Below are 51,082 nucleotides of genomic sequence, written 5' to 3' on the forward strand. Positions count from 1 at the left end.
CAAACATGTGTCCAAATAAGAACTTGCTGTAGCACATGAGATGCAGGCCTAAAGGATTTTCAAGGAGAAAATGTTGTGCGATCTATTATGATCTATTATAAGCTCAAAGCTCTATTTAACTTGTTATGTGATTTTCATTTTTTTTTTATTTTTCTTCTTGGACATACATGCAATGGATGCATTTCTCCAGTACAGTAGCTACTTGTATTCTATTATGTAGCAAACGACTTCTAAATGTGGTTAGAATGAATGACTGTTTTTGGCAAGGTTTACTATATTCATCTACTGGAGATAATGCTCAATTTTTTTTTTATCCTACTGTATTTCGGAAAATGGCACACCAGAAATGACCATCTCTAGCTCCATTCACTTATTTGCAATTGCAAATCTGACATCCTTTGCAATGTTGAATATATATACATATATATATATGGAGAAGGAAATATTTCCATTTCATTTGAAATAAAGAGTAGAGCCGGTTCCTTATTCAAGTAAAACAAAACCAATTTGACAATAAGATTTGATTTCTATATTCAAACAATTTTCATTTCTGTCAATATCCACCTAATATGCCAAGTTAACAATATGGATACTTAGCTTGAAAAAGAAAAGAAACAGGAAAAATCTAAACAACACTTGGTTCAACTTGAGCCAATTGATATTTACACAATAATTTTACATTGGAAGTGTCTTAAACATCTCAATATGGGTCACATTAGGATAATCTAAACTACAAATACATATTCACTTCTTCTTCTCCTTAGTAAGAAACTTCTAGGCTGTGGCAACTGTAGGTTATGTACTACCTTGAGGGAGCAAAGAGGATCAAGTAACTTGTGGCTTGATCCCAACCCTCTTCAGCATTGCATTAATCGTATCCTAGTATTGGACCTGGGCAATTGGGCCTTAACCTGCTGAGAATGAAGCAACAGAGCAATAGTCAGGGCTGAAATGATCAAATAGTGTTGGGGGGCAACGACTTCACAATCAAGAATATCATGTATTGCATCTTCCTGCATATTGTAAAATCAAACATTCTTCTCACCGTGATCCCTTTGCAAAGTGGAACTCCAATGTGAATAATGTGGGCAGCAATCAAGAACTACATTGCTATATGCCCATACCTTCAATTTTCCTACCTCGAAGATGTACAAAATGGTAAATCACGTAAACAGTATAGTAGATTCTAACCATTTTTAAGGTGCTCTGGCATAAACCCAGGCATGCCAGAGCCATCACGGCATTAGATGGTCATTTTCTAGTCGCAGAGAATTAAAGTAAAACTTTGGAGCACAAAAATCTGGTAGAAGATTTTTGCTTTTGGACTTTCTGTTTGGCTATTGTTTCCTCGTTGGGATTTTGGATTTGTGGTTGTTGTTTTACATATTTGTTTGTGTAGTTGATGTGTTTGATGATTTGCCTGTATTTTTTACTTTTGGGTTTTTGGTGATTCGCTGGAGCTCCGAAAACAACACCACAGGCCCATGGTTCGCTGGAGCTCCGAAAACAACCAGAACCATTGGCTCCAAAACAACACCACAGGCCCGAATGAAGAAGGAAAGCTGTCGAAAGTTTTGAGCTCCAAAAACAAATCTGGTTTTGTTTTCTCGCTCTTTTCATTCTCCCGTTCTTCGCCATTGCAGAACAGGCGAGCAGCCATGAAATAGAATAAAAACATTGAGATATGGGTAAGATTTACCGGAAGATAGAAGGCGAGAGAGAAGCAGAGCCGGTAGAGTTGTAGCCCCGTCAGATCTGGCTGCCGGATACATGGCGGCGGTGGTGGTCGGTAGCGCTTCGTAGCCACTGTATGGTGTGGCCGGCGGTGGTGGATGGTGGTGGCAGCCAGTTGCGGTGGTGGGTGGGAGAAATTGAGAGAGAGAGAGAGAGAGAGAGAGAGAGGGGGACGTGGGACGTGGGAAGATGAAAAATGAAAATGAAATCTCCTGCCGCGCGCTTTCAGCGTTTTTTTTATTTTATTTTTTATTTTTTTATTAAAAGGCTGGTTAACTCAGGTTGGGTTAACCAGCCCTTTTGCGGACAGGGTGCGCATGAAATGCTGCTGAATAGCATTACTCGGGGTGCCTATGGTAAATAGTTTGAAAAGGGAAAAAAAAAAAAAATCCTTTATCTCAATCAAGGAGTGTGTACGATACATAGAAGGGGGAGCTCAAGGGCGAGACCAGCTTTGCTTGTCCAAAGCTGGTTTCGCTCGCTCGGTTGCTCTCGACTTTATAAGGTTCAATTCACTCTTTATATTAATACTCATTTTCTCTTTCTATTTTTTGGATGAATGAGTACAGTTTATTATTATCAAGAAGTCAAATCTAAGCTTGTGTATGAAAAGGCTCCTGTACCGTCTCTCTCCTAGCCTAAGAGAAAACCAGACTCCAACCTTGCTTCCGCCTGGGAGGAGCTCCGTTTTTCCCTCTTTCCCTCTCTTGATGTTGCTTCTTTTTGTTGCTGTTTTGCCAGAGTTAGATCCCCTCTATGCTATTTCATTCTTTATGAATTTTTAAAAAAAAATTACAAAAATTTACTCGTCAGATTCTTTACCTTTAAGGCTTTAATTAAACTTCAAGGTTGTTCTAGCATTTTTCAATACATAAGAAGTCACTTTTAGTTCCTATATATTATTTTAATATATACATTTTTTTTTTTACTTTTTTATCTTTTATATATTTTTTTTTACTTTAATTAAGGATTGTGTTGGGGTTTGAAAGGGTAGCTCAATCGGCTGGAAACCATACTTCATGAAACGAAGATCGCTAGTTTGAATTCTTCTCTTCCCTCTTGTGTGGACGTGTCAAAAAAAAAAAAAAATGATCGTGTTAGAATTTTGCGAAAAAGTGAAGGTAGGTAAGAAACTTATATTTTGTAAAGAAATCATATTGTAAGAATATAGGAAAAAGTAATGGAAGGTATTATGAAATATATTTCATAGGAAGTAAAAAGTAGTTTTGTGCCATAAACTTAAGAAATAATAAAAGAAATGAAAGATAGTATGAAATATATTTTTATATGGAAGCAAAATGTAGTTTTGTGCCATATTCTTTAATATGAAGAAGAACTGATTTATTTATTTAGTTTTTTTTTTTTTTCCTATTCACGATAGGGAAAGGGAAAAGAGGAACTCACGAATTTACCCCCCCTTTTTTTTTTGTGAAAAATATGAAACTTTCATTGATAAAATTTCATAAGCATAAAGCTCTTACATCATAGAGCATACAATTCTAAAAAATTATAACCAAAAGCTATGAAAATTACAAAGTCTTAAAAATGATTTTAAGCTTCTGTTAATCCATATACAATTACATTTAAGGAATTGCTCTACTTTGTACAGATTAAATCTAGAACATGAGTATCTCAATTACAAAACAAAAATAAGGGTTAATAACTTTTTTGGTACTTGAGTTTTTATTTTTTCTTTCCTAAGTTTTAAAACAGTATAAATCTAGTACCCAACCTATAGGAAAAGATAGAATTACTACCTTTGTTAATTCCATCAGTTCCAATTAACGGAATTTTCACGTTTAATACGCCACGTGTCCAAAAAAATTAAAAATAAATAATAAAAATAAAATAATAATTAAAAAAAAAAAAAAACTAAACCTGAAAAAAAAAAAAAAAAAAAAAAAAGTAAAAATTTTATGGTGTGCGTCAACCCCACCACAGTTTCCATCTGCTGTACGGTGCAAAGGGAAGTGAAGCAGTAGAACAGGACCAGACCCATATGAAATTCTATTCTCTCTCCAACCAAATTTATGGTCTATCTCCCTGAATTTGCCACCCCCAGTCATTGCTTCTGTTGGGCCTTCAATTCCCATTTGCAAATCCATACACTCTCTCTCTCCACTACTTTCTCAACACCAAACCGTAGATCGTTGTCCCCACAAAGCAAAGCCACAGCATTGAGCGAGACGAAGCTGATGTTACTAATCTCAAAGGCACCACAATACGCCGAATCCAGTCCTGGGAAATTGCCAGGGACCTAATTAACCATTTTCACATTCAACCCTCTACAATCTCCGACGTCCCTGTCACCGAGAATGACATGATAAGGAAGACCCAGAAACGGGCCTAACAGTCCCTGAAACTGGTGGACCACAGAAACCCATTTCCCTCTTGTTAACTCTGAACCTCTTGCCGAAACATCTCCCAAAACTAACAGCATATCAGGCCTAACACTTTCGAACGATTTCTGGTGAGCATATTAGCAAATTTCAGAAATCAATACATCAATTTCAAAGAAGAAAAATCAACAAGAAAAGCTTGGAACTAGTCTTTGAAATTACCCGAAATAACTTGGACATGTAATAGTGTCTGAAATAAAAATAAATTCTTAGCAGCTCGACAACACATTATTTCCCTTGTTTTCTAGGCAACCACGTGTTTTTTTTTTATTATATTTTTTAATTTTAATTATTTTTACTTTTTAGGACATGTGGCGTATTATGGGAGTTACACGTGGAAATTCCGTTAAGTAAGACTAATGGAATTAATGGAGGTATTAATTTTGTCTTTTCCCATAGGTTGAGTACCAGATTTGTCATGTTTTAAAACTTTGGGGAAAAAAAATAAAAAAGTGAAAACTGAGGTACCAAAAAAGTTATTAACCCCAAAAATAAATAAATAAAAAACAACAAGAAATTAACTAAGAATCCAACCATGAGAGTTAAGCACCCACATTGATCTACTTCATCCCCAACCCGAAGTCCAGGACAACAAATCCATCTCAACCCGAAGGCCAGGGCAAACAAAATGAAAAACAAAAACAAAAACCCCACAAGCAGCAGCGGAGGAGCACGACATCGTAGACATCCCTTCGAAAGACACGCTTTGAGTGAAGAAGACGATCAAATTTAAGGTTGAAACGACTAGATCTGGATATAGATCTACATCTAGATCTACTTATTAAATCCAAAGCAACCTGTTAGAAATGGAGACCGATGAAGCCTACAGAGAAGATACTGAACACTGGTACCATAAAAAGGGAGGAAGGAACATCTAGAGAAAAGGTAGAGCCCCTCTCTCTAGAAACCCTTTTTTTTAGGGGTGCAAAGGCGGTTACGGTTAGCGGTTAGTGGCAATAACCGCTAACCGTAACCGCCCTAGCGGTTAGTAAATTTCACTAACCGCAACCGCGAACCGCCTAGCGGTTAACGGTTAGCGGTTAGTGGCCGGTTAGCGGTTAGTGAAATAGATAACCGCCCGCTAACCGCTTTTTTAAAATTGGGCTTTTTTTTGGGCTTTTTGGGCTTATTTTTTTGGGCTTTTTTTACCCTCATTTTTTTTTCTTGTATTTTTAATATCTTCTTGGGCCCAATTGCTATAAATATTTGAATTGTCATTGGATCATATGATTAAGTGTTAATCTTATAAACTTACAAACAAACAAAAATACTTCAATTGTAGTTATAAGTAACACATTGTTTAATCCAATGTCAATTACTTAATTTGATATTATATGAATCACATTGTCATTGTCATTGTACATGAATAATTGATTAAGTATTGGAATTGTAATTAGATCATATAGTTAAATATTTATCTTATACATTTATATTATTCAATATGCATATAATATAACTATAAGCAATTATATATATATATATATATATATATAAAATTCAAAATTGTTCAAAATTGTTAATTTTCTTTTTTTTGTTTCTTTCAAAAAATGGTTAAATTTCTTTTTTCTAAAAAATGTTCAAAAAATACATTAATACTTCAATTGTGATTATAAGTAACACATTGTTGAATCTAATGTCAATTACTTAATTTGATATTATATAATCATATAGTCTCATTAAATTATATCATATGATTCATATGATTAATTATTTAAATTCTTATCATATTTACTTATAATCTTTTTTCTTTTAATTGAACTTAATATCTAATGGTAAATGGTAATGTTCAAACTCCTAAATCCTAAATTCCTAAAGTATCTAATAATGCTTTAATTAAATTGTAGACTTGTAGTTATAAGTAACATATTGTTTAATTCAATTGAATCAATTGTGATTATCATTGTACATGAATCATATGATTAACTTATAGACTTATGACTTATGAGTTATGTCATATTATATATGTATTATTTATTATTATATAATCATATGATTTAATGATCAAGTCATCATGTGATATAATCATATCAATTATAGTGATAATATATAAATTACTAAAATTATAATGATAATACATTAGTACTTAAATTATGTTTATAAGTAACACATTGGTCATTGTTTAATCCAATGTCAATTATTTAATTTGATATTATACGAATCATATCATCATTGTACATTAATAATATGATTCACTTGAAGTCTTGAATAAAATATTTGAATTGTCATTGAATCATATGATTAACTATTGATATTATACATTTATATTATTCATATACATATGTAGACTTATATAGACTTATAGGTTTATAATATACATTGGAAATAAGTCTCTAGATATTTAATTGTTGTATTAGTATGAATTGGTATACTTATGAGTTATGTCATATTATATATGTATAATTTTTTATTATATAATCAAATGATTTAATAATCAATCTCATGTGATATAATCATATAAATTATAGTGATAATATATTAATACTCAAATTGTGATTTAACTATTTTTTAAAAAAAAATTGTGATTTAATGATCAAGTGATTATATGATATAATCATATAAATTATAGTGATAATATATTAATACTCAAATTGTGATTTAATTATTTTTTTTAAAAAATTGTGATTTAATGATCAAGTGATTATGTTATATGTATAAATATTTTTATAATTATAATTATAAAAATATATTATATAAAAAGACGGTTAGCGGTTAGCGGTTACGGTTAGTAGACCCAATAACCGCTAACCGCTAACCGCTAGGCGGTTATGGCGGTTAGGCGGTTAGCGGTTAATGCGGTTAGACGGTTAGGCGGTTAGGCGGTTGGCGGTTATAGCGGTTAGCGGTTAGCGGGCGGTTAAAAACCGCCCGCCTTTGCACCCCTACTTTTTTTTCTAAACTCACGTATTTACTTTTAATCAACTAGCTAGTAAAGTATATATACTCAAAGTTCGATTTTTTACTTTTTATCTTTTCATTTTTTTTTTTAAAGTTTTATTTCTCAACTTCCGGCATGCTATATATTACGATGTTTGATAATGGTTTTTTTAATAATATATATTTTTAATTTTGGGTTTCCTTTTACCAATTAAATATCCATCTAATATCTGGCATTTTTTTTCTTGGTCTTACAATTTCTATTGAAATTGGTAAAATTAATTTTTTTAAAAAATCTTTGTTTCTTCATTATCATGTACTTATGTTGCAGAGTTTTACAGTGAATTATTTTTGCTTCTTCCCTGAAAAAATTCCTATGGTGCACTATATGGGGAGGTTGCACTTAGAATAGATAAAACATGGTGTATCGTCTAATCAATTTTTCATTTTTTAGGAACCAAAATTCAGCCTTTTGTGGCAATAAAAGAAGTTCGTGGGTCATTGATAATTCGGAGGTCAGTTATGAGTCAACGCGGGCGTCGGCCAGAGAATAGGGAGAGGTTGGCATCTTCTTCTTCCAATGTGCTAACTATAGTTGCCTCTACATGATTGATATGGCAATTAACATTGTAATTTGTAAATATTTTTCACTGATTCTGTATGACTGAAGGCACCATTATGGCATCTTACGAAGTATATAAATTTTTACTTAATTAACTTACTTTGTAACAACTAAAAGTTTGACCTATCCACGCTTATCATGCAATTTTTTTCCACGTAAATTGAGTATATATATATATATATATATATATATATATATATATATGTGTGTGTGTGAATATAAAATGATGAAGTTTTACATTGGAAATATGTAAAAAGTGTGAGTAGTTCATATAGCATAGTGGAGCCCAAATTCATAGACTTAAACTTTTGGATTGTGTAGTGTCTTAATATACTTTATTATTGGCTCGCTAAAAAGACTTATTAAGGTATCAATCTGCCTAACAATTAATTAGGTGATTTTTTGCTAGTATTAATTATCAGTTAAATCTACTGTTTTTTTTTCTTTACCAAATGGCACTTACCACATCAATAACATGAGTTTGTAAGAGAGTTATATATAGTAAGCCAAAAGGCAAATACTAACATATTAACAAATTGAGTAATATTGCTACATATAGTATAGTCTCACTTTCGCTAGTATTAGTCTCACTTTTTTAAAATTATCATTAAATTTGTAATGAATATTTAATTTGATTTTAATCTAATGGTAATTTTAAAAATCATCTTTGAATGTGAAGAAATTGGCTCTATCTTTGTGAAGAAATTGGTGTGAAGAAATTGGTCTTATAAAAGTCATCTTTTAGCGTGAAGAAATTGGTGTAAAAAAATAAAAGTATGTGTAACGTTACTCTAACAAATTTTCACGCTTTCATGCAGCGGGGCTCTATGTTTTTTATATTGTAAGCACACCTAAGATTATAGGATCTAACACATTCTATTTGGTCCCACTATCACTACATGAGTTTTAAGAAATTAAGAAAATGATATAAAAATATTAACATGGTTTTTTGCTTGTTATGTTCGATCTGCTCAGGAAGTCGGATAGTGAGAAGCAATTAGGTTCCTAGGATGATGGAGTTGATTTAGGAGGAAACAAAACAAATCTTGACCCAGCGAGGCGGCTCATTTTTAAGTGGCATGCGATGTTTGTAGTGTCTTGCGTGATTGCAGTATCAGTGGACCCTTTGTTATTTTCCCTTCCTGTCATCAACCAAGCTAACAAGTATGTTGCGTTAGACAGAAGATTAAAGATCACAACTATTTGTTTGCGATCGGTCTTCGATATGATTTATTTTGTGAATATCATTTTGGAATTTGTTTGTCCTTATATAGACAAGGACGCTTGCCGTATATCTGGACGAACTGAGATTGTTACAAATGCTCAATTAATAGCAAAGAGGTACTTGATGACGTACTTCGCAATTGACATCCTCGCTATTCTTCAATCCCACAGGTATTAGGGAATTTTATTTTTCTTCCTAAAAGAACTGTTTTTTGTGAATATATCCCTAAACCATTACTTATTTTGTACTTAAACCTTTAGACTTTAAAAAGTGATATTAGGGTCTCCCATATTACCACCATATATCAAATTAGGTACTTTTACATTTGTCTTCCCAAAATACCCTTAAATTTATTAAAGATAGCCATTTGAACATTTAAAATTATTTAAAAAAAAAAAAAAACTAAAAACACCAAAAAGGGATGACCCTTTACTTAGCCCTCTTATTATTATTATTTTTTTTTCAAATGATTATTTTTAGATTTTATTTATTAATAACTTCAAATGTATTTTGGAGAGGAAAATACAAAAATGTATAATTTGACACACAATGGTATATTATGCGAGAATAATTGTACGTAAAATTGGTGATTGATTGGAGGGCTAAAGAATATTTTCCCTTTTTTTTTTTTTTTTTTGTCAAGTGTACGTAGCTGCAATGTATGAAGATATATATATATACGTGGATTCATTCCCACTGAGTTACACATCGATCCTATATATGTTGTTTGAACAAACAATGTCATACATGCATAAGTAGTAGATCTTACGCATGCTGCTCGTTGTAATTTGTCCAGGTTTTAGTTCCAATTATATTTTCAAAAATGAGAAGCTCAAAATTTTTGGACGCAAGGAGGTTCCTAAACGCCTTTGTTATGTTGCAATATGTGCCAAGAGTTCTCCGAATCTACCTATCATGGAGGAATCTTATCGAAAGTTCCAGAGAACTTGCCCGAAGAGTATGGATTAAAGCTGCATTTTATATTTTTCTATACATCCTTATCAGCCATGTAAGATTATTGATTAACCCATCTTTATTTTTTTTCTCAGTCTTTCGTCGGATTTCTTCTTAAAACTTTACATTTCAAATGAAAATAATATACTTCGATAATTAATCACAAGCATACATTGTGAATATTTTTCTATTGTGCTCATTCTTTTTTTATCCAGGTATAATTGTAACTTATGCTTACTTAATGGTAATGACTAGTTGACTTTTGTAATTCGGGTATAAAGAGCCCAAAAAAATGTATATATATATATATATATATATGGGGATTATCTAGAAAATAATCAGCTGAATTCTTTTCTTCTCAAACTTGCTGGTCTTTTAGGTATTTGGTGCCGTTTGGTACTCTTTCTCTATCAAACGAGAGATGGTTTGCTGGCACATAACTTGTGAAAATCATATTGGATGCACACCAAGTTCTTTTAAATGTGGTCGCAATTTAGGAAATTACACATTTTTAGATGATGATTGTCCTGTACAATCATCAAATACAACACTTGTTGACTTTGGAATATATCTTGAAGCCCTTCAATCTGGTACTATCTCGTCCACAAATATTCTTCCAAAGATCATGCACTGTTTTTGGTGGGGCCTCCGAAATTTGAGGTTTGCACATATTGAACTCTTTGTCGCTCCATAATAGTTGGTTATTATCAATAAGCATATAATGTTACACATTGATTTAGGTTATTATCTTATACATTATATATAATTCTCCAATCTTGCAGTTCTGTCGGTCAAAACCTTCAAACAAATACCTATTTCTGGGAAAACTGCTTCTCAGCTAATATTTCGATCTTTTTTGTACTTCATCGGTACCGTGCAGGTTGTGCTCGTCATTTTTATTTTTATTTTTTTAAGATTCAGTCCTCTTATTCATATAATTATGCATGTGAGCGTTAGATCAGATGGTCTCTGTATGCATAGAAGGACACAACATGCACTTGCTGTGAGTGGACAAAGAATCCGACGTGGTCGCCAAATCTGAAATCTGTATCTAGAGTCTAGACTATATGGCTGCAAGATCTGTAATGACCACTGTGTGGCTCCCAGATCTGTCTCTGTGGTCATTGACTTTCAAGCCATATCACTAGTGTCAGCTCAGCTTAGCATTCCTTGGAGAAGGACCCTCTCCATTTGATTGTGATTCATTTAGTTGATTTAGTTGTTTTAAGAGGATATGTTTGTTAAAAAAAATAAAATGATAAAATTGTCCCATAAAAATAATTAACTTGTTTCTCTCAATTTCATTTGAAATTGAGAGATCCAAGTACGCATTCCATAGGGGAGGAGCATTTAATTATTTATAATTTATTCTCTTAAGAAAGACACTGCTACGACTATAACTTCATTGCTTACCATGTGCAAGCTGTTACAAGCAGGCCATAAGGCACGAGCTAGCAAAAAGTGTTCGGCCTTATCGATTGGGAAAGTGTATTAGAATTTTATTTTTTATTTTTTAGCTTAGACAATGTAATTTGTGTTCCTTCTATTTTTCCAAAGGCTAATAAGAGTTTAAAGTTTTCTACATAGACTAATTTTTGTGCAGAAATATTGTAGATTCAAAAATTTCTGAAATTCAACAAAAGATTTATTAATTACTAATTTTGATAGTTAAATTTTTTTAAAACATTACAATCTTAATTATTAGAAGGTCAATCGTATATTTTAGTATTAAAATATTATTATAAATAATTAAATTCATCATTTTTTTTTACAATTTGATAAACCGAACTTGTTGGGTGATAGACATACATGCAGATAGCAACTGAGAAGTCGGAGAAGATTACACAAAATATGAAACATAAAGAATTAGACATAAAGTTATGGATGTCTAGAAACAAGCTTCCTGATGAAATGAAAGAGCGGATCATCTCTTGTATACAGCACTGACTGAAAGAAAATAAAGATTTTGATACGGAGAAACCGATCCCTCATCTTTCTAATATAAATCTTGCAAAGGAGATTAAGCGCCATCTTTGCCTACCCCTGCTAAAAGAAGTGAGTCTTCTTCTTCTTCTTTTTTTCTTTTAAGCTTTTGAAAATATATATATATATATATTTTCTTTGGGAGAATGTAATAAAAAATAAAAAGTTGGAAATGTGTAAATATAGTATAAAAATGGATAAACAATACGACTTTAAAGAATTGAATTGATATTTAAGGTGTTGTTGTTCATTGTTAGAATATTATGAATCCTCTCTTTGCTTGGTCCTTACTCTTGGCTTGGTTGCTAAGTTAATTTCCTTATTATTGTAAATATGCCGATTTTATATTATTTTGTAATTATTGTATTTCCTCTCTTTTAGGGCATCATTCAACTCTAAATAGATCATTCCATTGTACAATTGAAAACACATCAAAAATACAAATTTCTTCTCTACAATTATCTTTCTGTTGTCCTTTTCATGATCCAAAAACCCCATTTTAGCATTCATGTTGAAGACCGTTGTCAGTACTCTTTGCTTTGAAGAGAGTAAACTAATGTCGATGATGGAAGTGGCTTAATTGGCCATTGCAAGTTGTTTTAGTGCTTGATGTTGAATATTATCCATACACACTCGTATAATCATTTCTATATTAGACTTATTCTCGTTGTTTGCAATCTAGGTGCAAAGCCTTAATAATGAAAGTGAATATCTACTGCGATTGATCTGCGAATCTCTCAAGCTATTGTACTACAATGAGGAGAGCTACATTCTCCGAGAAGGAGAACCACTTACTGCGATGTTTTTCATCACGCAAGGCAGTGTATGTTGCTTCAAAACCAGTAATGGTGAGAATGGTGAGGGAATCGTCCCAGAGTGTACCAAGATCAATTATTGTTTTAAGGAAGAAACTACCACAACTATAACTTCATTAATTGGTTATTTGTGCAAGCTGTGTTTTATTTTTTATTTTTAAAGTTTAGACTATGTAATTTTTGTTATTTATATTTTTGGAAAGGTTAATTAGACTTGAAAGTTTTCTACATAGACTAATTTTTTATTAGGTCTTTGTAGATTCAAAAATTTATGAAATTCGACAACATCCATTTTTAATTAGAAATTTTGATCACTATAAAGTTTTGTTGTTTTCTTTTTAACAATGGCTAATTTAAGATGTATCACAGACGTTAGTATAATAGAATAGTAAACGAACTCTAAAATACTCATGTAAGTAAACCAACTCTAAGACTGCTTTGAATGCTTACCACTCTAGGTGGTTTGTATTGATATTTATAATAATACAAGTATTCTAGTTATACTTGAACTAGGATACAAAGAGATAAGAGATAACTAATACTAAGAGATAAGAGATAAGAAGAGATAAGAGATAATTACAGGGATGAATTCTAATTACATATAATAACCTCTTGGGTTTATCTACAGTTTGTTATTATCTTAAGTGTGAGAGTTCTATACTATTATGTGTTCTAACAGATAGTGATAGAATGGATGTGTAATATGTAACATAAGTCATTAGTATAAATTATTAAATTCATCATTTTTCTCTAATTTGATAAACCAAACTTGTATAATAGACATACATACAGATGGCAATCTAGAAGTCGGAAACGGAAGCTAAGAAGTTAAAAATGGCAGCTGAGAATTTAAAAATGTTAAAAATTATAAAAATGGAAGCTATGAAGTCGAAGGCAATTAAACGCAATATGAGACCCATAGAATTTTGGATAGCTAGAAACCAGCTCCCTTCTGACATGACAGGGCGGATCATCTCCTACATACAGCACAGAATGGAACAGAATAAAGATTTTGTTATGGAGAAACCGATCCCTCAACCTTCCAATTATCTTACAAAGGAGATCAAGCGTCATTTTTGCTTACTCATGCTAAGAAAAGTGAGCAATTTTTATTTTCTTTTAAGCTTTCGGCCATTGTCAATGACAGAAATGGCCTTGGCCATTGCAATGTTAGAGTATATATTTGAATGACCCTAAAGTTAGGAATTTGATTATAATTGATGAAGATTAGATTAGTTTAATTTAGGGATTTGATTATGATTTGATCACCCTAAATTAGGGATTTAATTAAGATTACATTTATGTGTAAGCTCTATAAATAGAGCATTCTGTATTGTGAACAATTCATTCAATAAGAGCTTAATGTAGCTCTATGGGCTTTATCTGTGGATGTAGGTCGTTGACCGAACTACGTTAAAATATGAATTCTATCATGATATCAGAGCTGTTGGCTAACGCCAAAATTCGATCATAACTATCCTGTGGATTTCATTTCTTTTTGCCTATCATGATTCTTTCATTCATTTCTTTTTGCCTATCATGATTCTTCTCTTGCTCTGCTCACAAATTTTCAAGGTGAAGTTAGTTTGATTTACATCCAGTTCTTCTTTGACCCTGTTGGCTTTGCTTGTTCCCTGCAAGATCGTGTTCCAGCCTAAACAACCCACACAGCAAGTGTGACAATGAGCCTTTGGTGGGTGATGTAGTGAGAATTTTTTGCAAAGATCGACATCTTGAAGGCAATAAGGGATTCAAAGAGCATCCACAAATCGATGGGGCAATTGGGTGAATTTTTATTGAGTGATTTGGTAGTAGATTGTTCATTCTATTATTGTATATCAAAAAAAAAAAAAAAAAATGTATGTTGCTGATGCAATGCATGAGAGAAAACAAAACCAGAAAAACAAAAAAAAAAAGGAATGAAAATGAATGAAAAAAAAAAAAAAAAACAAACAAACAAAACAAAACAAAAAAGAATGAAAATGAATGAAAAAAAAAAAGAAAAAAAAAAAAAAAGGCCAAGTTGCCCATCAAAAGATGCAAAGTTGCCCATCCATTGGCCCATAGTTGGCCTATTTTTGCTCGGCTTTGTGGTATTGGTTAAAACTCAGGGCATTTCAGCCCATAGTTGGCTCTCACTTCAGCCTAAAGTTGGCTCTCCTTTTATTTGGCTACGTGGTATTGTTTAAAACCCAAGCCTACTTTAGCTCATAGTTGGCTCTCATTTTAGCTCAAAGTTGACTCTCTTTTTTGGACCATAGATGGCCCTCTTTTGTATCGTTTTGCTATCTCAAAAAAAAAAAAAAAAAATCAAACTCAAGGTTTCAGGATCTTCCACCTTGAGTTTGAGGGAGGATCTTAGAGTATATATTTGAATGACCCTAAAGTTAGGGATTTGATTATAATTGATGAAGATTAGATTAGCCTAATTTAGGGATTTGATTATGATTTGATCACCCTAAATTAAGGATTTGATTAAGATTACATTTATATGTAAGCTCTATAAATAGAGCATTCTGTATTGTAAACAATTCATTCAATAAGAGCTTAATGTAGCCCTATGGGCTTTATCTGTGGATGTAGGTCGTTGACCGAACCACATTAAAATATGAATTCTATCATGCAAGTCGTTTTAGTTCTCATTATTATTCTCGTTGTTTGCAATCTAGGTGCAAATCCTTAATAATGAAAGTGAATATCTGCTGCGATTGATCTGTGAATCTCTCAAGGCATTGTACTACAATGAGGAGAGCTACATTCTCCGGGAAGGAGAAACACTTGATGCGATGCTCTTCATTACGCAAGGCAGTGTATGGTGCTTCAAAGCCAATAATGGTGAGAATGGTGAGGGCAATTCCTCAAGCCCTCAATGTATTGAAAAAGGTGACTTCTACGGAGAAGAACTTCTATAGTGGGGCCGGTTCAACGGCTCCCCCTCTCCCAAACTATCGGAGCTTCCAATCTCTACCACAACTGTCAAAACCCTTACAAAAGTTGAAGCTTTTGTTCTAACGGCCAGTGACTTGAAAAGTCTAGTTTCCAGGTGTTCCCTAGCAGCGTCCAAAGCAGCTTCTATTGCAGAAGGCTTTGTACAAGCAATTCGCCGCGCCTAAAGAAAAGATAAATGAAAATTCTCCTGACCCAAAATGTCTTTGTGTTAATTAAGTTGTATACTACACTGGTTAATTTGCCCGTGATAAAGGTGTTAGTTGTTTGGTTCCATATGCTGGTTAAACTAATTACCACATCAACATCTTGAGGCCCAATAATGTTGCTGCATATAATACAAGGAGAATTATTTACGTACTGAATATGAGCAGAGATGGGCTTACACTAAAACAGGTGGCTGGACATGGGTACAGGAGGCTTCAATTCATATATGCCTTCATCTTTATGGAGCTGCTTTGTAAGATCCCATTCAAGAATGAAACAGCTAGCCTTCACAATATGTTTTCCTTTGTTCAACATGATGCAACTTCCCCTGCATACCAAATCCTAAACCCTTTAATCCCACTCAGAATTTATAATTCATGTGCATTTTTACCCTGCATAAAGGAAGGTGAAAAAAGAAAACAAAACACACATGCATGCACACGCACACAAAATAAAGGGTTAAAAAAATATCGTGGGCAAATGCTAGGAGAGAATTATAATAATTACTGCCCAGCATTAGATAAGGAGGAGGTGATTCATATATACGGCTATTGAAAATGAAAGTTTGACATAGCAGTATAGGCTTTGGGACCAACAAAAATGAATTTCACCAAAACAAAGAGATGGACTTGAAGAACATTAGTGGTAATCTCTAGGAAGTTACCAGTGTTGCAATTGAAATTCAAAGCTTAGCTGTATATGTGACAAATAATTGTTGGGTGGTCCCTCTTATGTGGGACCAATCCCATGGGCTACAAAATAAGCCCTTTGTTTTGTAGTATAAAGTAACACACGGTGCGTTTGTTTTTTTGAAAAAACAAAAAAAATTTACATAATCACTTCGATTAGATATAGGAGGACCGTTTGTGGTCTAATTTTGATGAAATTTTAGTACGTTGTTCTTGGCGATAAGTAACTAATATTAATAGTTGGATTTCTTCTTCAATTGCTTGGTTGCTCATACCTAATTTTTAGAGTGACAAATTTATGAATAATTCAAGAATGCATATATTCTTGAAGTGTTGGTAGACTCTAAATATTTCTCTAAATAAAACATTATAAACTCATTATTGTTGATAATGAAATATTTAACTGTATTAGGTCCTACGATTTTTCTTTTTGCATTAGAGAAAATTTCTACGTAAAAAATCTTTGTGTCTTGCTTAATTGTAAGTTGCTTGATTATTTTTGGGGGAGTTTATTTTGTATGCTAATTTGACTATTTAATTTGAAAAAATAATGATAGATTTCGCAATGTGTTTAAAATTGGTATTCAACGCGCATATATAACAAAATCTACAATCACCGAGCATTCACAAAGAAGAAATTAATAATAGATTTTTTTTTTTTTTTCCTGCCCATATTCCGCCATCATCTGTGCTGAAACCCATTACCCATTGCCTCCATAAAATGGCCTACTATGGTCCTAGACCCAACCGGTCGATTTACTCTGAAGTTGCATTGGATTGGTGGCACAAAATCCTAACCACAGAATTAGTTTCGGTCCACTTGACAGGAGCCACAATGTCTTTGTCGGTGAGATGCTCTCGAAACATCTCCTATAATAGGTTATCCCATAAAGCCTACGAGGCCGAGATTTAGAAAGCTCTTATTTTGATGGATAAGTTATGGCCCAAAGGAAAACAGAACAATAACAATAATAATAATAATAATAAGCAAAAGAAAGAAACACTCTTTAACCTTTTTTTTTTTTTCAAATATAGGTTGATTTGGCTCTTATAATGTCCAGAACAATTTTCTTACGAGTCTGTTTTGGCTTCAGAACAATATTTAGATCTAAATACATGTATGCAAACTCGAGATTTATCATGTTGACCTCTTTCTTCTAATAACGAATATTAGAAGCTCTTTTTTTGGTATTATTGTTTCATCTTTTTGTTAGTATTGAAATCAATAATTAAAGACACTGGAATCTCTCTTTTGAGTCTTTTTTTCTTTTTCTTTTTTTTCCATTGTCATTGATCATTTATTTTCCATTTTTTATGTGTTCTTAATACGTTTCAACTATATATATATATTACCTTGAAAAGAAGTTGAAACTGTTCAGCGTCAAATTGAATTGTTAAAAGAAAGTGAAGGGAGTGGAAATGAAAAAGAAAAGGAAAAGAAAGGGTTGGCTTAGTTGTCTAGCATGGCTGTGTTTGGCAATGTAATGGAAAAAGGAAGTGAAACAGTATTATAATAGATTTGATTGATATAAGAAAAAAAAAGTAAGAATATTTTGTATAAAAAAGTAAAAAAAATTTGTTTTGTAGTGATTTTTTTTTATTTAAATAGTAATAAAAAATAAAAATATTATGATTGTTTTTTAGAAGAATTTTTTGAATTTTTAAGTCCGGTCCGGCCCGGCCGTTTCCCAAACACAGCCAATTATCACCTTTTAGATCTTAAGTTTAAAATTTGCTAAGTGTAAACTATCCTTCAAGTCATACCTTTTTTTGTAAGAAGTCAATGATTTAAGCAATATATGGGTCCCAAATTTATTTTGGAGGGATAAGTTCGAAGGACATTGCTACTTATCTCCTTGTGGAAATTTCCTGTCATAAATAAATAAAAAAGTTGTGGAGCCATGCGAGCATGAATTCCAATTGGGGTTAGTTGGCTTTTGGCCTTTTCCGCAGATTTCTCTATCCAAGACGGATCAAAGTTGGAATGCTTCTGATATTAGTGTAGTTTTAGCTTCTTTTCAAAGTTGGAATGCTTTGAAGGTTTCACGTAGTGCCAACTTTAGGGCACATGCTCTAGCTAAATGGGCCGCTTCCCATCTTGTTTTTGGAAGCATTCCCACAGGATCGCCTATTCTCTCTTCCATCCGGATCAGAAATGGGAAGGATCCTCCCCTGTAGTCCTTTTCCTTCATTCAATTAGAGAAAAAAAAAAAAAAAAAAAAAAAAGACAGCCCAACTTCACTGTTGATGGTCCGACATTGCTAATTATTCGTACATCCGGTATTTACTAAGACAACTACGTGGCACACAAGGGCGGATCGAAGGGGGTCGAGAGGGGTAAATGCCCCAGCAATCTAGACAAAAAATAATAATGTCTCATGTGGTCCAATTTTTCTATAAAATTGTCATGTCCACTGTTAAGACAAACAAAAAAATGTCTCATGGACTTGACTTGTGAATTGAACCACTTAAATGCTCCAAACCTCCAGCTATACAAAATAAAAGTACTAATTTTTTTTTTATTTTTTAGAAAGTTCACGTTTATCTCAAATTATCACTCTCTTACTTAATAAATAATATCATCTCAAACTTTTAATTAGGACAATGTTCTTCTCAAACTATCAAAAAAATTGTTAATGTATTTCTAAAAAGAGCAAAAAAACAAAAATAACTATAATTTTTTGTCAATAAAACAAATACCCATATAAATTTGAAAAAAAAAAAAAAATTCTTTAAAAAACAATTTTTTTCATTTTCATTTTTTATTTTTTAGTTTTTTTTTTTACAAAACAAATTATTTTTAATTTTATCAAGGGTATTTTCGTCATTAGTAGGGACATTAACATTTTTTGGTAGTTTGGATGAATATTGTCAATTGAGTGGTTGTTTGAGAAGGTATGTAGACTTTTCCTTACTTTAAAAAAAAAATAAATAAAAAAAAAAAAAAATACAAAAGTAATTAAAAACCAAAAAAAAAAGGCATGAGATTTGATTTCTTTAGGCAAAAAGCATGACACATGACGTGACATGAGTAGAGCTGTAAACAAACAAAGCTATCCGTAAACTCACTTGGGCTTAGCTCGATAAGCTCGGCTTGTGCGTGACTCGGTTATTAAATGAATCAATCGTGGACATGAAACTATACTTCTTTTTTTTTTTTTTTTTTCTAAACAAATAAGGGAAAATGGGTTGCATGGAATTGATCAACAATAAAGGGGTGGGCACCCCAACAATAAAGCCCAAATAAAAAATACAGTATAGATTCAAAAACAGTAACAAAGTAAACTATATCTCACTTCTATCTTATCGTAAGGAAATCTAGAAGGCCACTTGGAGAGATGGAATTAGTCTTGTGCGGAGAAATAAAATGACAAAATGTCATTTTCTCTCTAATAATCTCATTATTGAGTCGAGCCAAGTGCTTTTACAGGATTTTTTCTTTAGCGAGCCGAGCCGAGTCAAGCCGAGATTCCTAAGGTCGTCACAAGCTTGAGCTTCGCTAGAGCTTTTGTACACTGTGAACGAGCCGAATTTGTGCCTTTACAGCGTCTTGAGTAGTATTAAAAGTGCTCGAAAATTTAAATTGCATTTAGACTTGCCAAAGTAAAAGGCTACTTTTGTAAAAACAAAATAATACTAATAATAATAAAAAGGTAGAATGTTGCTACAGATCTAAGGTAAGGGTTGCAATCTGTGTTTGCATGTTAGGTTCGAATTATGTCGAGACGTGTGTATAAATTATCAAGGTCAATTTTAATATGATCAATTTAATTAAACATATCAAATTCTTTAACATTAACTGTTTAATTTTGTATTGGGCTTGTGTTTGGTCTATAGGTCATGTCAAAAATTGCTCGTTATTATGTTGCGTGTCGAATTTGGATTGTGTTGAAGCATGGATATAAGACATAAGTTAACATTAACCTGATCTATTTAATTAAACGAGTTAGACTCCTCAACCATAACCTTTCAATTTCGTGTTAGGATCATGTCGAGTTCGCGAATTGTGTCAAAAATTATTAAGCCAACCTAAAAGAAACAATTCCTTAGAAAAAAATTTAAAAAAAAAAAAAAAAAATTGTCATTTTACAAAAGTTTTGGACAATTGTTTTACAAGACTTTGCCGCCTGACGTAGCTTTAAAAAATTATTTGCACTCAAAAACATTTGAACCTTAAGCCTAATAAAATTAATCACTAAATTTCAAAGCCTTCTACAATTGATCCAATCCTTTGAGATTATTCTAAGATAATATTGTACTTGAAATGGGTTGAATCCCACGAGTTGATTACTTCTGTTATAGAGATAAATAGTACTGCCATTTTGGTCGAGGGCATTACGCATTTTGTCCTCCATGGATCACGCATGCATGTTGTAGCTATGACTTCAGCCACAATGACGTCAATTAGCAAATTGCACAACTACGTACGGATATATATCTCTATCACCTTTTTAACTCAATCCCCATGTGAGTCGTCGTTTTTGTCAATTAGCAAATTTATTGCACTAACAACTTATTTCGAGGTTGTTAAAATTTTTGGCGGGCAGTTTTGCCCCTACTTAATTGTTTGGCTCATTCCTGACCATATTCCAAAGTAGTGGTTGTAACCATCCTAAAATTAATTTAATTAATTAATTTGGAGTATTATTCGTAGTGCGTTCACATTAAATATCATTGATACAATCACAAAACTTTTAAGGAGAAATATTACAACTTTCAAACACCTTCTAACTACTCAACACAAACTTGACAACATGCAAGAGCCCTTCACTCGGCATCTTCAACCCACGAAATTAATGTTTAATCCAACACTACATCAAAATTATTAATTTGTAAAACACAGAAATGTTTCACATGTAACAAAATAACTGCATAAGTCAACAACTTAATAAATTATCAAGAAACTTGTTATCCAATGAGCCTTAATTATCAAAACATATTTCGTAAACTTTGATAATTGACAATGTCAAGAATTTTGCAGTAGGAGTGAAAAAATAAATTGTAAGTTTCATTTATATGTTTTAAATTATAATTAAATTTTGTTTAAATTGTTACTTGTAGTTTTTAATATTTTTAATCTATTTTTTCATCTTATCCCTAGAGAACAGAAATTCTAGCTCCCCCACTTATTACTTATTGGCATGTTCAAAAGAGATGAAATTGATTGGTCAACTGAGGAGTGTGCAAACGATGCGTTTAGCATCATGGACACATATTTTTATACAAATTACGTAGATAAAAAAAGACTCAATTCTCGTGCTATTTATTTATTTTTTATTTGTGGTACGTATGTGATATCCATACGCGTACAGAATTATGAGTAATGAAGCGCCGAAAAAGTGGGAATAACAAATCAACGGTAGCAGGTGATGCTACAACCTGGTACGGTGATACTCCAATCGACGGTAGTTTTTTCTTAAAAGTTAAGAAGACAAGTGAAAGGCTAGTGCTAGAGAGTCAAACAAATGAACTCAAAAAATTTACTAAATTGATGTGTTATGAGTTTTTAAATTTAAAAAAATGTAATTTTCTCTCTCTTATCTGCTATTCACAGTCTGCCACGTCAGTTTAAAAAAAATTCTGAGTCCATTTGTTTGGTTCCCTAACAGTTCTCCAAGTCAAAAGAATGAAAATTGGATGCCGAATTTCTCTCACTTGTCAAAATGGACGCGGGGGGATTTGGCGTGCAATGTACGCTTCACCTTCAAAACCTATAATTGTAGATAGTGTTTGCCAAGTGGCCAGGGCCCAGGGCCGACACTGTAGTGCCTTTTTAAGAATATGAGTTTGATTGGTTTTAGTAAAAATGTTTTGTAGGGAAAAGTGAAAAAATATATTTTATATGAAAAAATGTAAAAAAAATTGTTTTGTAGTGATTTTTTTTATTTGAATAATAATAAAAAAAATGATTAATGTGGCATAAAAAGTAGGAATATTGAGATTAATTTTGAGGTGAAGGTATTTTTTTTTGAGAGATTGATAAAGAGGCCCGGTACAGGACCAGTCCGTTCCATTGGCAAACAATACGATTGCATGTAATAGGGGCTAGCTAGGGCCAAAGTTTTCATTTGCCAACTAAAAACTACTACCGGAAAGTTTTTAATTGCAACGTGAATCACGTGATGTCAGTGGTAATATTTTTGTTAATTCACGAATTGTTTTCCAAGTTAGAGCAAGGAGGGAAAGGAGAAGATGAATTCGTAAGAAAGGATGAGATATATTATTGCAAGTTAGGTTGCACTAATTTATTGAAAAGTGCCTAGACATAAAGACAAAAAAAGATTACATATGCCCTTACATCATTTACACGCACTTTTTTTAACTCTTTACTTTCGCCTGTTTGGTAAAAAGATTTGGACCTTGGCACTGTAGTCAAAATTAATTTATGTGAGAAAAAATAAAAATATTTGATATAGAAAATTAAAAAAAAATTGTTTTGTAATAATTTTTTTATTTAAATAGTAGTTTAATCTGATTAATGTAATATAAAAAATAAAAATATTAAAAATTTTGAATTTTTTGAAGAATATACCGGACCATCAAGATCTTTTGCCAAACTTGCCCTTAATGTCTCTTCTAGCCTTTGTGACTAAAGAGTGCTAAAGAGATAAGTACGAGAATACTAACATCTTTTAATATTGACAAGTGGTAGATTCATTTTAAAAGTTCCTTATCACGTGGTATTCTACAACAATATATAAATACTTTAATGATGAAGAACCCTTCCAAATCAGCGTCATTTTGTGTACTCAACTGTTGCAGATTGAATGTCAAACAGAGAGCAGTCAGAACGTCCACTTCGCAGTCTTGTTCGGACGTTATGTTATTTTTCTCGCATTTTTATGATTTCAGTTCGCCCCCGTCCGAACAGCTACTTGTCCCGTCCCGATGCGTAGCTGTGTTTTGGCTTAAACCGACTTTATTTCTTTTATTTTAGGTTTAGGGTTTTGAGAGTCTATAATTTTAGCTTCCAGAAACATAGCTTTGATTATTATTTCAGTTTTTCTCAATAAGAGATTAGAGAGTCGAGATTTCTTTATATTTTCCTTAGAATTATAGATAGACTTTATTATTTTAAGAAGAATTCCTAGATCCTTGATAGATTCAATATCTAAGAATTATTTATCTTTATTTTTGTACTGTTTTCTTTACATTCCACTAAGTCAAGTTGCATTAGTCCTTAAAGTTGAAACATTTGAACCTTAAACCTGATGAAATTAATCACTAAATTTCAAAGCCTTCACCAAGTGATCCAATCCTTTGAGATTATTCTAAGATAATATTCTACTTGGAATTGGTTGAATCCCACGAGTTGATTACTTCTGTTATAGAGATAAATAGAACTGCAATTTTGGTCGAGGGCATTACGCATTTTGTCCTCCATCGATCACGCATGCATGTTCTAGCTATGACTTCAGCAACAATGACGTCAATTAGCAAATTGCACAACTACATACGGATATATATCTCAATCACCTTTTTAACTCGATCCTCATGTGAGTTGTCGTTTTTGTCAATTTGCAAATTTATTGCACAACAACTTATTTTTTATATATATAAATGGACTTATTTGGCATTGGTATGTTACTGTTTAGTAGTAGGGGAGAACATCTCCAAAAGAGTACCAAAAGAGTATTTAAATTCATCGTTATATTCAAATTTAACTATTTGTGTACTTTTTTTTTCGCTCCATCAGAATGGTCAAATTGTAGTTTTTTCTGGTAGAATGCCAAATTGTATAGTTCACACTACAAGCAATTGTGTTTATTCTTTTCTTTTATCTCACACTCTCTCTCTCTCTCTCTCTCCCTGTCTCTCTCTTTCCCTTCTCGCCTTTCTCCTCCCTCTCTCCCAAATCTCTCCTCTTTGTGTTCACAGTCCGAGCACAGCCCACCGCTGTGGTGACGAAGGTGGGGCTGAGATAAATGGGTCTTTTGTTGATTTGGGCTTAATTTCCTATATAGATGAATGGGTATTTTCTTTGAATGATTTTCGGTGATTGGGGTTGATTTTTGGAGAAACAGTGGAGACTCTTGGGGACCCTGGGTTAGTTTTTGTTTTGATTAAGGGAAATTATATATAAACTCCTTAAGTCAACACATTTTTAAAAAAAACTTCCTAGGTATTTTTTTAAAAAAATTTAGTTTTTGGGTCACTCGAAACTACTAAAAAACTCATACCGTCAATTTTTGTTAACTGCTGTTAGTCCACTCAAAACTCCCTATTTTATCTGATTAAAATATTAAATTTTTATTAATTTAATTATTAAAAAAAATTAAATCTTAAAAACCCAACCCCTATGGGGTGGCCGTAAGCCACCCTAGGGGTGGTTTGCCCACCCCCAGTGGTTTATACCACCCATGGTGGCTCGAGCCACCCCATGGCGGAAAGGTGGCCGCTGTAGCCACCTCATTGGGGTTTGGGGTGGTCTCAGCAGGCCACCCCTCCACCCATGGTGGTTTGGGTGGCCTGTGGCCACCCCTTTCCACCCATGGGGTGGCTTACGGCCACCCAATAGGGGTTGGGGGGGTGGCGGCCACCTTTTTTTTTTTTTAAGATTTAAATTTTTAAAATTAAATTTATAAAAAAATTAATATTTTAATCAGATAAAACGGGGAGTTTTGAGTGGACTAACGGCAGTTAACAAAAATTGACGGTAGGGAGTTTTCTAGTAGTTTCGAGTTATCCAAGGACTAAATTTCTAAAAAAAAAAATATTCAGGGAGTTTTTAAAAAAAACGCGTTAACCTAAGGAGTTTATATATAATTTCCCTTTGATTAATTTTGTATGTCTGATATGTTTTGGGGCTTATTTTGGTTTGGGTTTTGAAGGACTACAAGGCTATTCAGATGGTGGGAAGGTGATGAAATTTTGGGTGGCTGCGATGAAATGGCATGTGGGAGGCATGCAGTGGCGAAGCCAGCCATTTTATATTGGGGTTGCCGCTAAAATTTTTTTGGCGTCCTAAAAATTGTTTCCACCCTAAAAATTTGGTAATTCACACAATATATGTTTCACAAAAAATATCTATAAAAGTTCATAAATATGTGCTTAAAGTGATATATTAGAAATGTAACATGTCAACACTATATATATCAAAAAGACAGAAATACAAAAAAAAAAAAAAAAAAAAGTTAGAACCGCACCCCACTTAAGAAACTAGAGAGAGTCTGAGAGAGAGCGTCTTGGAGATTTTTTTTTTTTTTTTTGGAGGTGCGGGATAAGGGTTGCCATGGGTTAAATTGTCGTGGGTTAAATGGGGGTGCGGGAGAAGGGTTGCTGTGTCTCGGGTAATGGGTAGGTAAAATTGTAAAAAGAATTTTTTATTTTTTATTTATTTATTTTGAGGGTGCCATGGGTTTAAAAAAAAATAATTAAAATTAAAATCTTTGGGGGTGCCGTGGCACCCCAAAGGGGTAACGTGGCTCCACCACCGGAGGCGTGAGACATGGTTGGTTTGTAGCAGGAGTGTTTGGGTGAGAAGAAAATTCAGGGGAGGAGTGGGCATGTGTGATGTGAGAGAGAAGTGAAATAATAATAATAATAAAACATTAGAAAATAATATTTAAAGAAAGTAAAGAGTTATAATAAATAATCTGTTGAAATTTACATTGAAAACCTAGTAGTCAAATTGTAAAAAAATGTATTTTGAGTGGTTAAAATAGACACTCTTAATAGAAATGCTTGTAGTAAAAATTGATTGATGTAAAAAAAAAAAAAGTATTTTGTAATTATTTTTTTATCTAAATAGTACTAAAAAATAATTAATATTATGTAAAAAATTGAAAATATTGAGAGTTTAAGGCATGAATAGTAAGTGTCTATGGCAGCTGCCAAGCAGAGGCAATGGTACTGCCAGTTTCGTTGAGGACATTAATGAGGCATCTTGACCTTCAACTATTACAGGCTTACACTACCGCTTTCAGCTGGCCGAGTTGACGTTGCAATAAATTAAGAGGAATGATAGGGACCCAACTTTTTTGCCCAACAAAAGTTCAACTTTTGCCTTATTTATTTTTTAAAAATAAAATAAAATAAAAAATAGAAAAAATGTTTGAAGCAACCCTATCTATTTTTTGTCTTTCTTATATTTGGTATTTTTTTAAAAATGAAAAATGGTATTTTTTTCATAATAATGTCATTTTTTTCAAGAAAATGTCATTATTATGAAGAAAAATACTATTTTTCATTTTTTTTAAAATACTAAATAAAAGAAATGCCAAAAATAGATAGGGTTGCTTCAGACATTTTTTCCATTTTTTATTTTGTTTTTTTTAGAAAAAAAATAAAGGGTAAAAGTTGGACTTTTGTTGGGCAAAAAAGTTGGGACTTTAGCATTTCTCATAAATTAAAGTTAAAAGAAAAAAAAAATTAAAGAAAGACTTGAGGGATAAGGATATAAAATGCATGGAGGATATTGCATCTCCTTCTGCATGTACGGTCCTAAATCCTTCTATAAATCCACTCTCCGCCAGTACTCTTTGCAAGTCCAAAGCTGGTCTCGCTCGCTCGGTCGCTCGACTGTATCAGGTTCAATTCACTCTTATATAAATACACATTTTCTCCTTCTCTTTTTTTGGATTAATGAGTAAAATTTATTGTTATCAAGTAGCTAAATATACTTGTGCATGAAAAAGCCCTGCAGCGTCTCTCTCCTAGCCTAAGAGAAAACCAGACTCCCAACCTTGCTTCCGCCTGGGAGGAGCTCCATTTTTCCCTCTTTCCCCCTCTCTTCATGCACAAGTAGCCAAATATACTTGTGCATGAAAAAGCCCTGCAGCGTCTCTCTCCTAGCCTAAGAGAAAACCAGACTCCCAACCTTGCTTCCGCCTGGGAGGAGCTCCATTTTTCCCTCTTTCCCCCTCTCTTGATGTTGCTTCTTCTTGTTGCTGTTTGGCTTGAGTTTTCTCTAGTCTTTTGACTTTTTTTCGCATCTAAGAGTACCGGCAGGAATGCCCTATATGCTACTTTCTTTTTTATATTTAGAAAAAATTAAAAAAAAAAAAAAAAAAACTACAAAACTTACTAACATCAGATTTTTTATATTTAATCAACTCTCGAGAGCGGTTAGTGTTTCTCAATGCGTAAGAAGTCACTTTTGATTTTTTATACATATATATATATATATATATATATAAAATAAAATTCCTATGGTGCACAATATGGGGAGGTTGCACTTAGAATAGATAAAAAATGGTTTGTCGTCTAATCAATTTTTCATTTTTTAGGAACCAAAATTTAGCTTTTTGTGGCAATAAAAGAAGTTCGTGGGGTCATTAATAATTCGGAGGTCAGTTATGAGTCAACGCGGGCGTCGGCAAGAGAGGTTTGCATCTTCTTCTTCCAATGTGCTAACTATAGTTGCCTCTACATGATTGATATGACAATTAACATTGTAATTTGTAAACATTTTTCACTGATTCTGTATGACTGAAGGCACCATTATGGCATCTTACAAAGTATATATATTTTTACTTAATTAACTTACTTTGTAACAACTAAAAGTTTGACCTATCCACGTTTATCATGCAATTTTTTTCCACGTAAATTGAGTATATATATGTGTGAATATAAAATGATGAAGTTTTATGGTGTATATAAAAAGTGTGAGTACTTAATAGTTAATATAGCATAGTGGGGCCCAAACTCATGGACTTAAACTTTTGAATTGTGTACTATCTTAATATACTTTATTATTGGCTCACTAAAAAGACTCATCAAGGTATCAATCTCCCTAACAATTAATTAATTAGGTGATTTTTCCCTAGTATTAATTATCAGTTAAATCTATTGTTTTTTATTCTTTACCAAATGGCACTTACCACATCTCATGTAAGAGAGATGTAGTAAGCCAAAAGGCAAATACTAACATATATATTAACAAATTGAGTAATGCTACATATAGAATAGTCTCACTTTTGCTAGTATTAGTCTCACTTTTTTAAAATCACAATTAAATTTGAAATGGATATTTATTAGATTTTAATCTAATGATAATTTTAAAAGTCATCTTTAAATGTGAAGAAATTGGCTCTATGTTTGTGAAGAAATTGGTGTGAACAAATTGATCTTATAAAAGTCATCTTTTAGTGTGAATAAATTGGTGTAAAAAAATGAAAATATGTATAACGTTACTCTAACAAATTTTCGCGCTTGCATGCAGCGGGCTGGGCTCTATGTTTGTTATACTGTAAGCACACCTAATTAAGATTATAGGATCTAACGCATTCTATTTACTTTGGTCCCACTATTAATTACTACATGAGTGTTAAGGACTTAAGAAAATGATATAAAAATATTAACATGGTTCTTTGCTTGTTATATTCTGCTTGATCAGGAAGTCGGATATTGAGAAGCAATTAGGTTCCCAGGATGATGGAGTTGATTCAGGAGGAAATAAGATAAATCTTGACCCAACGGAGGGGCTCATTTTTAAGTGGCATGCGATGTTTGTAGTATCTTGCGTGATTGCAGTATCAGTGGACCCTTTGTTTTTTTACCTTCCTGTGATCAACAAAAATGACAAGTGTCTTTTGATAGACAGAAGATTAAAGATCACAGCTATTTGTTTGCGATCAGTCTTCGATATGATTTATTTTGCGAATATCATTTTGGAATTTCTTTGTCCTTATATAGACGAGGACGCTAGCCGTATATCTGGACGAATTAAGATTGTTACAGATGCTCGGTTAATAGCAAAGAGGTACTTGAGGACGCACTTCGCAATTGACATCCTCGCTATTCTTCCAATCCCACAGGTATTAGGGATTTTTATTTTTTTTTTCTTCCTAAAGTACTGTTTGTTGTGAATTTTTTTTTTTTAAGGAAAATATACTTTAGCTCCCTCAACCATTACTCATTTTGTACTTTAGACCTTTAAACTTTAAAAAGTGATGGGTTTCCATATTACCAATTTACCACCATGTGTCAAATTAGACACTCTTGTATTTTTCTTCCCAAAATACTCTTAAATTTATTAAAAATAACCATTTGAAAATTTAAAATTATTAAAAAATTAAACAAACAAAAAAATAAAAATAAAAACACCAAAAAAGGATGACCCTTTTCCTGCGCAGCTTAGGTGGAGGGCGAAGAAGGCCTCCTTCCGCAGGAGGGGGGCGAGCCGTCAGTGAGACACCACTCTGGAAGAGCAATTTAAAATTATTAAAAAATTAAACAAAAAAAAAAAAAACCAAAAAGGGATGACTCTTTTCATATTAGCTCCCTTAATTTTTTTTTTTTTTTTTCAAATGGTTATTTTTATATATTTTTAGATTTTATTTATTAATAACTTCAAAGGTATTTTAGAGAGAAAAATACAAAAGTGTATATTTTGGCACGCAATGGTATAGTATGCGAGAATAATTGTAAAATGAGTGATAGTTTGGAGGGCTACAGAACATTTTCTTTTTTTTGTTTTGTTTTTGTCCAAGCGTACGTAGCTGCAGTGTATGAAGATTCTATCATATTAATTTAGTACTGATATTACACTATATGTACGTTGAGCTTAATTAAGATATATATATATATGTTGTTTGAACAAACAATGTCATACATGCATAAGTAGATCTTACGCATGCTGCTCGTTGTAATTTGTCCAGGTTTTAGTTCCAATTATTTTTTCAAAAATGAGAAGCTCAAAATTTTTGGACGCAAGGAAGTTCCTAAACGCCTTTGTTCTGTTGCAATATGTGCCAAGAGTTCTCCGAATCTACCTATCATGGAGGAATCTTATCGAAAGTTCCAGAGAACTTGCTAGAAGAGTATGGATTAAAGCTGCATTTTATATTTTTCTATACATCCTTGCCAGCCATGTAAGATTGATTAACCCATCTTTATTTTTTTCTCACAGTTTTCGGATTTCTTCTTAAAACTTTACATTTCAAATGAAAATACTTTGATAATTAATCACAAGCATACATTGTGAATATTTTTCAATTGTGCTCATTCTTTTTTTTATCCAGGTATAATTGTAACTTACGCTTATTTAATTGTAATGCTAGTTGTCTTTTGTAATTCGGGTATAAAGAGCCCAAAAAAATGTATATATGGGGATTATCTAGAAAATAATTATCAGCTGAATTATTTTCTTCTCAAACTTGCTGGTCTTTTAGGTACTTGGTGCCTTTTGGTACTTTTTCTCTATCGAACGAGAGACGGCTTGCTGGCACATAGCCTGTGAAAATCATATTGGATGCATGCCAAGTTCTTTTAAATGTGGTCGCAATTTAGGAAATTACTCGTTTTTAGATGATGATTGTCCAGTACAAACATCAAGTACAACGCTTGTTGACTTTGGAATATTTCTTGAAGCCCTTCAATCTGGTACTGTCTCGTCCACAAATATTCTTTCAAAGATCGTGCACTGTTTCTGGTGGGGCCTCCGAAATTTGAGGTTTGCACATACTGGACTCTTTGTCGCTCCATAATAGTTGGTTAATTATCAATAATCATATAATGTTACATATTGATTTAGGTTATTATCTTATACATTATGTATAATTCTCCAATCTTACAGTTCTCTCGGTCAAAACCTTCAAACGAGTACCTATTTTTGGGAAAACTGCTTCTCAGTTTTTATTTCGATCTTTGGTTTGCTATTGTTTTTGTACTTCATCGGTACTGTGCAGGTTTGTGCTCGACATCTTTCTTTTTTTTTTTTTTTTTTTTTTTTTTAAGATTCAGTCCCCTTATTTATATAATTAGGCGGGTGAGCGTTAGATCAGATGGTCTCCGCATGCCGACCACTGTGTGGCTCCCAGATCTGTCTCTATGGTCATTGACTTTCAAGCCATATCATTAGTGTTTTTAAAAATTAGTGAACAATTAAATATAAGACTAAAAAATAATTTTTAAATATAGTATATATTTAAAAAATTAATTACCCTTATTTCTGGACCAAGAAGATTCTTTTCTTCAAGATAGATCATTCCTGACATAGACTCCACTGCACCACAACCCCACCCTCCCCGCCTCCTCTTTTCCACTCATTTTACGTTTTTCTTTTTCTTTTTTCTTTTTCTTACATAGATTGTACCAAGATCAATTATTGTCTTCAGAACACTTACAAAAATAAAAATTTGTTGTCTTAAGAAAGACACTGCTACGACTATTACTTCATTGCTTAGCATGTGCAAGCTGTTACAAGGAGGCCATAAGGCACGAACTAGCCAAAAATGTTCGGCCTTCTCGATTGGGAAAGTGTATTAGAATATTATTAGTATTAAAATATTATTATAATTTTATAAATGATTAAATTCATTATTTTTTTTACAATTTGATAAACCGAACTTCTTGTGTCATAGACATACATGCAAATAGCAACTGAGAAGTCAGAGGAGATTACACAAAACATGAAACGTAAAGAATTAGACATAAAGTTATGGATGTCTAGAAACGAGCTCCCTGATAAAATGAAAAAGCGGATCATCTCTTGTATAGAGCACAGACTGAAAGAAAAGAAAGATTTTGATACGGAGAAACCGATCCCTCATCTTTCCAATATAGATCTTGCAAAGGAGATTAAGCGCCATCTTTGCTTACCCCTGCTAAAAGAAGTGAGTCTTCTTTCTTTTCTTTTTCTTTTTTTTTTTTCTCTTTTAAGCTTTTGAAAGATATAATTATTTTTTCTTTGGGAGAATGTAATAGAAAATAAAAAGTTGGAAATGTGTAAATATAGTATAAAAATGGATAAACAATACGACTTTATTCCAAAGAATTGAATTGATATTGAAGGTGTTGTTGTTCATGATCCAAAAACCCCATTTTAGCATTCATGTTGAAGACCGTTGACAATACTCTTTGCTTTGAAGAGAGTAAACTAATGTCGATGATGGAAGTGGCTTAATTGGCCATTGCAAGTTGTTTTTGTTAAATTATTAGTAATCCCCAAAACTTAAGCCGATAGGAAGAGGTAAATGTAATCACTTAATCATTAGTTTAACAAGTTTAGTGCTTAATGTTGAATATTATCCATACACACTCATATAATCATTTCTATATTATACTTATTCTCGTTGTTTGCAATATTCTAGGTGCAAAGCCTTAAAAATGAAAAGGAACATCGACTGCAATTGATCTGCGAATCTCTCAAGCCATTGTACTACAATGAGGAGAGCTACATCCTCCGAGAAGGAGAACCACTTACTGCGATGCTCTTCATCACGCAAGGCAGTGTATGTTGCTTCAAAACCAATAATGATGATAGTGGTGAGAATGGTGAGGGAATCGTCTCAGGCGCTGAGTGTATTGAAAAGGGTAAGTTCTACGGAGAACAACTTCTAAAGTGGGGGTTCAACGGCTCCTCACCCGAACTATCCGACCTCCCAATCTCCACCAAAACTGTCAAAGCCCTTACAAAAGTTGAAGCCTTTGCTTTAACAGCCAATAACTTGAAAAATCTGGTTGTCAGGCAATCCCAAGCAGCTTCTGCTGCAAAAGGCTATGCACAAAATGTTCGCAGGCGCCTTAATGAAAAGATGAATGAAAATCCTCCCAAAAAGGCTTAGAACAATACTGGCTGTCATTGTTTGTGCTTCAAGACCAGCAGTGCCACACTTGTTCTGAAGGTCTTTGTGTTAAGTTTTTTTTTAGCAAATACAAACAAAGGAAGGGATATATAGGGAGATCCTTCCCCACAATTGTGTTAAGTTGCTAGTTGTATGGTGCAAATGCTGATTAAATTAATTGCCACATCAGCATCCGGATCATGGTTTTTTTTTTTCTTCTAGTCATCTTAATTTGTACTTCCTTTTCGAGATGTTTTTGTTTACACAATAAAGTCTTTATTAGTTCTTCATATTAAATTTCGTTTCATAATCTATAATTGTATAGGGTTTAGGTTTTAGGAATTGGCCCTCATATAATTATGAGTAATGTTATATGCAAAATTTTTATCTAAAAAATATCTCACAATATTGATGTAGTAATTTCAACTTATTCTTAGATTTTTTTTCCTTTTTCTTTTTACAAAATCTGGTCCAAGGTTTGATTAGGACTGTCACATTAGAATGTTTAATAGTTGTGTAATAAAAATATAGTTTCTTTACTTTTTAATTATTAGAATGAGTAATGCTAGAAATAATATTTTTATGGGTAAAGTCCATTTAACCCCCTCAAACTACTACCCCAATGATAATCTACCCTCTAAACTATCAATTGCGATAATTTACCCCCCCCAAACTACTAAAGCTAATGACAATGCACCCCCAATTTTTTTTAAAAATAACGAAATTACTCTTACTAAAATAAAAACAAAAATAGTAAAATTTAATTTTCTTTCAAATTTTTAAGAGTATTTTTGTCTTATTGAAAATTCTATAAGCGTAATTTCGTCATTTTACTAGCATTGGGAGTACATTATCATTGTTTTAGTATTTTGAGGGGTAAATTGTCGCAATTGATAGTTTAGGGGGTTAATTGTCATTTTGGTGATAGTTTGAGTGGGTTAAATGGATTTTATCCTATTTTTATTTTACAACTATTCTACAATGCTAACTAATGTGGTAGTTTTAACCAATTTTTAGATTGGTCTTGGTTAAAAAAATAGAAAACAAAAATCCAAAGTTGGTTGGGAAATGTATCTAGTACATTACTTATTGAGTACTGGAATTTTCTCATTATTCTTCCTATGTATTTAAACTAGATATGAAGGTTCAAAAGAAGATTGTTGAACAACTTTTGCATTGTTTCTCAAGCCAATTCACTACAGAAAGCACAACTATGTTTCTCAATAAGGGAGAAACATTGATGCGGATGCTATTTCTCAGGGGATATAGATTCCTAGCAATTAATAAATGTGAGAGCTTTTATGGGGTCACTTGTCCAAACAAATAAGCAGGTTGTCCGAAACTTGTTTAAAAAGATAAACCCTATAAAAATTATCTCACATTTGTTGTACGAATTGTTACCGATCCAAACACAAAATTGTTTTGAATCTTTATTCCTACCTCCTACGTACAAGACATTGCTTGGATATATATATATTTTTTTTAAGCAAATATGGGAAAACAGGGAAGGGGAACATTGCTTGGATTTAAACAGTGGCGTAAGTGTGACTTTAATGTCCATCAAGTCACTCCACTAGTTTTTTCTATTTATTGTGGTTGCTAGTCGTTATCAGTGAATGGTAAGAGTAGAGAACAAAATATAAATATTTACAAATAATAATAAATGATATTCCAAATTGTTTGAGAATTGTATGTTTTGATTTTGGGAAACTTCACTTAATACTCACGAATTTTTATTACTTTTGCAATACGTTTGCAATTACTTCTCAAAATTTAAAAACTCTCAATTTAGTGTATCAAACTTCTAATTTTTTGCAACATGACAACTCCGTTACATTTTTCCATTAAATCCTAAGAAAGGGTGTCAAAATGACCAAAATACCCCCTTTTTAAAAAAGAAAAGAAATTGCAAACATTCAAGCGTTAGTCAATATTTATTGCAAAAATACCAACGCTTGAATCCTTGCAATTTTTTATTAAAAAAAAACAGGAATATTTTGGAAATATTAACAAGATTTAACGGAAAAACCTAATGAATGAGTGACATTGTAAAAAATTAAAAGTTCGATACACTAAATTGAGGGTTTTTAAACTTTAGTGAAATAATTACAAAAGTGATGAAAGTTCAGAGCGGATGAGTGAAGTTTTCCCTCTTCTTTTTTTCATATGTTGTTTTATGTACTAATTTTGGAGCTTCTAAGATGGCCTCAATGAATAGAACCAAGCATGTGGTAGATGACTTCTTAGGTGTACAAATGAGATGGGGCGGCACATCCATAAAGCAACATGCGATAACAACATATATGTAATTCAGATGGCTCAACACAACATGTTCTTTTTTCTTAAGCGCCGTAAATGGGTGGCCAAAAAAAAAAACATTCAAAGAGCTAACAAGTAAAGAACGCTTGAGTCAAGTTCAGAATATAGTTCAATTTTCAAATTTGTGCTAAACTTCTACTGGATATATCACAAGCCCGTTGTCTGTCAATATATAGAACGCGTCCGTTTCCGATATCTGTCACAAGTCGAACAATAGCTACAAACGCCCAACACTACACATTTTTTATCAATTGTAGCCCAGATGGATAATCTCTCCCTGGCCAACTAAAACCCCAAAAACTATGCTAATAATGATCAATCCAAGCAAATAATTGATCATCAGGGTTTCCACATGCTAAATGCAGGTGCAAATTAATTACTACTGCACATAAAAAATAAGCAATTTTTTTTTTTTTTAAAAAAAAAAGGACTTTGATGTAAGCAAGGAATATGTATGGATTGAGACCCTCGAATGTTGCTGCATATAATACAAGGAGAATTATCTACTGAATATGAGCAGATGGGCTTACACTAAAACAGGTGGCTGGACAGTACAAGAGGCTCCAATTCTTCCTTCATCTTTATGGAGCTTCTGTGTAAGATCCCATTCAAGAATGAAACAGCCTCCACAATATGTTTTCCTTTGTTCAACATGATGCAACTTGCCCTGCATACCAAATCATAAACCCTTTAATCCCATTCAGAATTTAAATTCATGTGCATTTTTACCCGGCAAAAAGGATGGGGGAAAAGAAAACAAAACACACATGCATGCACATGCGCATATACGCAAACAAAACAAGGGGTTAAAAGAATATCGTAGACAAATGCTATGAGAGAATTGTAGTAATTATTGCCCAGCATTGGATAAGGAGTAGGATTCATATAGGGTATTGAAAATGAAAGTTTGACATAGCAATATAGGCTCTGGGACCAACAAAAATGAATTTCATCACCAAAACCAAAGCAATGGACTTGAAGAACAGTAGTAATCTCTAGGAAGTTATCAATGTTATCATCTGAAGGCTAACATGGAAATTCAAAGTTTAGCTGTATATGTGACAAACAACAATATCTACAAGCACCTAGCAATCACAAAGAAGAAATTAATAATACAGTTAATACTCATGCAACTTTAGAGCAAATTGACTGGTAAATGAAATAGTAAGTCACACTTACCTCCTTCCATTGGCCACATCGGTTATCTCAGCTCTGGCAGGCACACCAGACTCGACAAATGACTCCAGGACTTGACTTGCCCAAATAACTGGAATGTGCGCAGCGCCACAAACAGATAGAATTTCCTCTTGCATATCAGCCAACTTTTCCCACCCACACTCAACCGCAAGATCTCCTCTAGCAATCATCACCCCCAGAGGAATGGGAGACTTCATTGCCTCCAACAGCATGAGAGGCAGTTTCTCAAATGCACTCTTTGTCTCAATCTTGAGAACAATTCCTAGGTTCCGAAGCTTCCGCTTCTCCAATTCTTGGTGGAGCATGACAATATCATGAACATCTCGGACAAATGAAACCCCAACCATGTCAGCATGAGCGGCAACAAAATCAAGATCCATAAGATCCTTGGAAGTGAGGCCTTCAACCCATACATTGCTCTCTGGAAAGTTGATGGATTTCTCAGATCCAAGCTTAGCACCTCTTGGACCAGCATGAGTGATTGAGACAAGAATCTCGGAGATACTAGTTCCCTGGATTACTCCCCAAATCTTTCCATCATCAAAAGCAATGGGATCTCCAATTTTGACAGAATCAAATAGAAAGCCAGAAGAACAACCTATTCTATGAGCACAACATGTTGGCCCAGGCAATTCATCCTGTTCACATAAGCTCTCTCTGGATATTACTAGTAAGTCTCCAACTCTCAATCTTATAAACGGATCCATGGCAGGGACATCCACTACTCGTCCAATATGGAGCTTCCCATTTTTTCTCTTAACATGCAATTTAGTTCCAGATTGAACATAAGCAGTCCTAGTACACTCAGCAACATACCCAGTGCCAGAAAAGACACCAAACCTCTTAGAAATCTTAAGCATCCGTTTCCTTCCCCTAACATCATGGAATCCCACGGTATCACCTACCTGGAGCATGCTCGGAAATTTTTGGCTATCTATGAAGAGAACTGCATCAGGAGTTAAATGAGCAGGAGGAATGCCTTTATGACACAGCCACACTTGAGCAGGGAAGCTCATATTTCCAGTAGCATTTTTCTTGGGAGATATCTTCACCATACATGGACCAGGCATCAGTTTGCCTGTTCGGAGCTTAGGTCCAGCTAAATCCATGAGAATTTGACATGGTTTCTCCAGCTTTTGAGAGCTTCTTTTCACTCTTCTGATTATCTCCCTCCAAACACTTGGGTTTCCATGTGCACAATTAATCCGTATAATAGAGGTCCCCGTCTTGATAAGGTTGGTATAAGTGTATCACTCTCAATAGCTTCTTGGCCAACTGTTACCATTATATGAGTATTTATGCCATCTTGTAGTGGACCCAATAATAACTCACTATTAGACAATACCTTCTTCTTCATTGTATGCATTGTGAACTTCTCGTTCTTTTGTTGGTCCAGTCTTTTTTGAGAGTCAATCCCTGGAGCAGTATTCTCTTTGATCTTCTCGGTGTTAGATTTCAAATTTTCTAGCAATTGGATGCCTGCAGTAAGACTTGCAAGAACATTAGAATTGATAGTCTCCAAATTGAAAAGACCAACAGAAGAGAGATCTTCTTGGAGCTTCTCTAGATCAAGACATTTCAGTGCCAGGTAATGTATTAAATTTGTTGCACTGACCAAGTAATTTCTGCGAGGTAAAAAAAAAAATGCATATTTAGAATGTACTTACAAAACAAGAAACTTGAAGTATACAGGAAATATATATGTCAAGAAAGAGTAAACAGGAGCTGATTTTAAGAAGAAAAAGATATAGCCTATTTGCTCTGTTAATATTTTCCCCTGTTCTGCAATGCATTGCCTCACACAGTAAATTAATTTGACCAAATTGCAAAAACAGATGCTGAAGTTATTAGGATGATCAAGAAATCAACAAACCTCTTGTTCAGACCGATAAATAACATTTAAACCATCAATGTAGTTGCTTAAATTATTTAGTTACAGGAGTGATAAATGGTACGGGATGAGGATACTTGAAGTCCACAAATGGTTGAATTTGGGCCACAGCACATCCATGTAAAGGACCATTAGTCTAATAACACAGATGCAAATGCATGTAATATAGAACTAGATTAAAAAGTCGAAAAGTAGAAAATCTTGAGTCACCCTGAGAAAAAAAAGAAAAAAAAAAGGAAGAAGAAACTTTCACGTATTAAATTCCAATGAAAAGTTCCAGTAAGGTACATCTTGAATGGTTTACGAGAGTGGAGACATATTGTAGGGTCAGTTGTTTTGGTGTCCCCAGACAAAATTTTACTCCAGACCTTTTTTTGAAAAAAAAAAAAATGCTAACAAAAAATGCTAGATGTACCTACGGCATAGTTCAAGCTGAGAAGCATTGCATTGTTCTGATGCTAATACATGTAAGTGAACTGCCTTTAGCTTGTCAAGAAGGGATCCTCGGTTTCCTGGGTGCTCAGAACTTGGATAAAAGTAGGCTTGTGAGCTTAAACTAGAGGCGAGAGCTACCACATCTGGATCCTTGGAATGCTCATTGTGATCATCAGCGAAAGCATATGAACTGCCCCTATCTGCTTTATTCTTTTCATTTGGAACAGAAAAACCTAAAGTCCTTGGCCTTTGATTTCTCCCATGTGTGAACATTATGAGCTGGCTGTTTCACATGAAGTCCACATGGTAGATGTTTGAGCTCCCCCCCTTACGTTGGAGGGTGTAGATTGTATGAGATTAGCTGTTTGAATGGCCTGCAAAGCAGAAGATTCACTGAGAACTTCACTGGTTTTGAAGTCCATAAAATTCAAATGACACATGAATGTTACACTGCCTGAACACGTTGAAGGGAGGAAACAAGTTCACATAAAGGTACAGGCTAAAGCATTCACTAACACCATTTACATCACTTCCAGAAAGGTGACAATTGGCTAAAGGTACAAGTAATACTGAAATATCCATCAAAAGCATCAACATCACATACCACTTGATTTTGCTGATAAACATCTCACCATCCAGTCCATCATTACTATCTAATCTCTACCTCTCAACCGTTCAAGTAGCCATTTTTTCATGAATGCATTATCATAGACTGGAAGAAAAATAAATAGCCTTCATATAGGCTATTTATTTAAATTAATAAAAAATAATGATCAATTTAATAATTTTTGTTTTTATTATTATTATTTGGGTTGAAAATAGTAATGAAACACTAATGTGCTTCCTTAAATAGCGTGGCCATTACAAGTCGTTTTAGTTCTTGACGTACAATGAATTTCTATACATCTTCACGTAATCATTTCCTATTTGACAGCACCCTTCTCATGATTTAATCCATGTTTTTTGTTTGTGTGGTGGGTGCCACAGCTTCAAGAAAAAAGTGACCAACTTTTACAATTGATCTGCGACGACTATCTGCAGCCAGTGCACTACAACCAGAACAACTACATTGTTAGGGAAGGAGAACCACTTGATGCGATGCTCTTTATAACGCAAGGCATCATATGTGTTAAATTACCAGTTGTCATAAGCTTAAGCTGATAAGAAGAGGTAAATTTAATCATTTAATCATTATTTTAACACTCCCCCTCACGTGTGGGTTCAAACTCTCGTTTAATAGGTAAGGCCCAACACGTTAAATATTTAATTTAAATTGAGGGTGATTTGATGGAGTCAAAGTTCGAACCCATGACCTTTAGTTCTGATACCATGTTAAATTACCAGTTATCCTAAAAGTTTAAGCTCAGGAATAGATAAATTTAATTATTTAATCATTAGTTAATTAACAATATGAAACTTCACAAGAGAAGCGCCAAGTGTATTGAGAAAGGAAGTTTCTATGGAGAAGAACTTCTAGAATGGGGGTTGAACGCTCTGCCTTACCCGACCTATACGACCTTCCAATATATATCAAAGCTTTGAAAACGCATACGAAAGTTGAAGCCTTTGCTCTAATGGCAAACGACTTGAGAACTACAGTTTCCAGGCTTACCAAAGTAACTTCTTCTGTACAACCAAGTACTGTACATGCAGATCTCCACCGCCTTAATGAAAAGAAGAATAATGAAATGTCTCTCCTGTTGCCCAAGCTGGCTCTCGTGCTCTCCGTGTTTCAAATGTATTTCTTCTCAATAACTTTAACAACAGTTAGATAAACCCGACCCGAGTTTTCTACCAAGAAAGTTCTCGCTCCGTTTATTGAGTCCAGGCCCCAAGGCCATGTTGGAATGGGCTTGGGTTTGCTCGATGGCGGGTTCAGTAGGTTCAATGTTTTGGAAGATCCACTTTGACACACGACTAGCTATAGGCATTTTCCAAGCATGAAGGCTCTGATCCTACCCATTTTAACTTTAGCTTCACTTAGGAGATTAAGAGGTAGTTGTAGATGAGACGCCATTGAGACAGTCAGTGATGCAGAGAACCACCAAGTTTTGATTATTTTTGAGGTCTAAACCTGATATGAAATTTTTGGCAGACCAAAATGACTTTATAAAGGAGAGCTAAAGGTGCTGTAACAGAGGAGATCGATCTACTTCCAGAGATCAAAGCTAGAAGTTTCGGTAGATCTAACGTCACCTCTAATAATCCAAACAAAAGACTAAAAAAAAAAAAAAAAAATTATCAAAGAGGAAATAGGGATGAGAAGTACAAGAGTTGTGCTTGAGAGAGAAGGGGAGGCTGTTTTTTTTTTTTTTTTTGGGTTGTAGAATGCATTTGGGGGAGAGAGAAATGGAGATGCGGGAATGCCAATATTTTTTTGCCTTTTGTTTGTTGGCCCAATCAATTTTTTTTTTTTAGGGTCCGTTTGGGATTGTGATTTTAATAAGTGTCATTTTAAAAATTGCGTTTTTAAAAATTGTATTTTTGAAATAGCTACTTTTTAAATTCACAAAGGCGTTTGGTAAAACATGTTAAAAAATACTTTTTTATTAAATATTTATTATGAAAAATAGTGATTTTGGTTTAAATTCGTGTTTTTTCAAATAAACAACACCCCTATCTTGTTTATAGAAATTGCAAATTTTTTTTTCTTAGTTTAAATTAAGTGTTTTTTAAATCGCAATGCCAAACGCCTTACGTTTTGTGATATCTTCTAAAAACAAATATTATTCTTATCGCAATCTCAAACGCACCCTTATTGCTGGTTGCCACATCTCCCCTTGCTTCTATCTCCTTTTTGCGTAAAAAAAAAAAAAAGTTGGTGGGAGAATTATACAAAAATCTCTTAAATTTTCATGTGTTTTAAGAAAACTTCTTAAAATTTAAAAACTCACAATTTTACATCACAAATTTTTAATTTAATTTAGTGCAATGTCGAGGTTTTAGTCAATTAGCAAATTGCACAAGTAATCTTTTTTTTTCTTTCTTCAATATATTTCTTGTCATTTATTTTGCTGAAAAGTTGTCAAGTTTGAATCATTCGCTCTGACTTGACTTTGTTATAATGTATTAAATTTTCGTCAGTTTTTGATCGATTCTCGCCGTATAAAAAAAAAAAACAAAAAAGGAAGACCCGAAACTTGTTGTAAAAAAGAAAGACTTGAGCACAACGAATAAATAACTATTTATAATCATCAGCAAGAGTTGCTCTTGTTTATTACTTGCAGTTGCAGCTGCAGTCTCTTAAGTACTCCCACAGCAGAGATCCAATCTCTGCCACTCTTTACTTTCTCCAGATCCTTTCTCCATTGCTCATCTCGATCGAGTTATCAGGTTCAATTCTCCAACCCATATTTGCTCTTGTTACATTTCCTAAACAACCCATAGTTTTTTTGTTTTTTTTTTTAATTAATTAGTTTTTTTAAAAAAAAAAAACCCCATTTTAAGTGATTTTACAGAAACCTTTGCTTCTTCATATGATCATGTCTTATGCTGCAGAAGTGGAGTTTGTCTCATCTGTTTTCCATTTTTTTTTTCAGGAATCTTAATTACCTCAATAGTACTCTTGTCGTTGGAAAAGTAGTTCGTGGGTACCGGGTGATCGAGGACGTTGTATAACTCATAAGCTTAATTAATTCGGTGATGAGTTACCATGGCCGGCATTGGCAAGAGAAAGGGTTGAGGTTAGCATCTTCTTCTTTTTCTTCCTCCTATCATTGTAAACATTTCTCAAACTCAAAGGATTTTTTATGTGGGTGAAAGGCACCATTAATTACAGCATCTTGCAAATGTTTTGCTGGTAATTAATTAACTAGATTTATCGTCAAATGGTTTTCATAACTTTAATGCTCTGTTTATTTCCTATCCTTATCTACAATCTATTCCATCAGTATCTAACTTTCAACCTTTATCTTAAAGACTCTTTGAAATAAATCTTTTTCTTTCTTCTCAGTTCTCAGTACAGATGTTGGTTTCCTGATTTGGATATAGTGTCTCGGACTCTTAAAGATTGTACCTAAATCCAATTCACTATTTTAACTATTTATTTTTATTATTATTATTATATACATATATATTGATGCAGTTTTTGGTATGGTTCGATCGGCGATGGATTGCTTACAAAATAACAAGAGCATCAAAGAGTCCCGGTTTTGGTTGGAAATTCTATGATGCTTAAGTTAACACTTTTATATAAAGTCAAAATATAGTATGAGCTCATATCTTTTTGAGAATGATTTGATTTTGTTTATATAATTGCTTTCTCCATGTTCCACCTTCATGTGGTTGATGGACAGTGAGAGGTAGTTTAGAGATAATAAGTTGATAGATCATGGGTTGTCCACGAGATAATAGAAGGGGGTTGAAAAATAATCTCATGATGCTAGAGTGGGACCTATAGTAGATTTTATCCCAACAACACACACACACACACACACACACAAATATATATATATATATATATATATATATATTGGATTAGTTTTCTTAGAGCATTCTCAATGGAGGAGCTAAATTTTTATGCAAAATAGCTTATCAAAATGCACTTTATCTAGCTTAGCTAATAAATTTTTAAAGGTCTCATACGTTCGATCAGCTATATTTTTATTTATATCATTTAAATATTATTAAAAGTGAGAAAAGTTTTGGGAAAAAGAGAACATGAAGAGGAAAAATGGGAAAAGTTTGGAAAAAATAGAACATGCGAAAGAAAAAGTAGAAAAAGATTTGAGAAAAAGAGAAAACAAGTAAGAGAAACAATAAAAAATAAAATGGCTCCCTTGACAAATGCTGCTACATTTAGCTTTTTTTTTTTTAATTCTTCCAATCAAATATCTATTTTACATTTTCTTTTGGCTAATCCAATATAGAATATCCAACAGAATGGTTAAATAGTTTATAATCAAAATATTTTTTGTGTGTCTCATTCACTATATAGCACACTACATCAACATATATATATATATATATATATATATATATATATATATTTCTTTCTCTTTTTCTTCAAGAAAACAATAGAAAAAACTATAAAAATAAATAAATAAAATAGAGAATAAATATAAAATCTCTTAGTGTGCATATAGAGAAAACAGTAACTAAAATAAAAATTTTAAATTTTAAACTAAATATTTTAGTTTTGCATGGGTGAATCTTTCTGAGATGCTCATGGGTGAATCTTTTTGATCAAGGGGACCCTTGGCAGTTAAGTAGAACAAGACCGGAGGGAATATGTAGTATATCGCTTACTTTTCTTATATTTCTTAAGCATATTATTTTGCTGGGAAGTTTCCAAGTTCCATTTTTTTCTGCAATACCATTCTCTGGCTGCTTGACTTTGTAATGAATATTGAATTTTCATCAGTTGCCGGGAAAGACTTGAACAAAAAAAGAAAGACTTGAAGAAGTCTCTCCCACACGGATGGTTGATTGACAAATAACGAATAAATATCTACAACCGCGACAGTTGCTCTTGTTTATTAGTTGCAGATGCAGAGTACTCTTAAATCCTACAAATAAACCACTCTTTGCTTTGTCCAAATTAACTGCTATTAGCTGATTCATTTATCATCATATCTTATGCTGCAGAGTATTACGTTTCTACCTGCGAGGATGCACTTTGATTAATATACCAACTGTGGTGTTCGAAAACTCACTTATTTACTTTTAATCAACTAGCTAGTAAAGTATATATACTCAAAGTTCGATTTTTTACTTTTTATCTTTCTTTTTTTTTTTTCTAAGTTTTATTTCTCAACTTCCGGCATGCTATATATTACGATGTTTGATAATGGTTTTTTTAATAATATATATTTTTAATTTTAGGTTTCCTTGTACCAATAAAATATCCATCTAATATCTGGCATTGTTTTCTTGGTCTTACAATTTCTATTGAAATTGGTAAAATTAATTTTTTAAAAAATCTTTGTTTCTTCATTATCATGTACTTATGCTGCAGAGTTTTACAGTGAATTATTTTTGCTTCTTCCCTTAAAAAATTCCTATGGTGCACAATATGGGGAGGTTGCACACTTGCACTTAGAATAGACAAAAAAATGGTGTATCGTCTAATCAATTTTTGCATTTTCTAGGAACTAAAATTCAGCTTTTTGTGGCAATAAAAGAAGTTTGTGGGGTCATTAATAATTCGAAGGTCAGTTATGAGTCAACGCGGGCGTCGGCAAGAGAATAGGGAGAGGTTAGCTTCTTCTTCTTCCAATGTGCTAACTATAGTTGCCTCTACATGATTGATATGGCAATTAACATTGTAATTTGTAAATATTTTTCACTGATTCTGTATGACTGAAGGCACCATTATGGCATCTTACAAAGTATATATATTTTTACTTAATTAACTTACTTTGTAACAACTAAAAGTTTGACCTATCCACGTTTATCATGCAATTTTTTTCCCCGTAAATTGAGTATATATATATATATATATGTATGTGTGTGTGTGAATATAAAATGATGAAGTTTTACATTGGAAAGATGTAAAAAGTGTGAGTAGTTCATATAGCATAGTGGGGCCCAAACTCATAGACTTAAACTTTTGGATTGTGTAGTGTCTTATAATATACTTTATTATTGGCTCACTAAAAAGACTCATTAAGGTATCAATCTACCTAACAATTAATTAGGTGATTTTTTGCTAGTATTAATTATCAGTTAAATCTATTGTTTTTTTTTTCTTTACCAAATGGCACTTACCACATCAATAACATGAGTTTGTAAGAGAGTTATATATAGTAAACCAAAAGGCAAATACTAACATATTAACAAATTGAGTAATATTGCTACATATAGTATAGTCTCACTTTCGCTAGTATTAGTCTCACTTTTTTAAAATTGTCATTAAATTTGTAATGAATATTTAATTAAATTTTAATCTAATGGTAATTTTAAAAATCATCTTTGAATGTGAAGAAATTGGCTCTATCTTTGTGAAGAAATTGGTGTGAAGAAATTGGTCTTATAAAAGTCATCTTTTAGCGTGAAGAAATTGGTGTAAAAAAATAAAAGTATGTGTAACGTTACTCTAACAAATTTCTGCGCTTTCATGCAGCGGGGCTCTATGTTTTTTATATTGTAAGCACACCTAAGATTATAGGATCTAGCACATTCTATTTGGTCCCACTATTACAACATGAGTTTTAAGAAATTAAGAAAATGATATAAAAATATTAACATGGTTTTTTGCTTGTTATGTTCGATCTGCTCGATGATCAGGAAGTCAGATATTGAGAAGCAATTAGGTTCCCAGGATGATGGAGTTGATTTAGGAGGAAACAAGACAAATCTTGACCCAACGGGGGAGCTCATTTTTAAGTGGCATGCGATGTTTGTAGTGTCTTGCGTGATTGCAGTATCAATGGACCCTTTGTTCTTTTACCTTCCTGTCATCAACCAAGCTGACAAGTGTGTTAGGCTAGACAAAAGATTAAAGATCACAGCTATTTGTTTGCGATCGGTCTTCGATATGATTTATTTTGCGAATATCATTTTGGAATTTGTTTGTCCTTATATAGACGAGGACGCTAGCCGTATATCTGGACGAACTGAGATTGTTACAAATGCTCGATTAATAGCAAAGAGGTACTTGAAGACGTACTTCGCAATTGACATCTTCGCTATTCTTCCAATCCCACAGGTATTAGGGAATTTTTTTTTTCTTCCTAAAAGTACTGTTTTTTGTGAATATATCCCTAAACCATTACTTATTTTGTACTTAAACCTTTAGACTTTAAACAGTGATATTAGGGTCTCCCATATTACCACCATATATCAAATTAGGTACTTTTACATTTGTCTTCCCAAAATATCCTTAAATTTATTAAAGATAGCCATTTGAACATTTAAAATTATTAAAAAAAAAAAACTAAAAACACCAAAAAGGGATGACCCTTTAATTAGCCCCTTTTATTATTTTTTTTTTTCAAATGTTTTTTTTTTAGATTTTATTTATTAATAACTTCAAATGTATTTTGGAGAGAAAAATACAAAAAATGTATAATTTGACACGCAATGGTATAGTATGCGAGAATAAATATTGTAAAATTGGTGATAGTTTGGAGGGTTAAAGAACATTTTTCCCCTTTTTTTTTTTGTCGAAGCGTTCGTAGCTGCAATGTATAGATATATATACAAGTGGATTCATTCCCACTCAGTTACACATCCTATATATGTTGTTTGAACAAACAATGTCATACATGCATAAGTAGATCTTACGTATGCTGGTCGTTGTAATTTGTCCAGGTTTCAGTTCCAATAATATTTTCAAAAATGAGCAGCTCAAAATTTTTGGGCGCATTGGCGGTCCTACTCGCCTTTGTTTTGTTGCAATATTGGCCAAGAGTTCTCCGAATCTACCTATCATGGAGGAATCTTATCGAAAGTTCCAGAGAACTTGCTAGAAGAGTATGGATCAAAGCTGCATTTTATATTTTTCTATACATCCTTGCCAGCCATGTAAGATTATTGATTAACCCATCTTTACTTTTTTTCTCAGTCTTTCGTCAGATTTCTTCTTAAAACTTTACATTTCAAATGAAAATACTTCGATAATTAATCACAAGCATACATTGTGAATATTTTTCAATTGTGCTCATTCTTTTTTTATCCAGGTATAATTGTAACTTATGCTTATTTAATTGTAATGACTAGTTGTCTTTTGTAATTCGCGTATAAAGAGCCCAAAAAAATGTATATATGGGGATTATCTAGAAAATAATCAGCTGAATTCTTTTCTTCTCAAACTTGCTGGTCTTTTAGGTACTTGGTGCCTTTTGGTACTTTTTCTCTATCCAACGAGAGACATTTTGCTGGCACGTAGCCTGTGAAAATCATATTGGATGCGCACCAAGTTCTTTTAAATGTGGTCGCAATTTTGGGAATTACACATTTTTAGATGATAATTGTCCTCCACAATCATCAAATATAACACTTGTTGACTTTGGAATATTTCTTGAAGCCCATCAATCTGGTATTGGCTTGTCCTCAAATATTCTTCCAAGGATCATGCACTGTTTCTGGTGGGGCCTCCGAAATTTGAGGTTTGTACATATTGGACTCTTTGTCGCTCCATAATAGTTGGTTATTATCAATAAGCATATAATGTTACACATTGATTTAGGTTATTATCTTATACATTATATATAATTCTCCAATCTTGCAGTTCTCTTGGTCAAAACCTTCAAACGAGTAGCTATTTCTTGGAAAACTGCTTCTCAGCTTATATTTCGATCTTTGGTTTGCTATTGTTTTTGTACTTCATCGGTACTGTGCAGGTTGTGCTCTACATTTTTTTATTTATTTTAAGATTCAGTCCTCTTATTCATATAATTAATTAGGCGTGTGAGCGTTAGATCAGATGGTCTCTGTATGCATAGAAGGACACAACATGCACTTGCTGTGAGTGGACAAATCTGAAATCTGTATCTATAGTCTAGATCGACCATATGGCTGCAAGATCTGTAGTGACCACTGTGTGGCTCCCAGATCTGTCTCTGTGGTCATTGACTTTCAAGCCATATCACTAGTGTCAGCTCAGCTTAGCATTCCTTGGAGAAGGACCCTCTCCATTTCAATCAAATGGAGATTCATTCAGTTGTTTTAAAAGGACATGTTTGTTAAAAAAAATAAAATGATAAAATTGTCCCCCTAAAAATAATTAACTAGTTTATTTCAGTTTCATTTGAAATGGAGAGGATCCAAGTCCACATTCCTTAAGGGAGGAGCAATTAATTATTTATAATTTATTCTCTTAAGAAAGACACTGCTACGACTATAACTTCATTGCTTACCATGTGCAAGCTGTTACAAGGAGGCCATAAGGCACGAACTAGCAAAAAGTGTTCGGCCTTCTCGATTGGGAAAGTGTATTAGAATTTTATTTTTTATTTTTTAAGCTTAGACCATGTAATTTGTGTTCCTTCCATTTTTCCAAAGGCTAATAAGAGTTTAAAGTTTTCTACATGGACTAATTTTTGTGCAGAAATATTGTCGATTCAAAAATTTCTGAAATTCAACAAAAGATTTATTAATTACTAATTTTGATAGTAAATTTTTTTTATACATTACAATCTTAATTATGAGAAGGTCAATCGTATGTTTTAGTATTGAAATATTATTATAAATAATTAAATTCATCATTTTTTTTACAATTTGATAAACCGAACTTGTTGTGTGATAGACATACATGCAGATAGCAACTGAGAAGTCGGAGGAGATTACACAAAATATGAAACATAAAGAATTAGACATAAAGTTATGGATGTCTAGAAACAAGCTTCCTGATGAAATGAAAGAGCGGATCATCTCTTGTATACAGCACCGACTGAAAGAAAATAAAGATTTTGATACGGAGAAACCGATCCCTCATCTTTCTAATATAAATCTTGTAAAGGAGATTAAGCGTCATCTTTGCTTACCTCTGCTAAAAAAGGTGAGTCTTCTTCTTTTTCTTTTAAGCTTTTGAAAAATATATATATAATAATTTTCTCTTTGGGAGAATGTAATAAAAAAAAAAAAGTTGGAAATGTGTAAATTTAGTATAAAAATGGATAAACAAGACGACTTTAAAGAATTGAATTGATATTTAAGGTGTTGTTGTTCATGATCCAAAAACCCCATTTTAGCATTCATGTTGAAGACCGTTGACAGTACTCTTTGCTTTGAAGAGAGTAAACTAATGTCGATGATGGAAGTGGCATAATTGGCCATTGCAAGTAGTTTTAGTGCTTGATGTTGAATATTATCCATACACACTCGTGTAATCATTTCTATATTAAACTTATTCTCGTTGTTTGCAATCTAGGTGCAAAGTCTTAATAATGAAAGTGAATATCTACTGCGATTGATCTGCGAATCTCTCAAGCCATTGTACTACAATGAGGAGAGCTATATTCTCCGAGAAGGAGAACCACTTACTGCGATGCTCTTCATCACGCAAGGCAGTGTATGTTGCTTCAAAACTAGTAATGGTGAGAATGGTGAGGGAATCGTCTCAGGCGCTGAGTGTATTGAAAAGGGTCAATTCTACGGAGAACAAGTTCTAAAGTGGGGGTTCAACAGCTCCTTCTCACCCAGACTATCTGACCTCCCAATCTCCACCAAAACTGTCAAAGCCCTTACAAAAGTTGAAGCCTTTGCTTTAACAGCCAATAACTTGAAAAATCTGGTTGTCAGGCAATCCCAAGCAACTTCTGCTGCAAAAGGCTTTGCACAAGCAGTTCGCAGGCGCCTTAATGAAAGGAAGAATGAAAATCCTCCCAAAAAGGCTTAAGCAGAACAATACTGGCTGTCATTGTTTGTGCTTCAAGACCAGCAGTGCCACACTTGTTCTGAAGGTCTTTGTGTCAAGTTTTTTTTTAGCAAATACAAACAAAGGAAGGGCTATATAGGGAGATCCTTCCCACAATTGTGTTAAGTTGCTAGTTGTATGGTGCAATATGCTGATTAAATTAATTGCCACATCAGCATCCGGATCATGGTTTTTTTTTTCTTTTTTTTTTCTTCTAGTCATCTTAATTTGTACTTCCTTTTCGAGATGTTTTTGTTTACACAATAAAGTCTTTATTAGTTCTTCATATTAAATTCCGTTTCATAATCTATAATTGTATAGGGTTTAGGTTTTAGGAATTGGCCCTCATATAATTATGAGTAATGTTATATGCTAAATTTTTATCTAAAAAATATCTCACAATATTGATGTAGCAATTTCAACTAACTCTTAGATTTTTTTCCTTTTTTCTTTTTACAAAAATTGGTCCAAGGTTTGATTAGGACCGTCACATTAGAATGTTTAATAGTTGTGTAATAAAAATATAGTTTCTTTACTTTTTAATTATTAGATATGCGTAATGCTAGAAAGGATATTTTTATGGGTAAAGTCCACTTAACCCCCTCAAACTACTACCCCAATGACAATCTACCCCCTAAACTATCAATTGCGACAATTTACCCTTCAAACTACTAAAAAAATGACAATGTACCCCCAATTCTAAAAAAAATGATGAAATTACCCTTACTAATTTTTTTTTAAAAAAAAAATACTAAAATTTAATTTTCTTTCAAATTTTTAAGAGTATCTTTGTCTTATTGAAAATTCTATAAGGGTAATTTCGTCATTTTACTAGCATTGGGGGTACATTGTCATTGTTTTGGTAGTTTGGGGGGGTAAATTGTCGCAATTGATAGTTTATGGGGTAGATTGACATTTTGGGGGTAATTTAAAGGGGTTAAGTGAACTTTATCCTATTTTTATTTTACAACTATTCTACATTAAT

At 33.1% G+C, this 51,082-nt stretch overlaps 3 protein-coding genes and 1 pseudogene across 3 annotated transcripts; 3 read left to right on the forward strand and 1 right to left on the reverse strand.

Annotated features, from left to right (window-relative positions):
* Positions 1-8,713: 8,713 nt before the first annotated feature.
* On the forward strand, positions 8,714-15,719 carry LOC132167014 (cyclic nucleotide-gated ion channel 1-like; annotated as a pseudogene).
* An 11,188-nt stretch (positions 15,720-26,907) lies between these two features.
* Positions 26,908-33,253, forward strand: LOC132181150 (cyclic nucleotide-gated ion channel 1-like). The gene is made up of 8 exons (XM_059594240.1): positions 26,908-26,978; positions 27,677-27,774; positions 28,786-29,206; positions 30,050-30,262; positions 30,563-30,843; positions 30,967-31,078; positions 31,754-32,005; positions 32,483-33,253. The coding sequence occupies exons 2-8, from the start codon at positions 27,746-27,748 to the stop codon at positions 32,954-32,956; spliced, it is 1,782 nt and encodes a 593-aa protein (XP_059450223.1). The 5' UTR covers positions 26,908-26,978; positions 27,677-27,745; the 3' UTR covers positions 32,957-33,253.
* Positions 33,254-35,408: 2,155 nt separating this feature from the next.
* LOC132167023 (plastidial pyruvate kinase 4, chloroplastic-like) lies at positions 35,409-39,071 on the reverse strand. The gene is given in 4 exon segments (XM_059577915.1): positions 35,409-35,942; positions 36,455-37,712; positions 37,715-38,097; positions 38,779-39,071. Coding segments are annotated over 4 exon segments (2,070 nt in total). The 3' UTR covers positions 35,409-35,806.
* A 3,347-nt stretch (positions 39,072-42,418) lies between these two features.
* Positions 42,419-50,387, forward strand: LOC132181169 (cyclic nucleotide-gated ion channel 1-like). The gene is made up of 8 exons (XM_059594262.1): positions 42,419-42,481; positions 44,888-44,994; positions 46,026-46,446; positions 47,052-47,264; positions 47,568-47,848; positions 47,971-48,082; positions 48,988-49,239; positions 49,612-50,387. The coding sequence occupies exons 2-8, from the start codon at positions 44,957-44,959 to the stop codon at positions 50,077-50,079; spliced, it is 1,785 nt and encodes a 594-aa protein (XP_059450245.1). The 5' UTR covers positions 42,419-42,481; positions 44,888-44,956; the 3' UTR covers positions 50,080-50,387.
* The last annotated feature ends 695 nt before the right edge of the window (positions 50,388-51,082 follow it).

The sequence above is a fragment of the Corylus avellana genome, chromosome ca1 (genome assembly GCF_901000735.1).
Source record: "Corylus avellana chromosome ca1, CavTom2PMs-1.0".
NCBI classification, from domain to species: domain Eukaryota; kingdom Viridiplantae; phylum Streptophyta; class Magnoliopsida; order Fagales; family Betulaceae; genus Corylus; species Corylus avellana.

Excerpts from the sequence above, each read along its gene's own strand:
- LOC132181150 (XM_059594240.1), top strand. The coding sequence starts at position 27,746 with ATGAGTCAACGCGGGCGTCGGCAAGAGAG. Across the intron at positions 31,079-31,753 it reads ACTTCATCGGTACTGTGCAG|ACATACATGCAAATAGCAAC; the intron begins GTTTGTGCTCGA and ends CTTGTGTCATAG. Across the intron at positions 32,006-32,482 it reads GCTTACCCCTGCTAAAAGAA|GTGCAAAGCCTTAAAAATGA; the intron begins GTGAGTCTTCTT and ends GCAATATTCTAG.
- LOC132181169 (XM_059594262.1), top strand. The coding sequence starts at position 44,957 with ATGAGTCAACGCGGGCGTCGGCAAGAGAATAGGGAGAG. Across the intron at positions 47,265-47,567 it reads TATACATCCTTGCCAGCCAT|GTACTTGGTGCCTTTTGGTA; the intron begins GTAAGATTATTG and ends CTGGTCTTTTAG. Across the intron at positions 48,083-48,987 it reads ACTTCATCGGTACTGTGCAG|ACATACATGCAGATAGCAAC; the intron begins GTTGTGCTCTAC and ends GTTGTGTGATAG.